Source organism: Papaver somniferum, chromosome 7, assembly GCF_003573695.1.
Source record: "Papaver somniferum cultivar HN1 chromosome 7, ASM357369v1, whole genome shotgun sequence".
Lineage (NCBI taxonomy): Eukaryota > Viridiplantae > Streptophyta > Magnoliopsida > Ranunculales > Papaveraceae > Papaver > Papaver somniferum.
This window is the reverse complement of record NC_039364.1, coordinates 52739453-52811541: the sequence shown is the minus strand read 5'-3', so window position 1 is coordinate 52811541 and position 72089 is coordinate 52739453. Positions and strand designations below refer to the sequence as shown.

Here is a 72089-nt window from a genome sequence, read left to right as displayed (position 1 = left end):
CATCAGAGATGAGCGTTCCAGAAGCTTCCACACCGGGGACTGGTCCCTCTCAAATCAATAGCTTTACTACGAACCAGAGACCAGTGGATCAGGAAGTGGCATCTCTAGTGGAAAGTTTGTGTGAACTTTTACACCTCTCGAAGAATCAGCGGGTGGAGACGTTTGCTGCAATTAACCAGATAGCCCTGGACGTACACCTGTCTCCTTCACATCCAGAGGTCCTAAGCGCATTGGAAATATCTGTAAATAATGTTACATTTACAGAAGAAGATATGATGGCAGAAGAAGGTCACAATCGAGCCCTGCATGTTACGGCACACATCAAGGGTTCAGAGTTCAGAAGGGCCCTCATCGACAGAGGAGCATCTTCGAATGTGATTACTCTCAAGACTCTCAGGACATCCAAGGTTCGCCCATGCAAGATCGTACGACAACCCACCAGAATGACAGACTTCGAAGGAAACCATACCAGCACGTACGGGTATGTCAATCTGAATTTATCAGTAGGGCCTGTTCAATCAAAAGTGAAATTTGAAGTCATAGAGAAGGAGCCGGACTATCATATGATACTAGGGAGACCGTGGCTTCATGACAATAAGGTTATCCCTTCAACGTATCACCAGTGCCTAAAGACCATGCTAAATGAGGAAGTCATCCGTATTCCTGCATCATTGTCTCCGTACGCACCAATATGCGGAATGAAACTTTTCGAGCCAAAGGAAACTCCGCAGGGAAGATCAAACAAAGTCATGTGCACCCCACTACCTACGTGGGCTTCAATTCAGGAAGAAGACCGACTTGCATCACTAAGGGATAAGCACCACGACGTACCTTTGCTGATGAGGCGTCCATCTTTATCCGGTGAAACTTTAACCCACGTTCACACCAAGAGGGAACGAAATTTCGAGGCAACCGTGATCATAAGGGGAAAACAGTATATCGACGCCGCTGTTAGCAATTAGCAGGAGAGACTGGCACCCAGTCTCTCCGCCCAGGTGAGTGCTTCAAGAACGATGGGTCGCAAGAAGAAGTATTGGACGCTCCGCGACAGTTACAAGATGACACCAACTCCACAACTGACGAGCTCGAAACTGTTAACATTGGGAATGAAGAATCTCCCAGGCCTGCCTTTATCAGTTCGACTTTGTCCACAGACAAACGCGCGAGTCTTATCCAGCTTCTCAAGGAGTATCAAGACGTATTTTCCTGGACGTATGAGGAAATGCCTGGTCTGGATGAAAAATTGGTCACTCACACCATCTACATATCATACCTGGATCCAAGCCGATCAAACAGTCTCCGAGGAAATTCAGACATGAAGTGGAAAAGCAAATCAAAACCGAAATTCAGAAGTTGCTAGCTGCTGGTTTCATCAAACCTATTCACCATCCGACCTGGTTATCTAATGTGGTTCCAGTAAAGAAGAAAAACGGACAGATACGGTGCTGTGTGGACTTCAGAGACCTGAACAAGTGCTGCCCCAAGGACGATTTTCCTCTTCCTAACATCGACATGTTAGTAGATGCTACCAGCGGACACGGCATGTTCTCCTTCATGGATGGTTACAGTGGCTACAATCAAATAAGGATGTATGAACACGATGCATGTAAGACAGCCTTTCGAACCCCTCTTGGCAATTTTTACTATACTGTTATGCCCTTCGGTTTAAAGAATGCCGGTGCAACATATCAACGCGCTATGACGACAATCTTCCATAACATGATGCATAAGCAAGTAGAAGACTATGTGGATGATATTGTGCTCAAGTCAAGAGCTCGGGTAGATCACACAGGAGTCTTACGACAAATGTTCGAAAGGTGTCGTGAATACAAATTGAAGATGAATCCTTTGAAATGCGCCTTCGGTGTCTCTTCAGGCATATTTCTGGGATTCCAAGTGACTGCTGACGGGATCAAAGTAGACCCGTCCAAGACTCAAGCCATCCTCACGATTCCTCCACCACAAACTGTGAAGGAACTTCAGAGCTTCATGGGCAAGGTGAACTACATTCGTCGTTTTATACCTGGCTTGGCCCAGCTTGTCGCTGCATTCACCCCCTTGCTGAAGAAGGGAGCAAATTTTATTTGGACCGCAACTCAACAGGAAGCGTTTCAAAAGATTCAGCAAATATTATCATCTCTAGCCATCATGAGGTCTCTCGTCCAAGGGAAGTCGCTATGTCTCTACACCGCCTTCAGCGATACCGTTGTAGGGGCTTTACTCGCCCAGGAAGACGATGAGGGAATCGAACGCCCCATATATTACTTCAGTCGAATATTAAGAGATGCTGAGCTCAGGTATCCCAAGGAGGAGAAGGAATGTTTAGCTCTAATCCATTACATTCAGAAGTTCAGACATTACCTACTGTCCAACAAGGTGGTACTCATATCTAAATCTGATCCTACGAAGTTTTTGCTTTCAAAACCGGTCCTGATGGGAAGGACGGCCAAGTGGCTTCTCCAAATGTCGGAGTTGGACATAACACATATGTCGCCTAGAGCTATCAAGGGGCAAGCAGTCACAGACTTATTAGCAGCATTCCCTGGGGAAGGCACTACGGCGCTACACGAAGATCTTCCTAGAGAATTTCCAGACATCTCTTTTGTCGAGGAAGAAGCATGGATCTTGTATTTTGACGGCTCCGCTACCCCTAGCAGTAACACCGGAGGATCAGGTGTGGTCTTAGTATCCCCGACTGGGGAAGTATTCTCACACTCCTTCAAGCTGGACTTCCAATGCACCAACAACTCAGAAGAGTATGAAGCCTTCCTCATAGGGATGTCAATAGCCAAACAAGCAAGAGTCACACGTCTGGAGAAAAGAGGTGACTCCAAACTACTGGTGAATCAGATGAATGGAATATACGCATTGAAGGAAGTAACACTATCTCCATACCGATCAGAAGCACAAAGGTTACTAAACTACTTTTCCGATGCAACCATAACCCATATTAGTCGCAGCAACAACAAACACGCCGATTGCCTAGCAACGCTGGCTTCCAAATTGAAGTTCGAAGGTTTTGAAGAAACCCTGACAGTAAAGAGGAGAACCATAGAATCAACATAGATGTCACAATACAAAGACATCGAGGCTCACGATTGGCAAACGCCGATCATTCAGGAGCTCAGCAGCTCACTCTCCCAAGGAAAGGTCAGTCTCAAAACCCTGCAGAACTTCTTCCTGCTTCATGGTATGTTATATCATCGAAACCTGGATGGTTCTCTATCAAGATGTCTTGGAGATGATGAGGCACAACAACAGCTTAACCGTGTTCACAATGAAATTTGCGGACAATCACTGGTGGTAACGATTTACCAACGACTTCAACGCCTGGGCTATTACTGGCCAGAGATGGAGACTCAATCCAGACTACTTCAGAAGTCCTGCTCAAATTGTCAAGCGTCGCCACACCAATTGGAGATTTTTAGTGTGAACCTCACTGGGGACTGAAGAGAGCCGTACATTAGCTATCTCCGTGATGGGGCAACTACCACTAATCAAAAGGATGTTGTCAAGATAAAGCAAAAAGCCAAGCGGTTCGTATTTCACGAAGGGATTCTGTATCGCAAGAGCTTCGAGGGGATCTATTGCGATGCCTGGCTGGGGTAGAAATCCCAATCATGTTGAAGGAAACGCACGAAGAGGAACATCAAGGGAAGAGGAAATTGTTTCTCCAGATACACGAGAAATACTATTGGCCGACCATGGAAGATGACGCAGCCGCTTTCGTTCAAAGCTGTCACAAATATCAAATTCATGGGAACCTTGTTCACGCTCCTTCCACCCCTTTACACTCGATAAGCAGTTCATGGCCATTTTACAGCTGGGGACTGGACATTATCGGGAAAATCAATCCTCCCTCATCAAAGCAGCACGAGTACATCATAACCGCGACAGAATACTTCACTAAATGGGTAGAAGCCATTCCTCTACGAGGGATTACAGGAGCAACGATTGCGGCTTTCATTAAAGAACATATCATTTGTCGCTTCGGTGTGCCAAAGCATATCATCACTGATAACGGCACTCCATTCGCTAATAAACAGGTACGAGAGTTACTTGAAGAGTATGGAATTAAACAGGTCTTCTCCACTATCTACTATCCTCAAGGAAACGGACAAGCGGAGAGTACCAATAAGACACTGATCCGGATCATCAGTCGAACAGTGCATGACAATCCTAGAGAATGGCATGACCAGTTACCAATGGCGCTATGGGCATATCGAACGTTACCTAGAAGCTCCATTGGAGTTTCTCCATACTCACTTGTTTACGGTGCAGACGCAATTCTCCTAGCAGAGATCAAAATCCCATCAGCCAGGATTGCAGCAGCAACCGGGGTCCACTGGGATGAGGCTGAAGCATCCAACTCTAGAGTAGCGGAGTTAGACACTCTGGATTTTAGAAGAATCAAAGCAGAAGAACACACTCACGTGTACATGAATAGGATTTCCAGAGCATGCAACAAAACTGTGAAACCACATGTTTTCAAAGTGGGGGATTTGGTCTTGAAAACGGCAAAACACATCCAGCAAGACATGTCCGCACCGAAATTCTCGCCGAAGTGGGAAGGTCCTTATACGATCACCAAGGCTTACATTACCGGCTACTACAAGATCATTAAAGTGGACGGAGGCAAGCTAGAGACAGTCATCAACGGAAAATGGCTCAAGGCATATCATGCTTGATCATTGTCCGCTCTGTCTCATGACACAACAACGCAGGCATTTATTTTCATTACATGTTTGAATTATCAATTTATTCAGAGATGCTTTAATGAAAAAACCTATTTCATCAATCAAAAAACCAGTACAATTTATTCCGCAAAGATGTTCAAAACCTTTTGACATGAACGTCGTTAACAATGAGAAAATACAGCTGAATGTGGCTTAGAAGAGGCCACCTAACAGATTATAATTCCTTGAGAGCATCATCTTCAGTCTAGCTTGATATCTCTCCGTCCTGTTCTTCAAGTTCTGTATTGCCTGCTCCACCTTCTCCGATTCAGTAGCCAGAGCCTTTTCTTCTTCCAAGATAGCCTTTGCAGCAGGAACTACGTTCGCAAGGATGCCGGCTCGATCAACCTTGATGATGTCAAGACGCTGACGCAGCCAACCCACATTGAATTCCATCGATTCACAGATGCACAGTGTTGAACTACATTTCTGGTTGCAATATGGCCATACCTCTTCCATACTTTTGTGTATAAGGGTACGAACTCCTTCCGCACCAAGAATTCGCCGATGGTTCGATAGCTAGAACACAGACATTTCATGTGAATATCGAATGGAAGACCTGCGTTGGGGTATTCGTAAGACGAGATACCTAGATCGACATCGTCGAGATCCGCAAGAGTGTGCGTATTCGAATTTGAAGGAAGGGGACTGGTCAAATCATCATCATCGACCACTATCATACATGGGCGTCTCTGCAAAAAAAAGGAGGAGCGAACCGGTAAGGTCTTCCGGCGAACACGAACAGGAGAGTCATCACAAAGCTGTTCATCATGAACCTCAGATGGGCGTACGCGTTTAACAGAAGGTCATGAGTGATATGAAGAAGATGATCTGTTGTTGTTCGACATGTCAAAGAGATAGAGTTTCTGCAAGAAAAGCCTATCAATGAATAACGGTTTTTAAACGCCGCATACATGTTGAAGGAAACCGTAAAGGAAGACCAAATCATCTACATCAGAGTTTATCCGGAGGTCTCGACGCCGACCGAGTCGTGCTTTTCTCCCAAACCCTAATTTGACCAGCTCCACCTGGCGATGTCTATCTATGCGGTAAATGCGTATTCACTTTAACTTAGTAATTTCCTTGTACAAATTTGTCACCATCTCATGCCTACCCCACAATAGTGTAACCATTATGTGCTAGGCAGGAGACTTAATGTTGATGGTGGATTTTCATTTAAGGCTAAAATTGAAAAAGCCAAAACTATGCGCTAACATCCTGCAAAGGATAAAGCCACTGATAAAGTGGAGAATACTTCTTCACTATAAACTTATAGGATTACCAATTAATGCATGAGAAGCCTTGTATGTCATGTACTACTCCATTCTCATTATTGGTGCGGCATGACGAATGAGTGATCGCTCTCAGCAAAGCAACAAGAATCTCCAAGCATTAAATAAGGAGGCATGTACGAAATACCCGTACAGGCTATAACTCTCGGAGTGTTATACTAGCCCGATCGAGCATCTGGACTGTCCATATCAGTCTCAGAAACAATCATGATCATCCAACTTCACCAGCATGATTGGATGGCTTAGTTAGATCCATAACCCTCAAGCAGGTATTGAGCATTCAACACCGGACCAATGCGGACCCCACATGGTCGCTCCCCCAAAAAGGAAAGCATAGCTTGCTAAAACGTCCGGCCAAAGCAATATGGACGTGAAACCCTAAATTAGGGTTTGCGGCACATTACATGAGCCGCAAATCAGTCTCAACCATCCATCTTCGCAGGCATAGATGGAAGGTGTAGATGTAGATTCAAAGGTCCCAGAGCATGTCAACACAATCACCACGGGCCCGCCTACAAACACGACCAATCGGTCAAGACCAACCACAGTTGGTCGTTCCAAACCGTACGCCCAAAGTGGGCATGCCGCACGGTCGAAAAACCCGAATTAGGGTTTACATTGATTGTGAGCGTCTGTTTTCTCCTGATCGAATGGAGGGTTTAGAAGTTGACTGAGCAGGTCCAGTGAGCATCAACATGATCAGCGTTGACCCATCTATCTCCACACCTGATCGGCCAAGGCATACCATGCCTGGTCGCTTCGATTCGTACGCCCAAACTGGCGTGGTCACACCTCCCAATCACGAACTGATCTCGACCACTCAACTTCACCGGACAAATTGAGTGGCTTAGATCACGTTTCCATGGGACAGTCAGGTATAGACGTGAACACCAGCCTATCACCTACACGCCGAACCAATCGGACGGGACCGACCAAGCTTGGTGGTCTCCAAACGCGCGCCTGAAGAAAGCATGGTGCACGACATTTGCGGCACCAAACTTCTGTCGTAAATCAATCCTGACCGCTCCTCTTTGTCGGACAAATTAGGCGGTCCAGATTACACTTTCACGGGACAACAAGGTATGGGCATGTACACCGGCATGCCGTTTACACACATACCCAATCGGCCATGCCAAAATCATGTCCCAAGCTTGGATTCGACCAAGCTGAAAAGTGGTGCTTGCGCACCTCTTCCAAAACCCTATTCCACTAACGGTCGCAGATGAGTGTCTCAAAGATCATCTCGTCCGTCCAACTTCACCGGCTTGGCTATACAGACCTGGTCAAGAGTTAATTGGTCAGTGAGGCATCATGGTGATCACCACCCGTCACTCTACCACACCATGTGGTCGGCCAAGGGAGGATTTTCTTGCGCAACCTCCAAACCATCACATGAAGTAGGCTAGACATGAAGCTATTTTGAGACGCTCAAACAGCGATGCTTCATACGTGCTGAATATACTCGATGCAGTACCTGCATAGAATACACACGATACTTCACAAGTATCGACTTCCTAAACACTTCATTATCTAATATAGCATTACATGCTACTTTCTGTGGGTCCCACGATCCACACACTCGAGACATCAATCATGTCACAAACTGGGGGATACATACTGGGTTATTAGTCTGGCGGTTTACAGCGTGCAGCGTGCAACGCGCCATCAGAAGAACGTGTCAGGAAGTCATGAACGGTTAGTGATGATGGGAGAAGTGGGCAAGACTAATCGTGTAACACTAACACACGACTCCACTACCCCATCACTCCACTTTCCCCACTTCCCACGAGATACGAGGTTCAGGCTCAAAGACTTGTATAAATAGGTTCTCCGCCCTATTTTCCAGACAGGACAAGACAATAGAAACCAAGTGTTGATACAATCGTATTCAAACACTAGAACTGATAGCTTACACTCTGCAAGCCAGTTCGGTCTTCTGATACAAGTCATACATAGCCAACACCTTCACAATCTCAACACCTTCTTCGCTTCCCTCCCTAAGACCAACCCCATCTCCTTCACTTTGTGACCGAAACAAGTCTGGAACGGCCATTTCTTGGTTTAGGCCGGACTTGCACAGATTGATTTCTCGAATCACAAGCACTCCCGTGCAGTGCATTTGTTTAGGGTTTAGATTCATTCCTCATCCACACACCCCAAATTACCAAATTCGGCAGGAATAGTTTTCACCCATAAACAATAGTATTGTTATATAAATCAAAGTCCAATTGTATCACAACTTCGATATAATACTACGGTGATATGTATCGCTCCCCCTTAATCAATACACCCATCTTTTGCACAATAGGTAGAAACTTATAGGATGAAATTCACTCCCCTTACATAATGATCCGTAAACCATATGTATGTAGCGTGAACTACTAAATAATTCTCCCTCGTTTTGTCAATATGAATTGGCAAAGGTACGAAAACTATGTGATCGTTATGAATTCTCAAAAGATAATTCATGACTCAAGAAGTTAACAAGGAGATGATATACTTCTTTAGATGATTCACATAGTCGAAACTTATTGTATTCGTCAAGGAGTTTATTAAGATACAAGTTAACCCCTACAAATTCCACAACCACTCTCCCCACAAAGATATAGCAATTAAACACAAGTTAATTTAAGAACTCTCCCCCATTTGATGTCATTCCGAAGAGAATAACATGAGCGACCTTTCTTTTACAAGAAAAGAAGGATTTCTTTGGACATTAACAAATCACATGGATTTGTATCCAGAAAACATCGAGTAAATTAACCACAAGAGGATCTTTTTGATTAATTTAATAGGAATCACTCAACATAAGAAAACTTACGATGTAAATACAGTACTTTCACATAAAGTGGATCAGGGAAAGATCAATACCTTAGAATTTCTCAAAAAGTGCATTCTATCTTTTATCAATATATGCATAAAGACATAATAGACTTAACTTTTGAGCATTTTTTGCTAAACTTCTTATGAATTTAACACATTTAATCAATATATGCATAAAGACATAATAGATTTGACTTTTGAGCATTTTTGGCTAAACTTCTTATGAATTTAACATATTTAGCAATTTAATTGAAAGATAAAATCATTCAAGGCTAAAATATCATTAAAGTTATTATAACCATTAAAAGGATAACAATTTTAATAAGTTCAACAAAAGACATAAAACATGAAAACGTAACAGAGAAACTAACTATGCTTGATTACAATTGTACTTCTCAGCGATCTTAAAAATAGGTTCCGCCAGTTCAAGATGAACAACCAAGACATAGTTCAGTTGTTCCTGCAAGCACTCAATTCTTTCTTGAAGAAGAGCAACTTCACGATTGACAAGTTTCTTCATTTTGTTGATGTCTATCTGAGAGACAAGAGTTGCACGACCAGCACAGGTTCCAATGGGAGGAATCTCAAAGTGACTGCAGATTCTTCTGATAAGACATGGAAACCCAAGATTTTTCTTCGGTGAGACCATATGGATCATTTGATGGATAATTAGGCCACAAAAATCAATTTCTTCTCCAGAGACAGTAAAACAAATCATCTCAGAAAGGGTTCTACTCCATAGATTCTTATCGAGCGTGCTAGGGATCAAGTTTGCAACAACCAATTTGCTAAACACTTTCAGATGAAAGCTTATGTTGTCGACAGACAACTTGTGTCAGACCAAGAGTCACTCCTAAATTAGCAACATTTCAGATAGTAGTCTCTGATATGGTCTGAGATGTCAGGTTGAGGAATGGCAAAAATGCGATTAAGAGATAAGTTCAACAAATATGCAATCACACTTAGATTTACCTCAAACGTTACTCCACCAACAATTGTTTTAAAACAACAGTTAGTCTTGTTGGCTGCATGCAAGTTAGCATAAAACTAACAAGTCATCTCAGGATGTGACGAACCAAGACCATCATGAACATAACCCCATTCATACTGATTCATGAACTGGTGAAAATTTCCTTGAACAGTTCGGTCATAAACCCTTTCCATAATAAAATTTCCTTTAAGAAATTTGACATATTTGTTCCTAGCAATCATGTTAACGAAACTAACTCGAAGACCCGCATCATAATATGGTTGGTGAATGTTTACACTAAAATCATCATCATACACATCTTCATCACTATCAACAACTCTCCTAGACATGCTAATAGAGAAAATAGCAGAAAAATAACAAGAACTGGTCGGAAACTTACTTGGGTATCCTAACTGTTGAAAATTGTGAAGTTCCTAAACGATGACCAAATTGAAAACCATTCTTGACTTGTAGCATAAAAACTTCTCCTGATTTCAATGGTACAAACAAAACTAAAGATGGTTAAGAAATGGGAGAAACGATGGTAATCAAACCTTAGGTTTTCCTATCTTAGTTCTCGAACAATTGAGAAGACAAGAATGAGGAAAAAACAAGAAGGGTTTTCTCTCTTTTTACGTGTGAAAATGGAATAGTTCACGAACCGGTTAACTATGTTCCAAAACTAGGTTCTTACACGTATTAGTTACTGGTTCAGCGTACATGAATCGCACGCATGCAGTTGAGGGATTAATTTTTTTAGGCTATTCTTTACCTTGTTAAGCAAAAATAAACTTTTAGCTCAATAAAATAATCTAGTGGGCATTTAGAGCACAAAAATTATTGATTACCTCAAAATGAGATTCTATCAATTCATGCTTAAAGAGGATAAAATATAAATAATTTTTTTATTTATGGAGCAAATCTCAACAAAAACAAAAACAAAAATCTAGATCAACTTTTGGCATACGCCTTAAGAGCACAAAATTGCTCAATACAAAACAACTTTGCACAGGATGACTCCAAGAGATAACTTCTTTTTAACTGCTTTTGCACTCAACTGAATTGAGAAAAAACCAAGAGTTTGTTTTTTCAAGTTCTTCAAAAGACTTTAAAATAACACACACAGATTTGTGTCCTTGATGTCTTGTTTTCCAACTTAAAAACTGTGTCTGACGATAACGTTCAGTACTTCATAGGGGAACTCTCTTAGTGTAAAGAGACACCCTAACCTTTTTACTACATAACGTACTACAATTATCTTGACAAGGTATGTTAGAGATTGACCAATGAATTGAGTCATGTTTATGAGGGACCCATTAGACATATGAGGTTTAGACTCCTTTTGTAATACATCCAGTACTTGTTACAACTTTTTGAGTTACAGAGAAAAGGAGCATTGTACTCACTTATTAGCATATCAATATCAATCTCAACATGAATATTATTCATCATAATTTGATTTATCCTATCAAGAGAATCTTGTTCTTTTCGAAGGTATAACTCAACATCAAGAGACAAGCTTTCAAGTTGCATTCCAAGCCCTGAGAGGACTTCAAGATATTTTAAACCTGGAGGAGGTTGAGAGAGAATTTCTTCTACAGATTTAATTAAATCAGTCATGGAAGATAATTCATAATCCCCTGGTTCTGGTGGTATGTTTATCGAGATCTCGTCTCTATCCATATAGTCAGATTTCTTCAAACACATACTTATGAGGTCTTAGAGTGTTTTCCTGCTCTGATACCAATTGAAAACGCAGGGGTACAACAACCACACCCAACTATTTCGTTCGGCAATCTGTATGAACTAAACTCCAATATAATTCATAGAGTATCAATTTAATAAAACTAACATAAGAAAGATAACAAAGAGTTTATCTCTTTCTCAACACAATCAGTAAATCAAACAGATAGAAATCCATGAGCCTGATTGTTATGAGAGTAACTCGGATGGTTCCAAAGACCAATGTCCGAGTGTCAGTCAAGTTCTATCAAAAACAAGGTCGAATTTATCAACTGTGATTCAACAACGTACAACCTGTGATATTTCAATTATGTAACGAAAATATAATGCGGAAAAGAAATAACACAGACACCATAAACTTTGTTAACGAGGAAACCGCAAATGCAGAAAACCCCAGGGACCTAGTCCAGACTTGAACACCACACTATATTAAGCCGCTACACACTCTAGCCTACTAAAAGTTAACTTCAGACTGGAATGTAGTTGATCCTCTTGAATCTCACAAGACTTTGCGCATTTAATTCCCCTAGCTAATTTCCTTTACAAACTAGAAGTTTCTACGACCCAAAGTCGAAGACTTATAAACAAATTTGTCTTCCACAAATAAGTGTATTTTATTTGTTATTTCCGTCTTAAGATAAAGATCAAGGTGAAAAGGAAACTCAACTAATAATCTAGTCTTATACTCCCGAAGAGCAGCCTAGAAATATTAATCACCTTACAACAACCCAACTGATATACAAAAAAATTTATTGCGGAATCACAAGAGTCTGAGACGAAGAAACTGTTGTGATTACTTTTTATATCTTACATATGGAGATAAATCTCGAGAAAACCTTAGAGAAGATTAAACTCAATACGATAGAAATAGTAAGATAAGGATACACAACTACAAAGAAAATAGTTGGACCTGGATTCACGAATCCCAAGAGAAGTCTTTAAGTCGTTAAACCTAGTAATGGTTTTCAGAAGAACTGGAAACCTAGGTTAAGAGAGAATCGACTTTAGTTTGCAACCAGTACACACGAGAGTGTCGAGATTAGGTTTCCCAGATGCTAGAGCTTCTCCTTACATAGTCTTGCAAATCAGGGTCGCTTACAACCAAAGTTAAGATAGCTTAGTAACAAAGCAATTAATATCCACCGTTAGATGAACTCATGATTTAAGATTCAAGCTAAGTTTTCTTAAGAAATTAGTAATCAATCTCCACTGTTAGATGGTTTAGCTTGATATACACAAATGAAATATACCTATATTCAGATATGTATGAACCGTACCTAAACGTGTATAACAAGTTGGATCAATAACAGTTAACCAAAATTAGCGACATGAACACTTTTAGCTTATCTATATTCATCTAACACTTCTAGATTCAATCTGATAATCAATCAATCCTGATAGATAATCAAACGAATCTAAATGTGTTTATCAATAGAGTTTTTCAAATGTTCACTATCTCATATAAATATCCATGAACTATTTGAAACATATTCGGTTTGGTTTGTAAGTGTACAAAGTACTTATATACAAGAAGCAATTCATGAACATAATGCCACGGTTTGCAAACTGAGTTCACATACCTTATAGCATTAAGAATCCAGGGACTTTAGTTCGCAAAACGAACCTGAGTTCATGAGTATAGACAATGGTTAGCATACAGAGTATGTGAACAAGTTTTTATACTTACCGATTTTAGAACCTAACCATTGAGTTCGCAAACCGAGTCCCTAAGCTACCGTTATGTACCTTTCATAGTTTTGTCGTCCGTAAACATTGTTCGCAGACCACATGAAAAAGCGGGGTATAATAACCACACCCAATAATTCGTTCGGCAACCTGTATCGACTAACTCCAATATAATTCCGAGAGAACCAGCTCAACCAAGAAAGATACCAAAGAGTTATATCTAAATTTCTAAATACAATCTGCAATTAAACAGATAGAAATCTGTGAGCCCGATTGATATGAGAAATAACTTGGACGGTACCAAAGACCAATGTCCAAGTGTCAATCAATTTTATATCCAACAAACAAAGGCCGGATTTACCAATTGATTGAACTACGCACAACCCGTGATATTTCAATTAAGGGTGCACAGGAACCGAGCCGGACCGACGGACTGTCCCGGAACCGGTGGAACCGTACCTGTTTTTGTACCGAACCGAGGAAGGGGGTACATGTACCGGTCCAAGAAATAGGAACCGGCCTATGGGAGGTACAGGTACACGGTCTAATCCAAGTCTCGTGTCGTCCCGGACCGAATGTACCGAGTAGTAGTAGCCGTTAGATTTAGGGGATAATAAATCAGTGATAGTCGTTAGATTAAAGGGTGGTATATAATCGAACATTATAGGGCTAGGGTTTCTCTTCTCATTTTCCTTTCTCTTTTTTTTTTCCATCTCCTCTCTCTCTGAGAAGGAGAAGAAGTGAAGAACTCCATTACAGGGACGAGACTTCTGAATCTTCTCTTCTCCATTGTTAACTCCATTACTTACCACCTCTCGATCCAGAAGAAGAAGGAGAAATTGTTAACCAAGGGTAAGTGTTGAATCAGTTGATTCAGTTCTCCTATTTTGATTTTTGGAACCTAGGGTTTTGAAGTAGTGTTGGTTTGTATTGTTTACCAAATTAATTACTGGTGATACATTTTTTTATTCTATCTAATAATTCTACCTTCCTTGATATTGGATCAGATTTGTAATTAAGATATCAAAAAGATTTCTTCCTTATCTACAAGAGTTGATTGATTTGGCTTGGATTGTATTTCCACCAAACTGGTAAGAATTCTATCTTCTTAATCTTTTGATTTTTCATTATTTTTTAGTTCATATGAAACCCAGACTTTGAATTTGGTTTTAAAATTATATTTACTGATCATCGTTTTAATTTGTTAATTAAATGAAATTTAAAAAAAAAAATGGGTTTGAGCCTATAGACATATGGTGCATGTTTTGTGTTTGATGAAGTTCTAAAGTGAAATTTGAATGATAAACAAGTCTATGTCTAAGTACTTTATTTGGAATGAAATATTGTTGAGCATGATCATACCTTTAGTTTTCAATGCAAGAGTGATGTGTTTGCGCAAGCAGTTGAATTAAATCTCTGTCCCTTGTGGAATGTCTTATTCTTAGATGTACTCTTGGCTAAGGCAGTTGTTATTTCTGTGTAGCTTTGTTATAACAACGGTACTTACTTCCTTGTTTTATAAATATATATATATATATATATATATATTTGTGATAGATATTTATTATGGTTGCTTACTGAAACTTCTGCTTTGCTTTTTACCATGTTAGTTATTAATTTGTTGTTGTGTTCTGTGTGGGTATCATTCACATACCAGATGACAATGTTGAACTTGTAGATGGGGAAAAACGATTTGCTGGTTTTTACGGAATTAAGGAGACGTCCATGTGGAGACTCCTTGAACCGAGCCAAATGTTGAACTTCACACAGATGTACTGCAAGAAGGTAGTGCTTTAAGTTAGAGAGATCAATCTGTAGGACTTCGGCCTAAACCAAGAACAATGGTCGTTCCAGAGTCAATTCGGTCACAAGAGAGGATGGGTTGATCTGTAGGAGGTAAGATGAGAAATGTGTGGGATCAATGGTGATCTGAGATTGTAGGCGTGTTGTGAATTCAGCGTGAGAACTCTAAATGATTGAATTTTACTCAATTGAGAGTGATTGCTCAGACGATGAGTTCGTGTAGACGAAAGATTGTCTATATGAACTTGCCGAGAAATTCCTTGTTTAGACGAATGTTCGAGTATTCGAATCTTGTTCTTTCAATCATGATTCAGAGGTCTTTTTATATTACTAAATTAAAAAACACCATGATCCCATGAAGTGTGACAGTTGCTGGAATCAGAGAGTGGGAAAGTGGGAAATCATGTTAAAACTAGTTGCTCATCGTGCGGAGACTTGGTTAATTTTACACCCACTACTTTGATGACTCTTCCAACTGATTGCACGACTTGCTCACATTCTCGTCGTGGGTGAATGCACATGTTGTAGACCACCAGACCAAAACCCTAGTTAATATCCCCCCTTGTGACACGATTGATATCTCGTGATTGCGGAGTCAGTTGCTGACTTTATGGAATGATGAGTCCATGTATTGCTGAGTTGAACATGATTTGCAAATGTTATGAAACTCATGAATTAAATATGTCTGTTGAGACGAGGTATTATTATGTTGATTACCAAAGACGGACAAACAGTGTTGCTAAATTTTTGAATATTGATAGTTGAACCAATATTCTTGAATCTGAGCAAATATTGCTGGTTCGAGCAAATATTGTCGGTTTGAGCGAATATTGCTCATTTGATGAATTGTTGGTAGCAGGACCAAATAAAATATTAATTTAAGATACTGACTGTTGGGTCGAGTATAATAAATAAAAATGTTGATCATGGAATCAACATAAAATTATCAGTTTTTAATCTGCTCATAATCATGTTTTTACAGAGCCCTGGATTCAAAATCCTAATTTTAATGAAATGATGATTTACTCAAAATCAACCGCTGAGTGAAGCAGGGACCGGCTACATGGGATGATGGCTCCACCATGTAACGCCCAGATGCTCGAATGAGAAAAATACCAAAGTCTCTTGAGGACCAGTTGGTGAAAGAATGATTAAATGCTGGTTTAATCATTTATTAAAATAATGCTCGTGTGAACGACAGATAATAAAACCTAGCCATGAAAAGATGAGAGACCGACCAAGAGGTCATGGGACCGACTCTTGGTGGCAGTGGGACCAATTGATGGTCGTTTGAGCAAACCCCAATTGTTTGGAAAGAGTTTGAACCTAATATGATCAATTGAGCAAATTAGGTTAAAATCATTAAAACGTGTGGGACTGGATGTTTGCAAGCCTTAGGTTCACCCTTGGTCGGTCAAGGGGATGTGCCTGTGTCACCATAGTGTCCGTGTCTCAGTCCTGAGAGTTTCAATATTTTCTGATGCACGTTTGAGCAACATTTTGAGAAAATATGCAGAATCCAGGGTTTTGCTGAAACTAGGAAAAAATACATAAGATGATGAAAATAATAAATAAAACAGGGAATTTCAAGGTGTGGGACCGGCTACGGCTAGGGCATGGCCGGACGGCTGACAAGCACGGTCCCACACTTTTCCCAGTTTTATGTAATTTTGCGTATTTTCTCTGAATTGAGGGAAATCCCATGAAACCGGAGTTTTATGAAATTAGGGAACTTCCATGAGATGAGAGAAATAAAATAATAATAAAATGGAATGATGGAGTGTGAGACCGGAAATGGCCAAGGCATGGCCGGCCGGCCAACGGGCACGGTCCCAGGACACTCTTCCCAATTTTATGTAATTTTCATGATTTTAGAGAATTTTCATAAAATCAGAGAGATTTGTTGAAAACAAAGTATTTTGTTGAAATCAGGGAGTTTTCATGGAATGAGGAAAACAAAACAAAACAAATAATAAAATAAGAGGCGTGTGGGACCGGCTAGGGCATGACCGGCCGGCTAGGGCCCGGTCCCACGAGTTTTCTTAATTAAATATTTTTCATGGGTTTAGGGAAAATTCATGAAATCAGGGAATTTTCATGGTTTTAGGGAAAATTCATGAAATCAGAGAATTTTCATGGTTTTAGGGAAAATTCATGAAATCAGGGAATTTTCATGGATTGAGAGAAATAATAAAATAATGGGGACGGCTAGGGCATGGTCGGCCGGCTGGTGCTCGGTCCCGTGACACCTTTCCCTAATTTTATTATTTTCTTGACATAAAGAAATATCAGGAGATTAAAGAATTTCCTTGAATCGAAGGAGATTTTCTCGAACGAGAGAATTTTCATGAGATCAGGGAAAATAATAAAATATAAAATTGGGCGTGGGACTGGTCACGGCATGACCGGCCGGCTGGTGATCCCAGTCCCTGGCGCCTTTGCTAATATTTTATTATTATTATTTGCCTTCCTATTTTGCATAAGTTCATCGTATTTTTGAAATGCTCGTTTGCGCATTCAAATGTTGGTCTTTGCATTATTGCTAAGTACACTTGCACCATTTTAGTCAGGGCTTATTCGATGCTCAGATGCCTGTTTCTTTGAATATTTATCACTAACCCGTGGAATTCTGCTGGGAAGAACCACGAATTGAAATGACGAAATATAACGAAGAATCGTAGAATATGCTGGATATTCAGTCGATTAGAGATAATTAACTGATGGCTCTATTTCTAGCAGGGCTTCCTATCTAGGAGCATTAATTATCTGAGAGTTGAGCAATATGAACTTGCTGGAGTATCATATTTCTCCTATATAGTCAGGGAAAACCTGGTTGCATCCTGAAGACGTTGTCGCTCTATACTAGCAGGCATGCTGTCTAGGAGCCGTCCAATCTTTCGATTCTATATAGAAATAATTACTGAAATTGCTCAGTATTCATGAGATGTGTCGTGGCCTCAGCTGGGAGACTACACATCTACAGATACTCTGAGAGACATCCTTCTCAGTCAGAGATTTTACGGCATGAGCTTTCACGCTTTGTTGAGATACATGAGTCTCAATACTCATCTGATTGCCGGATCCGGGGTATGCATAATTATGGTTTTACGATTTTGCCCTTGTCGAAAATCCACCATCTACAGAACTTGAAGAAGGTAACATACTAAGTTACTAACATATAATGATATACATATTACATTATTACTTGTGTTTGGCAGTAATAGACATAGACTAATAGTTACTAACTGCTATTACTTGTTTTTGCAGCGTTACTTGGTCATATCAACAATAATGCCACCACAAGTGTTGTTTCCATGGAATAGAAGATCAAGACTCAAGACTTTGTATTTGTAATTGTTATTTGCCACCACTGTCCAGTCATTGCTACTGCTAGTCTGCTACTTGATAATGCCACCACCAGTGCATTGTTTGTGCTGGTTAAGACAGTCTTGTGTTGGTCAGTGTGTGTGTTTGTGTGATACTGCTACTTGTTATTTTTTCACATTTTCAAGACTTTGGTTATTTATGTGCTACTGCTACTGCTACTTTTTTTTTCTTCAGATTTTCAAGACTTTGGTCAGTGTGTGTGTTTGTTACTTTGTTCTTTGATTGAGATATTGCTTAAAGTACCGATTGGTACCGGAACCGTACCTGGTACCGTACGTGTACCGAATGGTACCGGAACCGAGGTACAAGGTACAGGTACCGGTCCAAAATTTTGGAACTGAGGCTAGGGAGGTACATGTACTCGGCCTCGGCAAGAACCGAGCCGAACCGTACCGTGTGTACCCTTAATTTCAATGGTATAAAAAATATAATGCGGAAAAGAAATAATACATACACCATAAATTTTGTTAACGAGGAAACCGCAAATGCAGAGAAACCCCGGGACCTAGTCCATATTTGAACACCACACTGTATTAAGCCGCTACATATACTAACCTACTACAATTTAACTTCAGACTAGAATGTAGTTGAGCCCTAACAAAGTCTCATACCGATTAAGGTACAGTCGCGTTCCTTACGCCTCTAGAACCGCGTCAGATTCTGTGCACTTGATTCCCTTAGCTGATCTCACCCACAACTAAGAGTTGATACGACCCAAATTCGAAGACTTATAAACAAATCTGTCTCCCACAGATAAGTTTATTCTAATACATAAATTTGTCTCCCACGGTATTACCTATGAAGTTTTTGTTTTGTCTTTTGATAAATCAAGGTGAATAAGAACCAACTGATAATCCGGTCTTATGCTCCCGAAGAGCATCCTAGAAATATCAATCACCTCATAATAACTTAACTATATGGTAGTAGAAGAAGTTATTTTCGAATCACAAAGAATGAGACGAAGATATTTGTGATTACTTTTTATATCTTACCTATCAGAGATAAATCTCGAGTAAATCTTAAAGAAGATAGTACTCAATACGATAGAACAAGTAAGATTAGAATACATAACTACAGAGAAAATAGTTAGACCTGGATTTACGAATCCCAAATGAAGTCTTCAAGTCGTTAACCTTTAATGGTTTTGGAAAAACCTAGGTTAAAGGATGATCGACTCTAGTCGCAACTAGGACACATGAAGGTGTCGGGATATTCCAGTTGCTTGAATTCTCCCTTATATAGTCTTTCAAATCATAGTTTGATTTCAATCAAAACTAAGATAGCTCAGTAACAAAGCATTCAATATTCACCGTTAGATGAAATCCTGATTTAAGATTCAAGCTAAGTTTGCTTAAAACCAAAGCTCACATCGCTTGTGAAGCTTGATCCGTGCTTGCTTGATCTATTTTTTTGAGACTTGCTTTCTTGAGAGAATGATTTTTGTTATTTGGTGGGTGCTTTCTGTAAATTTTTCCAAAGGAATGAGGGGGTATTATATAGAATGAAGCTCTAACGGTCTTATTTTTCAAAAAACTAGCCGTTTTGTTTTTGAAATTCCAGTATGTCGGCATGGTCGCATAAATATAATCACTGGCGGTAGTGTATGTTGGCGTTGTATTCTGGTGTTGGTACCATGTCGGCATCTACTTCAGATTGGGAACAATATCTGTATAAAAAAATAAGTACCGGCAAGGATATTGAATGGTAATCAATACCGGGACGGAATGTCGGCGTTAAAACTTTATTAACATCAATGCCGACATTCGTGATTTCCAAAAAAACTAGTCGTTCAGGTTTTTCTCTATATAAAGAGAGCTAATACTTAAACCCAATTTCCCAAGACTCGTGTGTTCTTATATATATCATTGAGACTCTTAACTTATGAAACCCTAAACCCTAGAAGAGACATCTATAAATAGCTTAGTATAGAACCTACTTCCACATATAACAAATGGCATCGTTCGAATCCGAGGAAGATTTAACAATCACCCAAGCATGGTACGCCGCAACTCATCCTGGAGTTATAGATAATGGTTCATGGGATAGCATGTGGTTGAAGATTTTTAACAAATTTAGGCACGATTATGGGAACCCGGAAGGAAGAACTGCTCAACAAATTGAGCAATGGCACGACATCATCCTAAATGCGGTGGTTGAGTTCTTAAAAATCAAACACCGGATCGAGCACGCTACCCACAATAGATTGTCCCCTCAACAACTCGTAAGTATCTTTATGATTAATTCGACACAATCGACTCTTTTCAATTTTTATGTAACAAGCTAAGTTTGTGTGTGGTTATTGTAGCACGAAGCCGTGAAAGCGCGTTACTTACAGGAAAAGGGGGAAGCATTTACATGATGAAAACGTGAGCCACATAGTAACCAAAGTCACGGAGTACCACCAGCTGGGTGAATTGGAGACGAATTCTTCATAAGAAGATTGATAGGTTTAGTGGTTTTTGATTAGGTTTTTAGGGTAGTTTTTGGTAAGTTTTTGTAGGTAGATCTTTATGTAAACCCTCACGAGACTATAACTCGTCCACTTGGGTCATCAAGTGGTTTAAAGGCTTGATGCGCGTACTAAATCCATCCGTGCTTCCTGCGACAACAATTACATTTGAAATAAATTATAGTTCTGACATACTATGTTAACATAATTCAATGATGTTAGAATGTCGGTGTATATAATATATATAACTCTATGCCGGCATAGAGTGTCAAAATGTTATGGTTCTGTGTACAATAAACCCTATTCCAGCATTGCTTTTATACACTAATCCAAGCCGGCATGAGGTGCCGGCGTGCTTGTTATCCTAAGTTCAATGCCGGCATTTAACATTTTGAAAACTAAACAGCTTCTACCCGAATTTCAATGCCCAACGGCTATTTTTTTAAACCATAAACCGATAAAGGGAACTGCCGGCGTGGATATTAGGTTACTGACAATGCCAGAATGATAAAGTGTAAAAAAAGTCATTATGTCCTCATCTATTTAAAGCAATGGATACACCCTTGCACTTGATACCTCCAAAAAAAAAGTAAACTCCAACACATATCTCCAATGGCAAATCCATCACCAACTATCGATTTCATCATTGCCATGGAAAAAGAAAAACTTAAGAAAAACAAACTATCCTCTCCGATAGGAAATCAATTATCATCCACCACCAAACTCAATTGCCGTTATACAAGAAAAACTTAGAAGGAAGGAAGAAACCACCAAGTCAATTGCCGCAATGGAAGAAGAGATACTTAAAAGGAAAAGAGAAGAGGAAGAGGCAGCAATAGAAGCAAAATATCACAAAGAAACTAAAGAGATATACGAACGTGTAAAACAAGCGAAGATAAAAGACGATGTTGACGAATAAACCAAATGGATTAAAAATTTCTTACATAGTATCGGATCTCCCGGAAGATCACCGCCCTTTAAACCTTTTTTGGGGTCTTGTTACGGATGGTCCTTATATGCCGAAATTTGTGGACAGTAAGTGCAAGAAACGCAAAATGGATTATGGGGATGAGTTTGTAGTGAATCGAACAATTTCCCTAATAAATTTATGTCGCAAATACAACGAGTTTCTCGCAAGATACAGAGGGAATAGGTATCAAGCTCAGGACGCATATACCAAGTGAAGAAAAGAGCATTTTAGGCATTTTGAAGCTGCTTTGTTTCTTGAATCTCGTCCCAAGAAATGATGTTAGTTGCAATTAGCTTAACATCTTTCATTTTATGTGGAACATTGTTTATGTGTTTAATGTTTTTAAGTTTATTTCCGTAAGATTAATATGAAGGCCAGTTTGGGTCAGTTTGCTTGCTTAAACCTTTGGTGGCTATTTCTTTTGGTGGTGCGAAATTCGGTATTGAAAAATAACAAAAGACTAACTCGGTACAAATGCCGGTGTTGAATTGTCATCATCATACAATGTCGGTATCCTGGACTCAATTTAAACTGATCGTCAGAATGCCGGCGTTGAATAATAACCAATACCGGCACCAGTTCCGGCATTGAAGTGTGATCAACATACAATTCCGGTGTCCTGGACTCAATTTAAACTTAGCGTCAGAATGACGGCATTGAATTGTACCATATTTCCATGCCGGCATTCTGATGGTTACAAACTCCTTTAAGTTATGTGGCGGTTACAAACTCCATTGTCCCACTTATGTGACGGTTACAAACTCCTTAATTCCATTTATGCGTCGGTTACAAACTCCTTAATTATATTTAACTGACGGTTATAGAAAGGAAAGTATTCCATCTTTCCATCTCTCTTTTTTTTTACTTCTTGGCTCTTCCAAAAGAATTTCCAAAACCACTAAACTCCATTATTTTGTTTAATCTAAGAAGCATGGGTCGTCGCAAACCTCCTGAAAAACCCAAACCTAATCCTGAAAAGTCTTTTGATGATGGTGGTAAATCAAAATCAAAAGTGCAACAAGTGCACGAAGCAATGATAAATCAAGCAGTTCTTGAACAAGATGGTGATGAGGAAATAACAAATATGATGCGGTAAATGATAGGTCTATGTTGAATTGAAGATTTTTTAGGGTTTATCCCATACTAGAAAACACAAATTGAAACTTGCTTGTTTAGTATTTCTACTACACTAAAAGAAAATTTTGAAAAGTCAATTGAAATTCAGTTACAAGTTTCTTTCGCCGTAGAATTCAATTTGAAAACCATGCCGGATTATATGTCTTGTATCCCCCTTTTATTGCATGAAAATACCGGCATAGAAATAGAATTGCATACAAAGCCGGGACTTAGTGCCGGCTTTGTATATTTAATAAATTCCATGCCATTTTTTATTTCCTACTTTTGTTAAATCTCTGTAAAATTTCCCATAGTACCGGCTTAGTTTATCTGTAAATATCTACGCCGGCACTGATACTGGCAGTATCGTTTTGTTTACCATCCATGTCGGTTTTGATTTCCTTCTTTTATTAAATCTCTGTACAAAATTTCCAAAATATCGGCTTTATTTTTCAGTTGTTTACTGGCTGACACTTTTGCCGGCTTTGATTTTATGTTTACCATCTATGCCGACTTTCTGTATATAAATCCGTTGACATATTGGGACGTAGGTCTTCAGCAGCACAAATCAAGAAAGGAAAGGGAAAAGTTGTTGAAGAAGAAAAATGTAAGTCTTCTCGGCCTCGACGTAGTCGATCTGATCCGGATCGTGCTAAGGTCATCATTCGAGATCAAACGGGGGACACAAGCAGTGATGATGAACAGTGGGAAAAAATTTGTACCTCCTGAACCATCCCGAGAAGGTGGCTCATCCTCATAAGGCTGAAGACAAGCTGCAGTTGAAGTTGAAGCCGCTGAGAAAAAGGAAAAGGAAAAGGAACCCCCAGCCCACCTTCCTAAAAGATATGACATGATTCCAGACCGCAATGATGGCAAACAGTGGTGTGAGCCGTTGGATCCGCAACTCTTATATGACTACAAGGACTCTTGGGATCGTTGGATCTATCAAACTTATGTAAGACGTTTGCATCTTGTTTTTATATTATTTATAAATGATCAGGTGAATTTAAGTTAGTTTGATGTGTTTTTATAGGACCACAAGAAAGCCTTCTGTATTGGATGACATCAATCAATGGATATATGGCATTTGGAGTTGGAATGTGATGATGTTCAAGAAATAGTCATAGCATCTGGGTTGTATCCCGTGGTAGAAAATTATGTGGTCACTGATCAAGTCACAACGAATTGCTTCTTGGAGAGGTTTTTTGGTGAAACTGATACCATGCATTTACCTTTTGAAGAGATGACCATTATTCCTGAAGATGTCCAAAGAATAATAGGTCTAGAGTTTCCTGAGAAAGCCGTTAAGGAATGAGATAACTACAAGGACTTATCTTGGACAAAGATATATGGGTTGACTAAAAAGTTGTTTAGGTGGGACGAGAAAATGACTAAAGCAAATATGTACGTGGCAAAGAATTCCCGGACAAAGACTATCAAACTCGTCGATCTCACAACAATGTTTGGTAAAACGAAGGACAAGGAATTGACTCCCGAAGAAATCCATCAAACTGTCGTTGCTTATCTGTTGTTCACCTTGGACACCGTAATATTCCCTGACGCTAGTGGTAACAGGGTGCATATGAACAACCTACAATACTTGGATCCCTTGGATAAGGTTCATGAGTATTCATGGGGAACTGCTTTCTTGGCACATTTTTTGGTAGAGATGCGTAGAGCTTCTAAGGCGATCGCACGTCAATTTATTGGGAGTTTCACTGTAATTCATGTATTGTCATTAATTTTGTTAGTTTCCAATTATTTATTTTCTTATACATTTCATTGGAACGATATTTCATTGGCATAGGTGTGGTCTTATGAACACTTCCCAACATTGTTCACGAACTACAAATCGTTGAAGTTAACCGCAACAGCCTCTAGCTCAGAAATACTTTTTCAACAATGCTCCGAAGCCCAATAACAATAAACGGTTATTTGCCATGAGAGTGGATTTGGACTCTGTCGCTTCCAAAGATGTTGTGTTTGACCCATATAGGAATGCCAGAGGAGTTAATTTTGAAAGGCGTGACAATATTTCATTTTACGACGAACCGTTATTTCATCCAAAAGGATTTGTTATGCAGAACCCTCTCCGTGTAATGAGCCAACTTGGGTACAAGCAGAAAAGTCTAGTGGATACATTTTATCAGAAATTCTCTCATGTCTTTGATCAATGCCAAGCCAATAAGAAGCATACTCTGGTAGTTTACGACCCGAATGCCCTTCCTGCACATTGGAGGGAAAGGGAACAACGACAACTTGTGCTGGATAGGGTTGGTTGGGAATTGGCGGAAAATGGTTATGAGTCCGAACCATACTTCTTTGGAGGTCATTTAAGGTACTCGCATCCTTATATTGTATGCTCGGCCACTGTTGAAGTCTCTCCACAACCAGAACCTCCCTCCACCACTCCGAATGAATTAATTGTTCCCGCACTTCAAAAGGCCCTTACTTTGTTGGTACGTAATTCTTGATCACTGTTTGTTCTTTTAATTTATATCTATCAACTTGTATAAGTATAAATACTAAGTACCTGTTGAAAAATATGACAACATCGTCAGCGGCTTGGGAAATTGAGAAAGTTTTTAACTGCAAGAACAAGAAAGGAGATGTGCTGACCCCGGAAGAAATGCAGACGGTCGAGAAAAAGATAGACAAAATTGAAGATCCAGAGACAAAAGACTTGTGGGGCGAAAGGAAGAATCCAAGGACCGAGTGATCAAAGATATTTTTTAATGTTTCTTCTATGGTATTAGTTAGGTGTTGAACAATCTATTGTTGCTTTATGTTTGTTTGTGTGTCTTGAACAATGTTAAACATGTGTTTGTTTGTGTGTCTTGCTAAACTCTTTGCTTGTTTTGGTTTATGTTTGATTTGTTTTCGGTTTGGAACATCTTAACTTTGGAACAATCTAGTATTGTTATTTGATTTATTATGTTTTTAAACAATCTAGTGTTGTTATTTGATTTATTATGTTGATAAACTTGTGTCAAATTACCTCTTTGCCAGATCACAGAAATTTCTGAGTTTTTCTAACAGTACCGGCATGGTCTAAAACGGTAACAACAATGCCGGCACTCTGAATTTTCAAAATCAAATAAATTACAGAGTTTCAACATTGAAGTTTTTTTGGCTACCATGCCGGTAGTTTGCATTTTCCAGACGCAAAATATTTTTGTCAGAGTACCGGCATGGTTTGTAATTTAATTTCAATGCCGACACATTTACTAATTTCTCTGGATATGTTTTCAGCATTTCCGACACAGTTTCAAAATTTAAGGCCTACGCCGAGACCAACTCACGGCATAGTAGAGTTGTACTTGACTTGATGTAGGTTCCTTATTCGTCCTTCCCTTTTTGTTTGGCACCGCCGCCTCATCAACTATGGGTGTGCCTTCAGAATGCTCACCTTGTTATTCTTTGTCACTTGATGTTGGTACCTTTGTCGGCCTACCTCTTTTCTTTGGAAACGCCGCTCCATTAACTATGGGTGGGGCTTCGGAATGCTCACCTTGTTGTTCTTGTTCAATCGATGTAGGTACCTTCCTCGGTCGACCCCTTTTCTTTGTAACCTCCACTACATCGACTCTAGGTGGGGCATGCGTTTCCTCGGCTTGTTATTCTTGTTCAATCGATGTGGGTACCTTCTTCGGCCTACCCCTTTTATTTGGAACCTCCGATCCATCGGCTTTTGGTGTGGATACGGAATCCGCCGCTTGTTGTTGACTTGATAGCGGTTCCTTCCTCGACCTACCCCTTTTGTTTGGAACCGACGCTTCCGTGAACCTTGCTTATGAAATCTCACACGCGGTTGGATCTCGTTTCTTAATTGCCTCGAGTTCACATTCACGTTGACTCGTTTCTTTTAATTATTTCCTTTGTTTTCTCCTTGCTGTTTTGGTTTGTGGTCTACCGGTAGGATCTCTTTTTGGTGGCTCTTCACTTTGTGTTGTCCATGGGCGAGTAATTAGCCTTAGTTGGCTCAACAAGACTTGTCGGCTAGCCGAGTTAACACGTGAGTAAGCTTCGAAGAATTTCTTTGCTTCGTTGATATCCCGTGGTGATTGTCCGGGAGATTCCGTAGGGGGGGTGAAAGATAGTTGCTTCCAAAACGGAACAATAACCTCAATAGGTATCACTTCTGCATACTTCACAAGCATATGACGACACGGAAGCCCCAATGAAGACATGTCGGGACACACACATCACCTGGTTTGCCGTAGTTTATCTCCTTTTGCGTTTCTCTCATCATATGTTTTATTTCCCAATGAGAGACGTCGAATTCTATTCCTCGGATAAACTTACCATATTGAAGATATGAAGTCATCCTTTTCATTGAGATTTTCTCAAAATCCTTCTTGATCCTATCGATATCACTCTTAAAATATTGCTTCATTGCCTCGGTGACCGTAACCACGTTTCCTTGGTTAGACTAGATGAGACCTTTAAATCTCCCATGAGCGGACTCCGCTATACTAGTTGCTTCATTCCCGTAGTGTCTATACCGGTTTGTCCATGCACGCACAAATTTTTCCTTGAACTTATCCAACCATTGATTCCGACAGTACGAGACGGCAGTCGGATAAACTTCGTTCCAATTGGCAATAAACTTGTCCAAATTTTTCTCGTATGTATCTTCGGTAAGAGACCAATAAACGTTCTCCCAATCTCTTAGAAATTCCAACCACTTTTTATGATTTTCATCATGTTCTTTGTCCACTCGCTCCTTGATCTTGCCTCTTTCTTCTTCGGGTGATAGCTTGTTCTTGCGAACGTCTTCCTCTAGTTGAACAATCATTCTCTTCTTAATATACGCCTTAGTGGATTCAAACAAGGCATGGCAAGATTTTATCACATTGTTACATATATGATATGTACATAGGAAATTTTGTGCATCCGGGAAGACGTCGGATATTGCATTCATTAATGCGTCATCTTGATCGGTTATGATGACCCTCGGAAGATGATTTTCCCGGAAGATTAATTTCAATTGTCGTAATGCCCAATTATAATTGTAATACCTCTCGTTTTCCATTAAACACCAAGCCAATGTGAATGATACTTTGTCTGATGTTTTCCCCACAATGTTAAACAACAACATATTGTATTTGTTTGTCTTGTAGGTACAATCCATCATAAGAACACCAAAACATGTATGAGCCAATTTTGCAATCAAAGGATGCGAAATGAATATTTGAAGGGGCTTGTTGTCCGGCCCTCTTTTAATAATACACGTGTAGTTGTGATCCCAAACAATATTCTCAAATTCTTGCATAACACTCCTCCCTTCCCATTCCACCCTTCTAATAGTTGCTTGTGCGCTATAAATTATACTTAGAGAGGACACACTCGTCTCATCCTTTTCCTTGAAGCCTCTGAGAATTTGCCTTGGTTTGATACATGCTTTGGACAATCTCTTTACATCCTCCAATTCATGAGGTTTTAGCTTCGCAACTAGGGAGTGACCAACAAAATCTTTCAGATCCGGGTGGTTATGACAGGCCAAACCACACCGCACAATCCCATTCCTTGTCCTTGTCTCTTAAATAGAATACAAGCTTAAAGGGGCAATTATCCTTCCTCGTACAAGTCTTGTATACCCTATTAGCCTTATTTATATATATATATATATAACCCTTTCTCTTGTGGCTATTCTTCTCCTTATATACCCCACTTCTCTCGCAAGCCATCTCAAAACGAATCTTTGAACCTTGGGTATTCCTCACCAACACACACATGTTCTTAAGAGCCGTTTCTTTAGCCCAATCAATTGATTCTTGTTTAGATTTTATTCCCTACTTAAGCACAATAATGGGATATTATAAGGTTTATTACAAGCAATCCATTAGTAAAGTTCAACATACTAGGTGAAAATCATTCTTTGGTAACATACCAGAGGCATTTAATACTATTCCGACGTATCCTGACCAAGCGGTCTTGCATTTTTTGGACCAATATATGTCACAACCTAAGGATCGAATGAAAACAAAATAAATTAGTTCCAAAAAAAATTAAAATATTATGCTCGACCAAAGTTTCGGCATGGTCGAACTGAACCGAAACTGAAGACCAAATTTGAAACGCTTTCCGGCATACAAATTTCATTTGAAATCAACGCCGGAAACAGAGCTTCCCGCATGCTAGTTATATATGGTTCCACACCGGTACACTGTTCCGGCGTGGTCGATAATTAATATACCATGCCGGTATTTGGCTTTGGAAGACACTGGTTCCTGTTAAGGGTGCCAACGGGTCCCATCGGGTCCGGGTAGTATATTACCCGGAACCGGAACCGGTAATTTTAATCGGTTCCGGGTCCGGTTCCTAATTTGATGGACTCGGAACCGGACCCGATAAAACTCTTAAATACCCATCGGGTCCGGGTATTTATCGGGTCCTCAAAAATCAACCAATTTTTTTGATTATCTAATTTTTATTTGTTGTATTAGCTTGAATTTAATAATTTTTAATATAAAATTATTATTTATATTTATGTGAATGTTCTAATTATGATTAAATATGAGAAAATAAAGGATAAGTGAAAAAAATTTAAGCAAAATTACACGTAATCTTTCTATTTTGAGTAAAATTTACAAATAAAAGACAAATATTCGGGTACCCGATACCCGCCGGGTAATACCCGTTAGGACCAGAAAGCTTATTGGTTCCTAACGGGTCTACCCGTCGGGTAGTAATTTTGCTAATAGAGGTGGTGAGACTACTCAGTTCATGTGCATTTGAAAAGAAAACTTTGATGTTGGCCCGCCATTCCTTTAGAAAAGGTGTATGTAGACTAGAAAGAACAAGAAATCTTGATACATTCGGTTCACCTTAATGGAACATCGATGATTAATTAATCATTTCTAAACCTCATACACAAAAAGGGTTTTCAATAGAATTAACGTAATTGTTTTGGTAGAGATATTTTTCCCTAAATTGTCAATGATGCTGTGTACACATATATCTCACTATCAGATACGTGTATATAAAAAGATACGTGGAAAGCATGCAGGCCAAGACATCAAAACATGATGCGCCGCGAAACACCGAATAAACCCCGAGGAGTTACTTTATCTCATCCCCAAAAGAAGCTAAGATCAACGGTGGAGAGAAAGTTAGCTGACACGGACGTGACAGGAGCAGAAGACACTTGTCTGACACGAGCAGACCTCTCAACTACCCGCACTAAACACTCTTAGCAGTGTACGTGTCGATCAACCTGTGGAACGAGCGAGGATATATCTGCGGGATCAAGGGACAAACGCAGACCTCTGCGTGATAGACGCAAGAACACAAGAAGATAAGGTTTCAACGGCCTTCAGAGATGGGTCCCACATTCTAACCTTATAAATACCCCTTCTCCACCAAGAGGAAGGGGGATCGGAAAAATCAGGAAGGGAAGGAGAGAGAGAGATTGCAAGTGTAATCCTTTAGAAGAGAGAAACATGTAAACCCAAAAGTCATTCGAATACTCGTGTAACCGTGAAGAATATAGTAAAACAACAAACCCCGTGGACGTAGGCCTTAGTGCTGAACCACGTAAACCTCAGTCTTGTTTACATTTCAGCACTTTATATTTGTCTAACCCCATGGATCTTTACTTATACGTTTTTCTTTCTTTGTTTTTACCCATATCCCGTGCGCAAACGCCTCGCATGGAGTTGTTAGATGAGGCTATGATAAACCCGAAGGTTTTGAGCCAAGGAATCAACACTAGGATATCATCATCACAAATATCTCTAGATTACGATGATTGGTTGTGAGCATTCGGATGCCTTCGTGATTTGTGTGTTCACAATTTGGCGCTAGAAACAGGGACTTCGTCCCGGTAAAAGATTTATCTTGTCCTGTGATTTTATTTTAAATTGGCATATGATTGCTCTGATTTATCAGCTCGGACCGTATAGATCATTTGTTAACTGTATTGTATTCAAAAACCCACCTATTATCTTCGATAAGATTTATTGTTTTAATCCGTGGATTTACGATTTTCTTTAGATCTCGTGCGAACCCGTCTCTCTGGGGGGTTTTCGTAGTTTTTATACTTGCATTTTTAAAAGGATCTCCTTTAATAAAGCTTTAACCCGTGTATTGTAACTCGTGTATATTAATCCTCTCCTGGAAGAAGATATTTCGCCAACTAACCCGATTCACGCGGATATTCCCTTTTTCGTTTGAAATTCCTTGTGCAGAAAGAACGTATTGTGAGTAAAGAAGGCGAGTTTCTGCGAGATTTCATTGTCGACAAAAGGACCCGTGATGGAAAAGACGCAGGAAGCAGGAAAATCCAAAGCTTTGTCAAAAGAAACACCCAGGACAACCCCGGTCATCACCCGAAGCAAGCAGAAAGGAGACAAAGCTAAAATGACCAGTCAAAGGCAAGATACTGCGGAAATCACTTCACCTATGAACGCTAATTCAGTTGCAGCAGCGGCTCTCAGAGCAGCGGCGAACAAAGTACGGTGCGGCTGCGGTAGTCCCGAAGGCTGCAGAGGCTAGCAAAACTTGCGCCATGAATCAACTTCATCAACCAAGAGAAAGGGTGGATGAATCCAGAACATTCCAACCCGTGCACCTTCCAACTTTTGGAATGCCACCAACAAATGATCAAAATCAAACCATACCGGCGGCTCTAGCACCGCAGAGGGGCATTCACCCCTATTTGGAAATGCCAGCAACCGAAGATGAACCTATGCCACCTTTAGTGAAGACCGTAGAGGAAGGCGGCACCATGGCCGTAGTGGCACGCGCTGGGACTCCCAATCAGGGGTCCAACCAATCACATCGACTGATGGCTGAGCTTGAGGAACTGAAGAAGAGCCAGCAGGTTTACGCAGATGTTGTAGCCCTGTTGGCCAGAGAAAATCAAGATTTAAAGGAGCGGATTGCTCTAAGCACGAAGACCAGCCAACAACTTGATGAAGCAAATTCCAAAGCACCAGAGCCAAACCGAGACTGTAGAGTCGTCATAGCGGCTAATGGAGACGCGACTAGGGGAAGTAGCGTATCCGACCCGGATTATGACGACGGAGAGTCAGACGGTAACGAGCAGAAGAATTTAGGGCACCACCGCGCGATGGAAGGGCTACGAGATGATATGATGGCCGAGATCAGGCAATTAAAAAATAGACAAGGCGGGGGGAGGTTAGAAGAGGTCATGAGAGAAGCTAACTCTACGCCCTTAACTCATCGCTTGGCCAACACCCCTATTCCACTGAAATGCCCTGTCCCAACGTTCGAATGCTATGATGGATCCAGTGACCCTGCTGCACATATTCGGTACTACAACCGTGTCTTAGCTAGATGGGGTCAGAACGACGCCGTACTCTGCAGATACTTCCCGTCAAGCCTGAAGGGATCGGCATTATCATGGTTCGATAATCTGCCACCAAACTCCATCCACTCATACGACCAACTCGCAGAGAAATTCTTAAGAACGTACATGTACAACAAGACTGTAAACACCGGAATGGATAAGCTCTTTTCACTAGCGATTGGCTGCAAGGAAACCACGAGGGAGTACACTAACAGATGGCACAAGATCTGCCAAGCCATAGGGAGCGTGGACCCAGTGGTAAGCATCAATTGCTACAAATGGGGATTAGACCGAATGAGTCCCCTATTTGTTGAAATTCATGGGAGCGTGCCTAAGACAGAAGGAGATCTTCGAATAATTATCGAAAAGCACGCTCGACTTGAAGAAATTCAACGGGAAAACCCGAGGGCATATCCGCAGAGATCTCACCGCACCAATTCAGCGGAACAAACCAATGGGGCCAAAAGGAGTTGCTCAGTGGAGAGACCGCACGAAGATAGGAAGGAACGAAGGGATGAACGAAGAACAGGTGACCGAAAATTCGAAGATCAAGTTTACACGAAACTCAACGCTAGCTATGCTCGTATCCTACGAGAGATCAAAGGGAGGGAAAACTTGGAGTTGCCATGGTCTAAGGGAAAGCAGCCCCCGAGATCCGAGAAGTCTAAAGATTACTGTGAATATCATTGTTTCAACGGACACCAGACCGAAAAGTGCAAGAACCTTAAAATAATGATCCAAAAATTAATTGATGCGGGAGAGCTCAAGCATTACGTACGAAAGGATGTTACCGAGGATAGATCCAAGCGAACCAAACCAGTCCAACTTCCGGAAGGAAACCGAACAATCAACACCATCTCGTGTTCCGAAGCCACAAGGCCCTCACTTACAGCGTAGATAGGAAAGAGGTTACAGAAGAAATTCGAAGACCGCTGCGAATTGTATAAGGTCGATGGGATAGTGGTGGACGAGCACGAAGAATGGATGGAATCTCCTATCATCTTCGATGCCGAGGATATCGAAGAAGATATGGAAGACCATAACGATCCCTTGGTCCTAACGCTACCAGTAGCTGGATGTAACCTCAAAAAGATCCTCATAGACGGGGGAAGCTCCATAAACGTCCTATTTTACGATGCATTCAAACGGATGAAGCTCCATGATGAACAGTTAATGACCTCTTATCACACCATCTACGGATTCAATGGAGCAGCCACGAAGCCCTTGGGATACATCGTGTTGCAGGTTAACGCAGGGCCCATGAAACTGGAAACCCGATTCAGTGTGGTAGACACCCCTTCCCCCTACAACGCTATTATTGGACGAAAATGGATACATAAACTCAAAGGAGCTGCGGCAACATACCACCAATATCTCAGATTTCCAACACCTGAGGGAGTAATGGAAATCAAAGGAGATCGGGTCACTACGAGAGAGTGCCAGGCCACTCAGGATCATATCAACAACGAGCAAGAAGAGCAGCGAAAAATCCGAAGAGTAAAAAATAAAGAAACCGCGAAAGAGAAGGCCATAGACCTGTTCCTCAAGGAAACTACAGGGAAGGGCTTGACGAAAGATGATAATGTCCTAAGCACAGAGACAAGTACTTCAACAACCATCGAAGAACAGAAACACGCTAAATAGCAATTAAAGAACGTCCCAGTCCTCGGAAACCCGAAGCCTGTGTTCACACCAGTGGAGCCCGTAAAAGAAATCAACATAGGAACGGAAGAAAACCCGAAGATGATCAAAATAGGGACCATAATGGACGAAGGAAGGGAACATTCTTTAACCAAATTACTTAAGGAATACGCGGATGTGTTCGCCTGGAAGCTAGGAGATATGCCGGGGATTGACCCAAAAGTAATCCAACACGAGCTACGCATCAAACCGGGCACGCCCCCGTTCAGGCAGAAAATACGAAAAGTAGCTCCAGAGTATCATGAGGCAGTAGAAACAGAACTTCGGAAACTACTAGACGCAGGATTTATCAAGGAAGTCAAGTATCCTACCTGGATCTCCAACATGGTCATTGTTCCTAAGAAAAATGGAGGGGTTAGAATATGCATCGACTTTACTAATCTCAACAAGGCATGTCCAAAGGACAGCTATCCCCTGCCGAGCATAGACCAGCTGGTAGAAGCAGTAGAAGGATATGAAGAACTGTCATTCATGGATGGACATTCTGGCTACAACCAAGTGGCCCTGGCAGAAGAAGATCAGCCACACACAGCGTTCTACACCCCACATGGCCTTTATTGCTACACTAGAATGCCCTTCGGACTTCGAAGCGCAGGGGCAACATACCAAAGGATGGTCGATGCTATCTTCAAGCCATGGATTGGAGGAACCTTAGAAGTCTACGTTGACGACATGCTCGTCAAAAGAAAGCTGCGTAAAGATCACCACCAGGACCTGAGGAATATCTTCGAAGTAATGAGAAAACATCACATGAAAGTGAATCCGGAGAAATGTACTTTCGGTGTCACCTCGGGGAAATTCCTCGGGTATCTGGTAACAAAAAGGGGCATCGAGGTAGACCCAGCAAAGATTCAAGCCATAGTAGAGATGTCGTCCCCAAAGAATTTAAAGGAAGTACAGAAACTCAATGGATCAATAGCAACGTTGGGAAGATTTATTGCCCGGTCCTCGGACAAATGCAAACATTTCTTCAATATTCTCAAAAAAGGGAGCAGGTTCGAATGGACCGTTGAATGCGAGGAAGCATTCCAAAAAATCAAAGAACACCTAGCCTCAATCCCGATCCTGCAGAAGCCAGATCCTGACGAGGTTTTGGTACTGTACATAGCAGCAACAGAAGACGCAGTCAGCGTAGTATTGGTCAAAACCAATACAAAGATAGAACAACCTATCTATTACGTCAGCAAGACCCTCAATTCTGCGGAAAGGAACTATACTAAGATTGAACAGCTCATCCTCGCATTGGTGTGGGCTACACAAAAACTGAGAACCTACTTCCTAACTCACCTCGTCAGGGTCCCCTGCAAAGCACCATTGGAAGCAGTCCTCAAAAGCACGGGAAAAGTGGGCCGAATAGCCAAATGGAACACCCATCTGGACCAATTCAACATCATTCATGAAATTCAACATTCTCGGAAGTCCCAAGTTCTGGCGGATTTCTTAGCAGACCTCCCCCTTGACAACGACAAAGAGATTAAGGGAATACCAGAAGCCGAGGAAGAAAACAAGGATCCAATGGATATCCTCGAACCTGCGAGTCAAAGACAATGGGAAGTCTTCGTCGACGGATCCAAAAATAAGGAAGGAGCAGGAATAGGCATTGTCATTATCACCCCAACCGGAGAAAGGATTATACAGGCACTTAGGTTGGAATTCAAAGAGCATACCAACAACATTGTTGAATACGAAGCTGTCGTACATGCCCTTAGTATAATTATAGAGATGGGGGTAACCGATGTAAGGCTGACAAGTGATTCGCATCTTGTCATACGGCAAATAGGGCTCGAGTATAATGTGTACGATGACACCCTCTCATCTTACATGGCCTTGGTCCAAACATTGGCATCACAAATCCCGAACATTAAGTTCCGACACTTATGCAGAAGGGACCTCAGACACGCGGATGCCCTAGCATATATATCATCCATGCTGAGGGATACAAATGTCGAGGCTATTAAAATAGCAAGGGTATACGAGCCTTCGGTTGCATCTCAATTCTCCTTCGCTACCAATCAAGATACAGTGGAAGAAAATATCGAAGACCAGGTAGGAGAAGACATCCATAACGACTTTGACGAAGAAGATATCCTGTCAAGAGCAAATCAAGACGAAGACTTCAGCAACGAAGATGACTGGAGAGTGACGATCCATTCCTTCCTCGAAAAGGGAAGCTTACCTGCGGATCAGAAACAAGCTAGGAAGATACTCTCCAAAGTAGGAAGATATGATCTTCGGGATGGGGTCCTGTACAAGAAATCCTTCCTTGGACCATTACTACGTTGCTTGTCCCGGAAAGAGGGGCATCGAATTCTAAAAGATATCCATTATGGTGACGTGGGGAATCATAGCGGCATGAGATCACTAGCTGACAAAGCAAAAACGCAAGGATATTACTGGCCGACAATGATACAGGACGCCGCGAGGATGTCCCGACGGTGTGAAGAATGCCAGCGCTTCGCCAAAAAGATCCACGCGCCGGCAACAATGTTAAACTCCGTCGATAGCCCGTGGCCATTTTCAAAATGGGGCGTAGACATCGTCGGACCTTTCATCGAAGGATCAGGGAAAAGACGATTTTTGATAGTAGCCACGGACTACTTTAGTAAATGGGTGGAGGCTAAGGCCTTGGCCAGGATCAGAGATGCGGATGTGTTTACTTTCATATTCCAGAACATCATTTGCAGATTCGGTATACCCGCTGAAATTGTGTCTGATAATGGTAAGAAATTACAGGGGAAAATATAGACATGCTCTTCGATACTTTCAAAATAAGAAAGAACAAGTCCACCCCCATATACCCTCAAAGCAACGGACAAGCGGAAGCTACCAACAAGACCCTCGCCCTTATACTCAAAAAACAATTAGACGAGCATAAGGGAAGATGGTGCGAACAACTGCACAATGTGTTATGGGCATACAGGACAACACGAAGATCCGCCACCGGGGAATCCCCGTTTCTTCTAACTTATGGAGCTGAAGCAGTCATCCCTACGGAAATCCTCATGCCAACCACGAAGACCGAAGCTTGGGAGAAAAACCTCACAACAGATATGATGTTAGAAAGGTTGGACGACTTGGAAGGAAGAAGGGAAGCAGCATTACAAAAGATGGAAAATTATCAACGAAGACTAGCAAGGGAGTACAACAAAAAGGTAAAGCTTCGGAATTTTATAGAGGGGCAGTATGTGTTGAGAGCAATCCCACGGTATCAGCAAGAAAAGAAATGGGGAAAATTAGCACCGACGTGGGGAGGACCTTTTATAATACACGACGTTGCGGGTAACGGTTCCTACTACCTTCGTAATCTAAAAGGCGAGGTCCTCCGGCATCCTTGGAATGCTAAGTGGCTCAAACCATACTTCCCATAGGAGCAACACAGACTTGAATCTGCTTGGAGTGTACCAAAGAAGAAGGGAGCCTGACCGCTCCACATGTTTCTATCTCTGGAAGAGGAATTGCAGGCCTCAACCTATCAATCAAACAAGCTTTCAAATTATCAAGTCAACGGAATCTATCGACAATATTGGGGAAAGTAGTTAATCTACAATCTCTCAGGGCTCCCCCATCAGTGTCCATAAGTGTAAGACCAGGGGGAAGGCACCCAGCAGAAAGAGATACCCAACCAATCTTAAGGCAACGGGTCAACGGAATGGGTGTGTAAATATTTTAACCCCATATCCTAGAACGTTGCCTCGGCCCCCACCGTCTGGGAATCCTCTGGCCCGGGATTCGCCAGCGGGGTGACAGGTCTCAAGACGATCACGAAGGTACCTTCCTTCAGTATCGCACTCAAACACTTAAAAAACTTTGTTCTGTTTTTTTTTTCACAAATGCTTAAAATAAAAACAAACCAACATTGCAGGTATATCAAGAAAAGGATCAATTTCATAAAGGATGATTAAAAAAAGTGAAAGTCCAATTCAAGGATACACATCAAAAAATATTCCTTTTACATGATATTAGCAAAAAATATTCTTGTTACATGATTACAAAAAGGGAAGGATAATGATGTCGCGGTCTCTACAAAATGCTGCGGTCTCTACCTAGATGATGTCTCCCCATCGGCAGGATTGTTCCGAAGACTTGAAGGGATGCTCCCACCAGAAGAGGGTCCCGAGGAGCCAGGCAAGGCAGAAGGAACTGGACGACGAGGATAGTTCTTCACGAGACCATGCTCGTTCTTTAGGCCAAGTTCTATCCTCTCCAGCATCTTGTTCGTCTCCTCATCCAATTGACAACGAGCCTTGTGCTTAATAACTGTTGTCCGCTGTTGGGCTTGGGATAATAACGAAGATAGCCGACTCACTTCTCTAGAAGCAGCACCAACGGCCTCCTCGCAGGTTGCCGCTAAATTTTTGAAATGATTGGTCTGTTCTTCCTGCTGCGCTAAGGAAGATTGAGACTTTTCAAGTTTTTCATTTGTGACGCGAAGGTGTCCCTCGAGCTCTGAAAAAGACAACACCACGGAGTTAGCGCAGAAAAAACACGGTCACACTCGATGAATTAGGGTTATACCTTCGACACAAGACGAAGCCTCTTCATACTCATTAACAACCGCATCTCGCGCTTCATCAAGATGTTCATATTCCGCGGATAATTTCTTATAGTCTAGTTGAAGGTTGGTGAGAGTAAATTGACAGGCATCTAATTCTACCTGCTTCATCGAATCCATGTGACGAAGGTGGTCGACCTCTTTATTTATCTCTGATACCCCTTTGCTAAGTCTGTACATACACACTTCAAGATTCCTCTCAGACTCAGCCTGACGAGCTACGTCGGCACGAGACGCGGCAAGAGCATTGCTGAGAGCGCAGACTTCGGCACGGGCATCATCTCTTTCTCTGACAAGACAGAGCATGCTATCCTTAACTCCTGGAAGAGGAATGGATCGAGCCTTCTGTAATTCTTCTTCTAGCAGCTGAATCCTTGACTCCAGCAAGGAAGTACGCTCACGGGCTTCCCGCAGACTATCACGTGTCCACAGCAGTGTGCCATTAAATAAAGCACGATCATGGTTGTACAGATTTTGCATGTTGACCATCTGAACATGCCTTGCACGCCATACCTCAGCCCGAGCATCCCATTTCTTGGCTTCATTCTTAATTTTCTCAACAAGATCTTAAATACGAGATTTTTGCCGTGCTCTTTCGTTTCGAAGCCATATCAGCTCGGGGACGCCACCCACTGGAGATAGGGTGGGAAGACTCAGACAGAACAACTAAGAAATAGAGGAATGACGACACACTGCGAGGGAAAAAGAACCAAACCTGTGAAAGCTGAAACTTGGCCGCGAGTTTGCTCTAACTCAGCGCGAACAACAACAAGCTCTGAACGAAGACTGGCCTCCGCTTCACCCAGCTTTTCTTTCTCCTTGAGGCTTTTCTTCAGCTCTTCTATTTCCACCTCAGCCGCAGATAATTCCTTTTCTCTGTGACGAAGCTTAGCCTCGAGCTTCAGAGATTTCGCTTTGAAGAACTGATACAGCACGTGGTTACAATGCTCACTCCTCATAATCTACACATCAAGACGACAAACATTATTTCACCGAAGAATTCGATCGTCACGAAGAAGTATGTACGAAAATTTACCTCCAAGACACGCTGCTGCGGAAATCCATATTGATACCCGTCGGCTATGGCCATCATATCTGCAACGGAAGTAGGAGGCTCCGGCACAAGGGTACCTTCGGGAACATTCAAATTTTTTCCCCAGGCTTCAGACACCCGCGCCTTGGAAGACATCTCCATCATGCGACGGGTATACGCAGTAGATTCCTTTTCCCCAGCAACAACAGGGGCGGGATGAGGGACAAATAGAAGATTCTTTTCCTTGAACCAATCCATTATGGCGTCCTCACCCTCAGACGTCGGCGACTTTGAAAGATTACCAGCAGGCGCATCAATGACCGACTTCCCCTTCTCTGACATGGCCCCTTCAGCACAAATGTCGGCACCTACATGCGCAGCATGCTCATCCGCGCCACCATCTTCAACAGTAGCGTCTCCATTACCATCACCACCAAGAACATCCCAATTATCATTGGGGGAAAGTAAAGAGAAGTCCTCAGGAAAATCGAGGACATCGTCAAAGAACTCCCCCGTGGAGTACATCCGATCAAAAGAAAATTCTTGAGAGGTGGGAAGGGTATCCGCGACATCACCAGCAGGGACAGAAATGTCACCAATAACACCGTCATCAGCCACCACAGCTTTGTTTCTACCTTCATCACCATCATGACCCACGAAGACCTCTTCTTCGACATTGATAGGGGAAGTACCAGTACGTTCCTCCCCATCTGTAATCTCCTCATCCTCAGCAAACTCTTCGTTCATTGGACTAGTAACTTATTCATGGGCCTCAGCCTCGCCCATCACAATGGTAGAAGACTGCTTCGGCTTAATCTTTTTCTTCTTCAACACCTGAAAACCAACACACCACAAAAAGAATTATTTTTCCCGAACAGTTGAATTTCTAAAAGAGGAGAAGCGCAGTTAGAATCCGCGTACCTGAGCAGTTGAGGTACTCTTCGGTGGAAGTATAGCACCAGAACCTTCCTCCTCGTCTCCCTCTACGACGTCAAGGGCATAAGGAAAATTCATACCCGCAAAGTTCAAACGCCATGGACAGAAATCCCCATAACGAGCAGGAGGAGACTCGCGTGGCTTACTACTTTCGGTAGGCCGCCAACCGCGGGGACCAGGAATCCAACCGTAAGCCCATGGACCAACTATTTCGATAACGGTAGCGTGCCACTCATAGTCATGGTCGCGCTTGATCCTCTCGCGCGCTGGGAAAAGTTTCCGATGACTAGACCCCTCCGTGCCAGGAACATACTTCAGCTTGGCATCGCTGACCTCATTTAACAGACGAATCTCGCCCCGAGGAGCAGCGAGATTCCGAAGGCTGACACTCCACGGCTTGCGGTTCCTACTATTGACGTAATCACCGAAGGAGTTATTGAAATTCTCAGGAGTATACCATTCCTTCTCCGCGGGATTGGGAACGTAGCAAGTCATTGACGTCTCCCCCTTACTCCCCAGATAGCACTCCTTCAGGGCGCGGAGATAATTCCCCGATAGTTGGGATACGGAACGGTTGTGAGTATTGGTGGAAGAGCCTTCACGACTAGCAAGCACGTCATAGTAGAAGGAATCACCTGATTTGTACAACGGCAGCATAAGACCAGCTTCGAACGCTCCAACCGTCGTCAACAAATGAAATTCATCGAACTCATACTTTGAGATAAGATCATAAGTAATATCATCCTCAGGGGCATAGAAACGAACCTCGAAGGCTTGAAGCTCATGCTTTTCCTTGAATATTTCGAGATCAATATGCTTGAAGGTTACTTTTTTCTTACTAACCGAAACACTGTGTATCAAGGGGGCAGCCTCATCCTCCTCGGAGGGGCCGGATGAACTAATGAACGCTTCGGAAGCTTTTCTCTTCACAGGAGGATTCTTTGAAGATTCAGCCCTCGGAACTACACCCTTCGTATTTTTCCCTTTAAAAGTTGGAGGGGACGGCAGATGATGCTCGGGCACTACAGAACGTAGAGGAGGAACATCAAAAGCAACAGCACGAGGCGGAACCTGCGTACTCCTAATATTATCACGAGGACGAGACGTTGCGCGATCGAAGACTCTTCGGGACCCAGAAGGATTTGTCGAAGGAATCTCTTCCCTAGAAGACGAGGCCTTCGCTCCAGAAGAAACTCGACTTCGACGAACATCATCTTGAGACTCTCTACGCGGAGGAGATCTCGATAGGCCAGAACCAGGAGTCTGATAAGGAAGCCGCGGACGGTCAGACATGGCTGCGAAAAGATTAAAATCATGAACAAGTTACACACAAATTCAAAAACATTACCAAAGATCAAAAAACCACATCAATAGCAATCCACACACGATAACGCAGAAACCCTAAAATTAGTATACATGCTCAAAATTCCATAAAATTCACACCCTGAAAAACTCAAATACAAGCAAAACAGTGGCCTCCTTGATTTAAATGAAGAACAGGGGCAAACTAGTATGCAAGCATTAAAAGAAGTTCTTCATCACAAACAAGGAACAACAGTAGCAGATAATTTACAAATCAACACAGCGTAAAACAGTGGAAACAAAGAAAAGAAAAACTTACCAGCAAAAATAGCAGCAGAAGAAACAAACAGTGGAAGCAGGCGTGATTAATGCTAAGGTGGAGAGAATTTAAGGTCACAGGTTCAATGAAGACTGACAAAATTTAAGGGCTGAAAAACAAAGAATGAAAACTGAGAGAATGTTTAGGAAGAATGAAATTAATTCTCTTCCTCTCCTTAATATACCCGAAACAAAGAGAAGGAAATTAATGGAGGAATGGGAAATATGCCCGTTACATAAGCAGTTAATGCACGAATAAAAGACGTGCCCGAGTATCTAGGAGAAGTTATTAGGAGTGAGAAGAATATGCGATGTTGGTTTTTCTTCAAGGCACCCATTAGACATTCAAGCCCGAAGAAAAGGGGAAAATTGTGTACACATATATCTCACTATTAGACACGTGTATATAAAAAGATACGTGGAAAGCATGCAGGCCAAGACATCAAAACATGATGCGCTGCCAAACACCGAATAAACCCCGAGGAGTTACTTTATCTCATCCCCAAAAGAAGCTAAGATCAACGGTGGAGAGAAAGTTAGCTGACACGGACGTGACAGGGGCAGAAGACACTTGTCTGACACGAGCAGACCTCTCAACTACCCGCATTAAACACTCTGAGCAGTGTACGTGTCGATCAACCTGTGGAACGAGCAAGGATATATCTGCGGGATCAAGGGGCAAACGCAGACCTCTGCGTGATAGACGCAAGAACACAAGAAGATAAGGTTTCAACGGCCTTCAGAGATGGGTCCCACATTCTAACCTTATAAATACCCCTTCTCCACCAAGAGGAAGGGGGATCGGAAAAATCAGGAAGGGAAGGAGAGAGAGAGATTGCAAGTGTAATCCTTTAGAAGAGAGAAACATGTAAACCCAAAAGTCATTCGACTACTCGTGTAACCGTGAAGAATATAGTAAAACAACAAACCCCGTGGACGTAGGCCTTAGTGCTGAACCACGTAAACCTCGGTCTTGTTTACATTTCAGCACTTTATATTTGTCTAACCCCATGGATCTTTACTTATACGTTTTGCTTTCTTTGTTTTTACCTATATCCCGTGCGCAAACGCCTCGCATGGAGTTGTTAGATGAGGCTATGATAAACCTGAAGGTTTTGAGCCAAGGAATCAACACTAGGATATCATCATCACAAATATCTCTAGATTACGATGATTGGTTGTGAGCATTCCGATGCCTTCGTGATTTGTGTGTTCACACTCCTTGTAGTAGCACGCAATCGATTATGTCTGCTGACATCTCTGATGTACCTTTTTAATGGAGCTAACACATTTTGATCGATAAACATGGTCGAAAACTCGAATGAACTGGCAGAAGAAGTGAACCTAACAACTAGCCAATTCATTTTCTTTTCACTTTTGGCTTTTAGGTTCTCTTTTCCTACCCTTTCCACTTTGGACAAAACTAAAGGAGTAAAAAATGGGTCCTCAATGTTGGTTGAATCAAAGATTTTTCCCTTTTTCTTTTAATACATGAATTCAACAAGAACAAGTACGAGAGAAAATGTTCAAGTTGGTGAACGTACTATTTTTGATATTTCAAAAAAAAAAAAAAAGTAGCTAGTTCAGCTGGTCATCCCTCCACCACAAAGATTTGATGCGCTCCAGGAGGTCCCAGGTTGAGTCCCAAATGGTGCAATATTGTAGAATTTGACATGAAAGGTGGAGTTTAACTTGCCCCCTTTGCGACTTTTGACATGGAAGGTAGAGTTAGAAGGTGGAGTTAACTTGTCCCTTTGCTGTTGGAGCTTAGGTTGTTAGGCTTCCAACTAGTTTCTTGTAATAATAGTCTTGGTTTTCCCTATTTTCTACCCAAAATTTTCCTATTTCCCGTCCACTTCATAATTTGTAAAATGAATTTACTTTTCAGTTCTGGTTTTCCTACGTACCACCTATAAAAGTCAAATTCAAATTGACTCTGACTATTATGACTTAATTTGTCTTCTTTTTCATTAAACAAAACCAAAACTTATCAAGTCAGAACCCGGTTAGATCCATATTAATTGGCGATCAATCTGTAAACCTCATTATGGAAGATTGCATCTGTGAACACACAAATCACGAAGGCATCCGAATGCTCACAACCAATCATCGTAATCTAGAGAGATTTGTGATGATGATATCCTAGTGTTGATTCCTTGGCTCAAAACCTTCGGGTTTATCATAGCCTCATCTAACAACTCCATGCGAGGCGTTTGCGCACGGGATATGGGTAAAAACAAAGAAAGCAAAACGTATAAGTAAAGATCCATGGGGTTAGACAAATATAAAGTGCTGAAATGTAAACAAGACCGAGGTTTACGTGGTTCAGCACTAAGGCCTACGTCCACGGGGTTTGTTTTTTTACTATATTCTTCACGGTTACACGAGTAGTCGAATGACTTTTGGGTTTACATGTTTCTCTCTTCTAAAGGATTAACTTACACTTGCAATCTCTCTCTCTCCTTCCCTTCCTGATTTTTCCGATCCCCCTTCCTCTTGGTGGAGAAGGGGTATTTATAAGGTTAGAATGTGGGACCCATCTCTGAAGGCCGTTGAAACCTTATCTTCTTGTGTTCTTGCGTCTATCACGCAGAGGTCTGCGTTTGCCCCTTGATCCCGCAGATATATCCTTGCTCGTTCCACAGGTTGATCGACACGTACACTGCTCAGAGTGTTTAATGCGGGTAGTTGAGAGGTCTGCTCGTGTCAGACAAGTGTCTTCTGCCCCTGTCACGTCCGTGTCAGCTAACTTTCTCTCCACCGTTGATCTTAGCTTCTTTTGGGGATGAGATAAAGTAACTCCTCGGGGTTTATTCGGTGTTTGGCAGCGCATCATGTTTTGATGTCTTGGCCTGCATGCTTTCCACGTATCTTTTTATATACACGTGTCTAATAGTGAGATATATGTGTACACAATTTGCCCATTTTCTTCGGGATTGAATGTCTAATGGGTGACTTGAAGAAAAACCATCGTCGCATATTCTTCTCACTCCTAATAACTTCTCCTAGATACTCGGGCACGTCTTTTATTCGTGCATTAACTGCTTATGTAACGGGCACACTTCCCCTTCCTCCATTAATTTCCTTCTCTTTCTTTCGGGTATATTAAGGAGAGAAAGAGAATTAATTTCATTATTCCTAAACATTCTCTCAGTTTTCATTCTTTGTTTTTCGGCCCTTAAATTCTCTGTCAGTCTTCATTGAACCTGTGACCTTAAATTCTCTCCACCTTAGCATTAATCACGCCTGCTTCCACTGTTTGTTTCTTCTGCTGCTGTTTTTGCTGGTAAGTTTTTCTTTTCTTTGTTTCCACTGTTTTACGCTGTGTTGATTTGTAAATTCTCTGCTACTATTGTTCCTTGTTTGTGATGAAGAACTTCTTTTAATGCTTGCATACTAGTTTGCCCCTGTTCTTCATCTTAAATCAAGGAGGCCACTGTTTTGCTTGTATTTGAGTTTTTTAGGGTGTGAATTTTATGGAATTTTGAGCATGTATACTAATTTTAGGGTTTCTGCGTTATCGTGTGTGGATTGCTATTGATGTGGTTTTTTGATCTTTGGTAACGTTTTTGAATTTGTGTGTAACTTGTTCATGATTTTAATCTTTTCGCAGCCATGTCTGACCGTCCGCGGCTTCCTTATCAGACTCCTGGTTCTGGCCTATCGAGATCTCCTCCGCGTAGAGAGTCTCAAGATGATGTTCGTCGAAGTCGAGTTTCTTCTGGAGCGAAGGCCTCGTCTTCTAGGGAAGAGATTCCTTCGACAAATCCTTCTGGGTCCCGAAGAGTCTTCGATCGCGCAGCGTCTCGTCCTCGTGATGATATTAGGAGTACGCAGGCTCCGCCTCGTGCTGTTGCTTTTGATGTTCCTCCTCTACGTTCTGTAGTGCCCGAGCATCATCTGCCGTCCCCTCCAACTTTTAAAGGGAAGAATACGAAGGGTGTAGTTCCGAGGGCCGAATCTTCAAAGAATCCTCCTGTGAAGAGAAAAGCTTCCGAAACGTTCATTAGTTCATCCGGCCCCGCCGAGGAAGATGAGGCTGCCCCCTTGATACGCAGTGTTTCGGTTAGTAAGAAAAAAGTAACCTTCAAGCATATTGATCTCGAAATATTCAAGGAAAAGCATGAGCTTCAAGCCTTCGAGGTTCGTTTCTATGCCCCTGAGGATGATATTACTTATGAGCTTATCTCAAAGTATGAGTTTGATGAATTTCATTTGTTGACGACGGTTGGAGCGTTCGAAGCTGGTCTTATGCTGCCGTTGTACAAATCAGGTGATTCCTTCTACTATGACGTGCTTGCTAGTCGTGAAGGCTCTTCCACCAATACTCACAGCCGTTCCGTATCCCAACTATCGGGGAATTATCTCCGCGCCCTGAAGGAGTGCTATCTGCGGAGTAAGGGGGAGACGTCAATGACTTGCTACGTTCCCAATCCCGCGGAGAAGGAATGGTATACTCCTGAGAATTTCAATAACTCCTTCGGTGATTACGTCAATAGTAGGAACCGCAAGCCGTGGAGTGTCAGCCTTCGGAATCTCGCTGCTCCTCGGGGCGAGATTCGTCTGTTAAATGAGGTCAGCGATGCCAAGCTGAAGTATGTTCCTGGCACGGAGGTGTCTAGTCATCGGAAACTTTTCCCAGCGCGCGAGAGGATCAAGCGCGACCATGACTACGAGTGGCACGCTACCGTTATCGAAATAGTTGGTCCATGGGCTTACGGTTGGATTAATGGTCCCCGCGGTTGGCGGCCTACCGAAAGTAGTAAGCCACGCGAGTCTCCTCCTGCTCGTTATGGGGATTTCTGTCCCTGGCGTTTGAACTTTGCGGGTATGAATTTTCCTTATGCCCTTGACGTCGTAGAGGGAGACGAGGAGGAAGGTTCTGGTGCTATACTTCCACCGAAGAGTACCTCAACTGCTCAGGTACGCGGATTCTAGCTGCGCTTCTCCTCTTTTAGAAATTCAACTTTTCGGGAAAAATAATTCTTTTTGTGGTGTATTGGTTTTCAGGTGTTGAAGAAGAAAAAGATTAAGCCGAAGCAGTCTTCTACCATTGTGATGAGCGAGGCTGAGGCCCATGAAGAAGTTACTAGTCCAGTGAACGAAGAGTTTGCTGAGGATGAGGAGATTACAGATGGGGAGGAACGTACTGGTACTTCCCCTATCAATGTCGAAGAAGAGGTCTTCGTGGGTCATGATGGTGATGAAGGTAGAAACAAAGCCGTGGTGGCTGATGACGGTGTTATTGGTGACATTTCTGTCCCTGCTGGTGATGTCGCGGATACCCTTCCCACCTCTCAAGAATTTTCTTTTGATCGGATGTACTCCACGGGGGAGTTCTTTGACGATGTCCTCGATTTTCCCGAGGACTTCTCTTTACTTTCCCCCAATGATAATTGGGATGTTCTTGGTGGTGATGGTAATGGAGACGCTACTGTTGAAGATGGTGGCGCGTAGGAGCATGTTGCGCATGTAGGTGCCGACATTTGTGCTGAAAGGGCCGTGTCAGAGAAGGGGAAGTCGGTCATTGATGCGCCTGCTGGTAATCTTCCACAGTCGCCGACGTCTGAGGGTGAGGACGCCATAATGGATTGGTTCAAGGAAAAGAATCTTCTATTTGTCCCTCATCCCGCCCCTGTTGTTGCTGGGGAAAAGGAATCTACTGCGTATACCCGTCGCATGATGGAGATGTCTTCCAAGGCGCGGGTGTCTGAAGCCTGGGGAAAACATTTGAGTGTTCCCGAAGGTACCCTTGTGTCGGAGCCTCCTACTTCCGTTGCAGATATGATGGCCATAGCCGACGGGTATCAATATGGCTTTCCGCAGCAGCGTGTCTTGGAGGTAAATTTTCGTACATACTTCTTCGTGACGATCGAATTCTTCGGTGAAATAATGTTTGTCGTCTTGATGTGTAGATGATGAGGAGTGAGCATTGTAACCACGTGCTGTATCAGTTCTTCAAAGCGAAATCTCTGAAGCTCGAGGCTAAGCTTCGTCACATAGAAAAGGAATTATCTGCGGCTGAGGTGGAAATAGAAGAGCTGAAGAAAAGCCTCAAGGAGAAAGAAAAGCTGGGTGAAGCGGAGGCCAGTCTTCGTTAAGAGCTTGTTGATGTTCGCGCTGAGTTAGAGCAAACTCGCGGCCAAGTTTCAGCTTTCACAGGTTTGGTTCTTTTTCCCTCGCAGTGTGTCGTCATTTCTCTATTTCTTAGTTGTTCTGTCTGAGTCTCCCCACCCTATCTCCAGTGGGTGGCGTCCCCGAGCTGATATGGCTTCGAAACGAAAGAGCACGGCAAAAATCTCGTATTAAAGATCTTGTTGAGAAAATTAAGAATGAAGCCAAGAAATGGGATGCTCGGGCTGAGGTATGGCGCACAAGGCATGTTCAGATGGTCGACATGCAAAATCTGTACAACCATGATCGTGCTTTATTTAATGGCACACTGCTGTGGACACGTGATAGTCTGCGGGAAGCCCGTGAGCGTACTTCCTTGCTGGAGTCTAGGATTCAGCTGCTGGAAGAAGAATTACAGAAGGCTCGATCCATTCCTCTTCCAGGAGTTAAGGATAGTATGCTCTGTCTTGTCAGAGAAAGAGATGATGCTCGTGCCTAAGTCTGCGCTCTCAGCAATGCTCTTGCCGCGTCCCATGCCGAAGTAGCTCGTCAGGCTGAGTATGAGAGGAATCTTGAAGTGTGTATGTACATACTTAGCAAAGGGGTATCAGAGATAAATAAAGAGGTCGACCACCTTCGTCACATGGATTCGATGAAGCAGGTAGAATTAGATGCCTGTCAATTTACTCTCACCAACCTTCAACTAGACTATAAGAAATTATCCGCGGAATATGAACATCTTGATGAAGCGCGAGATGCGGTTGTTAATGAGTATGAAGAGGCTTCGGCTTGTGTCGAAGGTATAACCCTATTTCATCGAGTGTGACCGTGTTTTTTCTGCGCTAACTCCGTGGTGTTGTCTTTTTCAGAGCTCGAGGGACACCTTCGCGTCACAAATGAAAAACTTGAAAAGGCTCAATCTTCCTTAGCGCAGCAGGAAGAACAGACCAATCATTTCAAGAATTTAGCGGCAACCCGCGAGGAGGCCGTTGGTGCTGCTTCTAGAGAAGTGAATCGGCTATCTTCGTTATTATCCCAAGCCCAACAGCGGACAACAGTTATTAAGCACAAGGCTCGTTGTCAATTGGCTGAGGAGACGAACAAGATGCTGGAGAGGATAGAACTTGGCCTAAAGAACGAGCATGATCTCGTGAAGAACTATCCTCGTCGTCCAGTTCCTTCTGCCTTGCCTGGATCCTCGGGACCCTCTTCTGGTGGGAGCGTCCCTTCAAGTCTTCGGAACAATCCTGCCGATGGGGCGGCATCATCTAGGTAGAGACCGCAGCATTTTATAGAGACCGCGGCATCATTATCCTTCCCTTTTTGTAATCATGTAACAAGAATATTTTTTGCTAATATCATGTAAAAGGAATATTTTTTGATGTGTATCCTTCCTTGATTTGGCCTTTCACTTTTTGTAATCATCTTTTATGAAATGGATCCTTTTCTTGATATACCTGCAATGTTGGTTTGTTTTTATTTTAAGCATTTGTGAAAAAAACAAAACAAAGTTTTTAAGTGTTTGAGTGCGATACTGAAGGAAGGTACCTTCGTGATCGTCTTGAGACCTGTCACCCCGCTGGCGAATCCTGGGCCAGAGGATTCCCAGACGGTGGGGGCCGAGGCAACGTTCTAGGATATGGGGTTAAAATATTTACACACCCATTCCGTCGACCCGTTGCCTTAAGATTGGTTGGGTATCTCTTTCTGCTGGGTGCCTTCCCCCTGGTCTTACACTTATGGACACTGATGGGGGAGCCCTGAGAGATTGTAGATTAACTACTTTCCCCAATATTGTCGATAGATTCCGTTGACTTGATAATTTGAAAGCTTGTTTGATTGATAGGTTGAGGCCTGCAATTCCTCTTCCAGAGATAGAAACATGTGGAGCGGTCAGGCTCCCTTCTTCTTCTGGTACACTCCAAGCATATTCAAGTCTGCGTTGCTCCTATGGGAAGTATGGTTTGAGCCACTTAGCATTCCAAGGATGCCGGAGGACCTCGCCTTTTAGATTACGAAGGTAGTAGGAACCGTTACCCGCAACGTCGTGTATTATAAAAGGTCCTCCCCACGTCGGTGCTAATTTTCCCCATTTCTTTTCTTGCTGATACCGTGGGATTGTTCTCAACACATACTGCCCCTCTACAAAATTCCGAAGATTTACCTTTTTGTTGTACTCCCTTGCTAGTCTTCGTTGATAATTTTCCATCTTTTGTAATGCTGCTTCCTTTCTTCCTTCCAAGTCGTCCAACCTTTCTAACATCATATCTGTTGTGAGGTTTTCTCCCAAGCTTCGGTCTTCGTGGTTGGCATGAGGATTTCCGTAGGGATGACTGCTTCAGCTCCATAAGTTAGAAGAAACGGGGATTCCCCGGTGGCGGATCTTCGTGTTGTCCTGTATGCCCATAACACATTGTGCAGTTGTTCGCACCATCTTCCCTTATGCTCGTCTAATTGTTTTTTGAGTATAAGGGCGAGGGTCTTGTTGGTAGCTTCAGCTTGTCCGTTGCTTTGAGGGTATATGGGGGTGGACTTGTTATTTCTTATTTTGAAAGTATCGAAGAGCATGTCTATATTTTTCCCCTGTAATTGGTTGCCATTATCAGACACAATTTCAGTGGGTATACCGAATCTGCAAATGATGTTCTGGAATATGAAAGTAAACAAATCCGCATCTGTGATCCTGGCCAAGGCCTTAGCCTCCACCCATTTACTGAAGTAGTCCGTGGATACTATCAAAAATCGTCTTTTCCCTGATCCTTCGATGAAAGGTCCGACGATGTCTACGCCCCATTTTGAAAATGGCCACGGGCTATCGACGGAGTTTAACATTGTTGACGGCGCGTGGATCTTTTTGGCGAAGCGCTGGAATTCTTCACACCGCCGGGACATCCTCGCGGCGTCCTGTATCATTGTCGGCCAGTAATATCCTTGCGTTTTTGCTTTGTCAGCTAGTGATCTCATGCCGCTATGATTCCCCGCGTAACCATAATGGATATCTTTTAGAATTCAATGCCCCTCTTTCCGGGACAAGCAACGTAGTAATGGTCCAAGGAAGAATTTCTTGTACAGGACCCCATCCCGAAGATCATATCTTCCTACTTTAGAGAGTATCTTCCTAGCTTGTTTCTGATCCGCAGGTAAGCTTCCCTTTTCGAGGAAGGCATGGATCGTAACTCTCCAGTCATCTTCGTTGCTGAAGTCTTCGTCTTGATTTGCTCTTGACAGGATATCTTCTTCGTCAAAGTCGTTATGGATGTCTTCTCCTACCTGGTCTTCGATATTTTCTTCCACTGTATCTTGATTGGTAGCGAAGGAGAATTGAGATGCAATCGAAGGCTCGTATACCCTTGCTATTTTAATAGCCTCGACATTTGTATCCCTCAGCATGGATGATATATATGCTAGGGCATCCGCATGTCTGAGGTCCCTTCTGCATAAGTGTCGGAACTTAATGTTCGGGATTTGTGATGCCAATGTTTGGACCAAGGCCATGTAAGCTGAGAGGGTGTCATCGTACATATTATACTCGAGCCCTATTTGCCGTATGACAAGCTGCGAATCACTTGTCAGCCTTACATCGGTTACCCCCATTTCTATTATTATACGGAGGGCATGTACGACAGCTTCGTATTCAACAATGTTGTTGGTATGCTCTTTGAATTCCAACCTAAGTGCCTGTATAATCCTTTCTCCGGTTGGGGTGATAATGACAATGCCTATTCCTGCTCCTTCCTTATTTTTGGATCCGTCGACGAAGACTTCCCATTGTCTTTGACTCGCAGGTTCGAGGATATCCATTGGATCCTTGTTTTCTTCCTCGGCTTCTGGTATTCCCTTAATCTCTTCGTCGTTGTCAAGGGGGAGGTCTGCTAAGAAATCCGCCAGAACTTAGGATTTCCGAGAATGTTGAATTTCATGAATGATGTTGAATTGGTCCAGATGGGTGTTCCATTTGGCTATTCGGCCCACTTTTCCCGTGCTTTTGAGGACTGCTTCCAATGGTGCTTTGCATGGGACCCTGACGAGGTGAGTTAGGAAGTAGGTTCTCAGTTTTTGTGTAGCCCACACCAATGCGAGGATGAGCTGTTCAATCTTAGTATAGTTCCTTTCCGCAGAATTGAGGGTCTTGCTGACGTAATAGATAGGTTGTTCTATCTTTGTATTGGTTTTGACCAATATTGCGCTGACTGCGTCTTCTGTTGCTGCTATGTACAGTGCCAAAACCTCGTCAGGATCTGGCTTCTGCAGGATCGGGATTGAGGGTAGGTGTTCTTTGATTTTTTGGAATGCTTCCTCGCATTCAACGGTCCATTCGAACCTGCTCCCTTTTTTGAGAATATTGAAGAAATGTTTGCATTTGTCCGAGGACCGGGAAATAAATCTGCCCAACGCTGCTATGGATCCATTGAGTTTCTGTACTTCCTTTAAATTCTTTGGGGACGGCATCTCTACTATGGCTTGAATCTTTGCTGGGTCTACCTCGATGCCCCTTTTTGTTACCAGATACCCGAGGAATTTCCCCGAGGTGACACCGAAAGTACATTTCTCCGGATTCACTTTCATGTGATGTTTTCTCATTGCTTCGAAGATATTCCTCAGGTCCTGGTGGTGATCTTTACGCAGCTTGCTTTTGACGAGCATGTCATCAACGTAGACTTCTAAGGTTCCTCCAATCCATGGCTTGAAGATAGCATCGACCATCCTTTGGTATGTTGCCCCTGCGTTTCGAAGACCGAAGGGCATTCTAGTGTAGCAATAAAGGCCATGTGGGGTGTAAAACGCTGTGTGTGGCTGATCTTCTTCTGCCAGGGCCACTTGGTTGTAGCCAGAATGTCCGTCCATGAATGACAGTTCTTCATATCCTTCTACTGCTTCTACCAGCTGGTCTATGCTCGGCAGGGGATAGCTGTCCTTTGGACATGCCTTGTTGAGATTAGTAAAGTCGATGCATATTCTAACCCCTCCATTTTTCTTAGGAACAATGACCATGTTGGAGATACAGGTACGATACTTGACTTCCTTGATAAATCTTGCGTCTAGTAGTTTCCGAAGTTCTGTTTCTACTGCCTCATGATACTCTGGAGCTACTTTTCGTATTTTCTGCCTGAACGGGGGCGTGCCCGGTTTGATGCGTAGCTCGTGTTGGATTACTTTTGGGTCAATCCCCGGCATATCTCCTAGCTTCCAGGCGAACACATCCGCGTATTCCTTAAGTAATTTGGTTAAAGAATGTTCCCTTCCTTCGTCCATTATGGTCCCTATTTTGATCATCTTCGGGTTTTCTTCCGTTCCTATGTTGATTTCTTTTACGGGCTCCACTGGTGTGAAAACAGGCTTCGGGTTTCCGAGGACTGGGACGTTCTTTAATTGCTATTTAGCGTGTTTCTGTTCTTCGATGGTTGTTGAAGTACTTGTCTCTGTGCTTAGGACATTATCATCTTTCGTCAAGCCCTTCCCTGTAGTTTCCTTGAGGAACAGGTCTATGGCCTTCTCTTTCGCGGTTTCTTTATTTTTTACTCTTCGGATTTTTCGCTGCTCTTGTTGCTCGTTGTTGATATGATCCTGAGTGGCCTGGCACTCTCTCGTAGTGACCCGATCTCCTTTGATTTCCATTACTCCCTCAGGTGTTGGAAATCTGAGATATTTGTGGTATGTTGCCGCAGCTCCTTTGAGTTTATGTATCCATTTTCGTCCAATAATAGCGTTGTAGGGGGAAGGGGTGTCTACCACACTGAATCGGGTTTCCAGTTTCATGGGCCCTGCGTTAACCTGCAACACGATGTCTCCCAAGGGCTTCGTGGCTGCTCCATTGAATCCGTAGATGGTGTGATAAGAGGTCATTAACTGTTCATCATGGAGCTTCATCCGTTTGAATGCATCGTAAAATAGGACGTTTACGGAGCTTCCCCCGTCTATGAGGATCTTTTTGAGGTTACATCCAGCTACTGCTAGCGTTAGGACCAAGGGATCGTTATGGTCTTCCATATCTTCTTCGATATCCTCGGCATCGAAGATGATAGGAGATTCCATCCATTCTTCGTGCTCGTCCACCACTATCCCATCGACCTTATACAATTCGCAGCGGTCTTCGAATTTCTTCTGTAACCTCTTTCCTATCTACGCTGTAAGTGAGGGCCCTGTGGCTTCGGAACACGAGATGGTGTTGATTGTTCGGTCTCCTTCCGGAAGTTGGACTGGTTTGGTTCGCTTGGATCTATCCTCGGTAACATCCTTTCGTACGTAATGCTTGAGCTCTCCCGCATCAATTAATTTTTGGATCATTATTTTAAGGTTCTTGCACTTTTCGGTCTGGTGTCCGTTGAAACAATGATATTCACAGTAATCTTTAGACTTCTCGGATCTCGGGGGCTGCTTTCCCTTAGACCATGGCAACTCCAAGTTTTCCCTCCCTTTGATCTCTCGTAGGATACGAGCATAGCTAGCGTTGAGTTTCGTGTAAACTTGATCTTCGAATTTTCGGTCACCTGTTCTTCGTTCATCCCTTCGTTCCTTCCTATCTTCGTGCGGTCTCTCCACTGAGCAACTCCTTTTGGCCCCATTGGTTTGTTCCGCTGAATTGGTGCGGTGAGATCTCTGCGGATATGCCCTCGGGTTTTCCCGTTGAATTTCTTCAAGTAGAGCGTGCTTTTCGATAATTATTCGAAGATCTCCTTCTGTCTTAGGCACGCTCCCATGAATTTCAACAAATAGGGGACTCATTCGGTCTAATCCCCATTTGTAGCAATTGATGCTTACCACTGGGTCCACGCTCCCTATGCCTTGGCAGATCTTGTGCCATCTGTTAGTAAACTCCCTCGTGGTTTCCTTGTAGCCAATCGCTAGTGAAAAGAGCTTATCCATTCTGGTGTTTACAGTCTTGTTGTACATGTACGTTCTTAAGAATTTCTCTGCGAGTTGGTCGTATGAGTGGATGGAGTTTGGTGGAAGATTATCGAACCATGATAATGCCGATCCCTTCAGGCTTGACGGGAAGTATCTGCAGAGTACGGCGTCGTTCTGACCCCATCTAGCTAAGACACGGTTGTAGTACCGAATATGTGCAGCAGGGTCACTGGATCCATCATAGCATTCGAACGTTGGGACATGGCATTTCAGTGGAATAGGGGTGTTGGCCAAGCGATGAGTTAAGGGCGTAGAGTTAGCTTCTCTCATGACCTCTTCTAACCTCCCCCCGCCTTGTCTATTTTTTAGTTGCCTGATCTCGGCCATCATCTCATCTCGTAGCTCTTCCATCGCGCGGTGGTGCCCTAAATTCTTCTGCTCGTTACCGTCTGACTCTCCGTTGTCATAATCCGGGTCGGATACGCTACTTCCCCTAGTCGTGTCTCCATTAGCCGCTATGACGACTCTACAGTCTCGGTTTGGCTCTGGTGCTTTGGAATTTGCTTCATCAAGTTGTTGGCTGGTCTTCGTGCTTAGAGCAATCCGCTCCTTTAAATCTTGATTTTCTCTGGCCAACAGGGCTACAGCATCTGCGTAAACCTGCTGGCTCTTCTTCAGTTCCTCAAGCTCAGCCATCAGTCGATGTGATTGGTTGGACCCCTGATTGGGAGTCCCAGCGCGTGGCACTACGTCCATGGTGCCGCCTTCCTCTACGGTCTGCACTAAAGGTGGCAGAGGTTCAGCTTCGGTTGCTGGCATTTCCAAATAGGGGTGAGTGCCCCTCTGCGGTGCTAGAGCCGCCGGTATGGTTTGATTTTGATCATTTGTTGGTGGCATTCCAAAAGTTGGAAGGTGCACGGGTTGGAATGTTCTGGATTCATCCACCCTTTCTCTTGGTTGATGAAGTTGATTCATGGCGCAAGTTTTGCTAGCCTCTGCAGCCTTCGGGATTACCGCAGCCGCACCGTACTTTGTCGCCGCTTCTCTGAGAGCCGCTGCTGCAACTGAATTAGCGTTCATAGGTGAAGTGATTTCCGCAGTATCTTGCCTTTGACTGGTCATTTTAGCTTTGTCTCCTTTCTGCTTGCTTCGGGTGATGACCGGGGTTGTCCTGGGTGTTTCTTTTGACAAAGCTTTGGATTTTCCTGCTTCCTGCGTCTTTTCCATCACGGGTCCTTTTGTCGACAATGAAATCTCGCAGAAACTCGCCTTCTTTACTCACAATACGTTCTTTCTGCACAAGGAATTTCAAACGAAAAACGGGAATATCCGCGTGAATCGGGTTAGTTGGCGAAATATCTTCTTCCAGGAGAGGATTAATACACACGAGTTACAATACACGGGTTAAAGCTTTATTAAAGGAGATCCTTTTAAAAATGCAAGTATAAAAACTACGAAAACCCCCAGAGAGACGGGTTCGCACGAGATCTAAAGAAAATCGTAAATCCACGGATTAAAACAATAAATCTTATCGAAGATAATAGGTGGGTTTTTGAATACAATACAGTTAACAAATGATCTATACGGTCCGAGCTGATAAATCAGAGCAATCATATGCCAATTTAAAATGAAATCACAGGACAAGATAAATCTTTTACCGGGACAAAGTCCCTGTTTCTAGCGCCAAATTGTGAACACACAAATCACGAAGGCATCGGAATGCTCACAACCAATCATCGTAATCTAGAGAGATTTGTGATGATGATATCCTAGTGTTGATTCCTTGGCTCAAAACCTTCGGGTTTATCATAGCCTCATCTAACAACTCCATGCGAGGCGTTTGCGCACGGGATATAGGTAAAAACAAAGAAAGCAAAACGTATAAGTAAAGATCCATGGGGTTAGACAAATATAAAGTGTTGAAATGTAAACAAGACCGAGGTTTACGTGGTTCAGCACTAAGGCCTACGTCCACGGGGTTTGTTGTTTTACTATATTCTTCACGGTTACACAAGTAGTCGAATGACTTTTGGGTTTACATGTTTCTCTCTTCTAAAGGATTAACTTACACTTGCAATCTCTCTCTCTCCTTCCCTTCCTGATTTTTCCGATCCCCCTTCCTCTTGGTGGAGAAGGGGTATTTATAAGGTTAGAATGTGGGACCCATCTCTGAAGGCCGTTGAAACCTGATCTTCTTGTGTTCTTGCGTCTATCACGCAGAGGTCTGTGTTTGCCCCTTGATCCCGCAGATATATCCTCGCTCGTTCCACAGGTTGATCGACACGTACACTGCTCAGAGTGTTTAATGCGGGTAGTTGAGAGGTCTGCTCGTGTCAGACAAGTGTCTTCTGCCCCTGTCACGTCCGTGTCAGCTAACTTTCTCTCCACCGTTGATCTTAGCTTCTTTTGGGGATGAGATAAAGTAACTCATCGGGGTTTATTCGGTGTTTCGCAGCGCATCATGTTTTGATGTCTTGGCCTGCATGCTTTCCACGTATCTTTTTATATACACGTGTCTGATAGTGAGATATATGTGTACACAAGGAGTACTAAAAATAGCTTACATAAACCAGCAAGGGAACCAACTGTATAAATAAAAGAGAAGAGAAAGAAAACCACTAGTGTTTGGCTGAAACTGTACACCCAGACTAACACCAAATTGAGCTTTAAAGAGGCCATATTGAAGATTAAATAAGAGAGATAGGTAAACAAAATCATAGGACGAATGGCTTTGTGTAAACATCAAATGCTTCACAGCTTGTCAACTGCGGCTCCTGTAAAAAAATACAATAGAACAAGACGAGTTTTAAACTCTTAACAAATACAGTACAATGGACTCGACAAACATATGCAAACTACTAATACTAGCAGGATTCACTGGTTAAGAATGGGAACAATGACCAAGAATGGAAATTTGATACTTGAGAACAAATTTGGCTTCTTCTTAAACTGTCACAAGGTAATTTCCATCACCGAACATAAGATGCTATATACTTGCACAATAGAAGTTTATGGTACTTGCATGTTCTAAAGTGATGGCTTTATCATTAAAATAAGAACAGAAATGAAGAGGAGATGTCATGGCAAACCAGGAAATATTTAAGATAGCATCTAGAAGTTCCAAGCAAGTTGACCAAACAAGGTAATTTCCATCACCGAACATAAGATGCTATATACTTACACAATAGAAGTTTATGGTACTTACATGTTCTAAAGTGATGACTTTATCATTAAAATAAGAACACAGTTCCTAAATGTAGAGAGAGGTCATGGCAAACCAGGAAATATTTAAGATAGCATCTAGAAGTTCCAAGCAAGTTGACCAAACAAGTATAGCTATTTAAGCATGACCAAGAAAACCACACATCCATGTCAATCACATAGGCAGTATTTCAAATGGCATCTAGAAGTTCCAAGCATGTTTGAACACGGATAAACCTGCCAGCTACCTGCATTGATACTAAATACATGCAATTTTCGCTGCTGATTCTCGCAGGGATAAGCCCTAATTATTATTTTTTAAGAACCAACAGTTTGATTCTTGTGCAACACCATCTAAGTTCTTGTTAAACACAGCTTTTTGTGAATATGGCATCTTCAGTAAAAAAATTCGAGGTTCATGTTCGAGTATTTCATGTGGATACTCGCTTTATTATTGTAGTGAGTTCGTTGATCATTCTGACATAATCGTAATAAACAAAAAAACTATTAAAAAGTGAAGCAAAATACCTGTTTCAACCCGCCACCAAGACTACCTCCTGTTAAAAGCATAGAGAGGACTGATGTTACCGCACCACCACCAAGGTCATTACCAGTACCGGTGTTTCGGATGGTACTCCGCATTGAATTCAGTATGCTACCATATGTAGCCCCATGTCCACGCTCAAGTGCTTGGATGAAACAAAACGTCATTGCACCTGTTGAAGTAATCTTTGATAAAGCCTGTCCGCATAAAAGCGTTAGCTTGAATTGTTAGTTATAGCCATACAGATAAAGTTAACTGGTAGCCAATTAGAAGCCTAGGACACATAGCAGAAATGTGATAAAAGAAAAATGTTCAGTTTACAGGCACAACTCACTGAAGTATCTGCAGAGGTTTGATGATCATCACAACCACTGAACGAGACAACCTCCCCACCAGCGGTTCCTTTCCACAAACCTGACCTAGGACGGTGGTCCTCCCACATATACCTTCCATCTCTACAGCAACAATTTATTTTGACATAAATAAAATAGAACAAAAAACACAACATTAATTGTAAGGACTAAAAAACGGTATCACCGGATGTCGCTTCCCTTTATTAGCTAATAAGAAATAGATATTTTCAAGTAAATGCACTACGAATATGGACTAAAAATTAACCTGCCCATTCTGCAGAGGAATGGTAAATCTAGTACTGTGCCACTATGGCAAGCATCTATTATTGCATGAAGCTTCACACCGCGGATAAGTGGTCTGACAATTGCTGCGTTGATTTCATCATCCACTATCATTCCCTGAGTTTCAAAGTCCAGGGGGCAAAGGGTTTCATCATAACCATCAACCTCATCTCCATTGTAGTTCCTTTGTCGTGAACCATGACCTGAATAGTGAAACAAAAGCGAATCTCCTGGTTGACAGCCTTGAACAAGCCAATACATAGCCATCCTCAAGTTGTGCTTAGTTGGAAGTCTTAATGGATCAGTTTCTTCCTCTACAAAACAACTTCCAAATTAATTCCATGCATTTTCAAAGGGTAAATGCAATCTAACAATTCAGTTATGATTCTCAAGTACCATATCATGAGAAACCTTGTTCATTTACTAGATTACTAGACAAGTTTAAGGAACAAAGGCTTGAACAAGAGTACGCAGCACCAGTCTAGACCTACAAAACATGCACTTCTCAACAGCTTCCAGCATTTAACTCTAGACCTACAAAACATGCACTTCTAAATGACTGTCTTTTACCAGTGACTTGACTCTAAGCAATAGTTCCTTTTAAATTACTTTTTGGAGTTCACTTTACCATAATAATATCCTTAAAATTAGTCAATTTTATATCAATACCAAACTACAGAGTCAAGCTAAGATCAACAATAATCAAAATGAAGACACTAAAGAATAAAAAGTTTAGAAAGATGATGAAATTATACATACCGGTGAGCATAAGAATCGAAGCTTCAGGAAATTTGAATCGATTAATAAGAAGATAACGCATACACTTAGCATCATTAATACAACCTTTAAGTTCATGTCTGGAATATCTATATGAAATACCACAAATCACAGCTTTTTTACGACCATGAGGATTAGGAGGTGGACCAGGTGGAGCATGATTATAGGGTGATGGGGGTGGTGGGTATTGATTATGAGAGGCAGAAGTAGGAGGTTGAGGTGGAACAGCTCTTGGATCTAAAATTTGAGTTATTCCTTGACATAAAGCACATCTTAATGCATTTGCACCTGGTGGAATTTGAAGTGGTGTTCGACAAGTGCTGCAGTTTATTAACATCATATTATTTCCATACATTTTTGTTTTGTTTTTTTTTTCTTGAGAAATATATGGAAGAATTCTATGATTTTGGATGAAAAGGGAGAATTTAGGTTGCTTCTTAAATTAGGCTGCTATCAAGTTTGGTGGTGATTGATGAATTGTTTGGATTACAAGGAAAAATAAGGGGGTATTGATGAGATAATTGAGGTAGTTGGAGATGGCGGAGTTGTTGAATTTCAGCGGAGAAACAATTCTGCTACTTGTTTGTTTCTTTTTTTGTGTAACACGCTTTTGACGAATCCTTCGATTCTCAAAGTCCAAAGTTCGTATTCTTAAGAATCACAGCCTCTCTCTTTGTTAAGGAACCGGTCATTTTTGGGTTTGGGCCCAACAGTGATGCCGCGCGACCTTCCTGACTTTTCACTTTTTTGGGAGCCATCATAGATTTTTAGAGCAACTGCAGCGTTGAATTACTATACTCTCAAAATCTCAAGTCATATATGGCTTTTTTGGCTTAGCAATTTGGTATGCGACGTAGTGGGAAACAAATCAACGTACTCAATATCACCGTTTCAGGAGAAACGTAATCAAAGTATTTGTACAATATAAATGTATTTTATAATTTCGTCCATTACACCACGGGGTTTAATAAACCGTTTATATGATAAACATTTTCTATAATTCATTTTAGTCAAACGACACCATAAACCGCGTCCCAGTTCAAATGCTTTCTATAAGAAGATGGGTGAAATCCATTGAGACGCAACTATAGCTTGCGTCCAAGTCACATGTTATTAAAGTATACGTTTCAATAAACGTATTCTTAAACTACTTTCAATTCGCACAGATTCGTAAGTGTCGTTATATTAATGAAACATAAACTTAAAAAGAGATTATTGTTCAACGTATTTTATGACTTCGTTTGTTGTCCACGCGCTTTATAAATGCGTGAAGCTATATATGAGATTTGCCATAAAAAGTTTCCATATATAAACACCGGGTTTGAGAATATAAAAATATCGAACTTATAGCAGCTAGGAGTGCGATTGGATTTGTTGCCATATATGACTTATAGCAACAAAACTGCAATTGCTCTTAGGTTTTACCTATTTCCTATCCCACTTTTCTCTAAATCCCATCCATATCACAAAAATCAACTTTTGTGCAACTCTATCTAAATTAGGAGTTTTGTTAATAGGAGGGAAAGAATGGATTTGAGGAGGGAAAGATTAAAAGGAGGGATACAAAATTACCAAGGAGGCATTGACTCTGTAACATTTACACAAGATGTCCAAATTGTTCCTTGAAATAATGAAGTTAAGTTTTTGCCTAACGAATCTTCTTCCCTGTTCTACCTAAACCTAGATCCTTATTCCACGCCGATAGATCTTTGTACAGTTTCTGATTAAACTTTATTCCAAAACTCAAATCAACTGGATGTGTATATCAATTAATAAAGTTACAACAACCATTGGACTTGAAGATTAGGTATAGAGCTTTTTAGAAAAACACGTAGCAAATATGATGAATTATGATGTACTTGGTGAATTCCATATCGACTCAAGCATAATATTTTGCAGTTGCTAGTAAATCTAGTACCACTAATCTTAGGTAGTCAAAGAGAATGAAGAAGCACTTGTTGGGTTTTGAAATTAGTGAGTCTTTTTTAGAATTTGATCTTTGTATTTTCATTATATTTAGGATTTGGAATTTGCTACGTACGTGATTTCTTCCGAAGGAGAACCGAAAACATGTGATGCGTGATATATACGTGAGTATCTATTAAATATGAGAAAGTAATCGGAGATTTTTTTTTTTTTTTGAGAAATGGTTAAGATAGATTAATCGGGTGCCGAGGAGGCACAAAGGAAAAAATTGCATTACATAAAGACGCTAGAGAAGAGAGTTTCATAGTTGCGATGACTAGAAAACTCTCAAAGAAAACAAAGCAGCAAACACATACACCAAGGCTTAAAAAGTCTTATCCGTAAATTTTATCTTTCCAACACCAAACTAAATCATCAAAAAACAGACCCCCAAACTCCTTATCAGGCAAACCCCATTGGTATAGCAAAGCTTTAACTGCTATGATTGCGTTAGCTTCATCTTGTGCCTTGTTACGGAACACCCTTTTATTCCTTTCCAGCCAAAATTCCTACCAGATTGCTTGAGGTAAGTGATTCCATATGAATTGTTGTCTCTCATTGTCTAATTTTCTTTTCCATCCATCCAGACACACCTTTGTATTTTATGGCCAAACTAAGCTTATCTTGGGGTATTGTAGAAAATAGTTCCAGATGGCGTACACATAGATGCAATGAAGTAGAATATGGTTTGTGGTCTCTTCTTGTTGGTTGCAAAATCTACATAGGAGGTTGGCAGAGTTCTCAACTAGATACCTCTTTCTCAAGTTGTCTATGGTTGGGAAAACATCGCATAACACATCCCAAGTGAAAAACGACACCTTGGTTGGGATTGTTTTGTTCCAGATAAGCTTAGGATTAGTAAAATCTGACATGTCCGTGTTTGGGTCTGCAATTTGTAGGTCGTATGATGATTTTGTGGGGAACTTTCTGGATGCCGATGGAAGCCAAGATCTCGTATCTTGCTAACTTGAGATGATTTCCGAGTTACCAATTGTGTCAAAAAGTTAAGCAACCTCATTTATCTCATCCCTCTTTAAATTCCTTGAAAAATCAAGATCCCAAGCATACCCAACTGAAGCAAATTTGAGTACTTGACTTATAGAAGCTTGTCGCGCTCTGCTTATCCTCCAGACTTTAGGGAACTTGTCTTTAAGAGAATGGATTGAGCATCAACTATTATTCCAGAAACTAGTGTTCTCCCTGCCGTTTAAGGAAATTTGGGAGTTATTTAGAACTAGAGGTAAAGAATTCATAATACCTTTCCAAAGACTGGTTCCATGAGAGCTTTTTACTTTTTCTGGATACCAAACATTTGTCTTGCCTCCATGCTTTTGTTGAACAGTCTTCCTCAATAGATGATTTTTTTCATTTCCGTATCTCCAAATCCATTTTGCAAGAAGTACTTTATTTGTAATCTAAATTTGTTTGATTCCTAATCCTCCTTTAGATTTCGGTTTGACCACTTTATTCCATCCCACCCAGTGAAAGGATTTTTTTCTCATTAGTATCTCCCCATAAGAAGTCCCTAGAGATCTTCTCTATCTTCTTAGCTACATCCACCAGAATCACAAAGAGAGACAAAAAGTATATCGGGATGCTGGCTAGAGTGTTGTTGATTAAGGTTACTCTTCCTCCCCTAGAGAAATATTTCATTTTCCATGTCGCTAGTCTCTTTTCGATATTTTCTATCACCGGATCCCAAATCTGGTGCTGACGAGCTTTAGCGCCTAGCGGGAGGCCTAAGTAAGAGAATGGAAGCTTTCTGATAGCACATCCAAGACACTCTGCTGCTTGCTTTCCTATATCGTATCAGAGATATGTTTGATGCCCAATCAACCTACGGTGCAATAAACTTACTTAAGATAATTTGATAGATTTTGTTTCTCTAGAGGAAGGGAAGAGGCGAGGACATGGTTGGTATTTAGAAGATATTTTTTAATTTTCAGGCAGTTTGACTTTGACCTAAGATTAATAAGATTTTGACCGAATTATATTTCTCCTCAAATCCATTATTTCCCTCCTATTAACAGGACTCTAAATTAGGTGAACAAGACTCACCCTGTCAAAATGTACCGTAGCCTTCGTCTTCATCAGGTAACCCCTCTCCATCTTCCTTTTTAAACTTAAACCTAGTAATTTTCCTCTGTTAACCCGTGCAACTCATGCTAGCACCACAGCCCCACCTGCATGTTATCATCGCTACCACTGCAAGAGAAGAACAAGAAGTATATAGTTGATCTCAAAATTTGTGCTTAATTTTTCTTTCTTTACTGGACATTAAATTTTATATCGATTCATTGAACCGAGTATACATGAACTAAAATTTATATACCAGGAAACATATAACTTTCTTTGATATTCATTGTTCAATTGGGTTTTCATCATATTTAACTATCCCCAAATAAAACAGTTTTGTATTAATGGATTTTTATTTTCGTTGTATACACTATCAATACCATGTACACAAAGGAAATTAAAAAAGTTTTGCAATCCGATCTCAAACCCGATTAAGATGGTGATTTTGAGATTAATTCCGAACCTAATCAATTTGGCAGCCGACAATGGTGGTTGTGAGAGTGAATATTAACTATGGAGAATAATAGAGTGAGTCTTGTTCACCCGAATTGAATAGAGTCCATTTGTATATTTGAGATGGGGTTTAGGAAAAATGGGGATAGGAAATAGGTAAAACCGATTCTTATTTTTTTCCTCATGTAAAACCTGATCATATCTAGTCCAAATATGACTTTAGTAGGCTACAACTTAAAAAGTAAATTTGGAAATTAAAAAATGATAACAGACTTGACATACTAACTTCTGTAAGTTTTAATTAATCATCATTTTAGGATAGTGCACCGGAAAATACATAATAGTCCACCAGTTTTATTACATAACACATTGATTATTTATTTTCAATGCACGAAAAATGCGTAAAAAGTGCCCAGATTTTTTTTTATACTAACCCAGCTTTATAGCATACTGACTTTATTTTTTTATCCTTCTAAGCAAAAAAATATATTGTTCGAGCATAGCTCGGTCAAACTCACAAGTTTTGGTATGTCAAGCTTGTTGTCAAATTTAGCTGATCAAAACTGTATCTTGATTTATAGTCTACCAAGGTCAAACTCATACTAGGAATATAACATGGTAATTAAGTATCAGAACTCACCGTTACACCTCAAAAATTGAAGAGTGAAGAATAACATGGATATATCCATGTACGAGAACTTCATCAATAAAGGTATGTGAAGACTGACTATCCTACTTACTCATACTTTCTACCATTCTATCAACTGAGAATGGCGTATGACTTTAATGATGAATATTGCAAAGAAAGAAATCTCGAGTTTAACCTAGTGCTTGATAAATGTCGAATTATAAAATCAAGCAATGTAAAGCTTATTGCATAATAGATTGAGAACAATTTGTTGTTCAACATATCATAATTTCGTACAAAGTTCATAGGAGTCATCAAGTTAGTTATTTTATTTTCATGAACTGATTTGGTCAGTACATGAACTTGGAACTTATAAATAATAAGACTTGATGAATTATTCTATAATTAACTCGCGTACACGAAATGATTCGGTCAGTTCGCGCACCGGTTAATTTTGAGATGTTCCCAGATACTTATTGTAACTTAAGTACACGAACTAATTTGGACAATTCGCGAACTTATGGGTATGAAAAGTTTCAGAATTCTGAGACGATAATTCTTTCACATATTATTTTGGATAGTTCACAAACAGTTTTAGTCTTTGAGAGTTATTGAACTCCACAAATACTTGATGGTTCACGAACAACTCCACCATTGTTCTTGGGATAACCTTTTGGTCCCCAGAGTTTAGCTGGTGTCAAAGTAATTCGTAAACATGAAAGCTAGTTCACCAACTCAGCTTTGACTATAAATTATTTAACATTGATCATCATTATAAATAGATTACTCTTTCAATACTAGAATCTCAATCCTGGCACTTTTACCTCTTAGTTGCGGTTATATTTGTCCTTTAAAGGCCTAGGTTTCTTCTTGAAAATGCATCAGTTTGTGACTTTTAGTCTTCATTAAAAGACTCGTGAACCCCGATCAGACTATCTTTTACCTAATACTTCTTGATACCTAGAATTTTCTCTTGGTCATTGTAATTCTTATATATTCCAAAGGTCCACCTCTCATGCTATATCGATCATATTATAAGATTGATAAAAGTCCGGAAGTACTCTTCGTCTCAAACTTTGTAACTCCACAAGTATCATATATGTTATATTGATCTTGTGAAGTAATAAAAATCGATTAGGCATCTCTGTAACCTTTTGAAGAGATTAAGCTATTCTAATTGTTGAGGTTTGCTTGATATATTCTTTATGTTGAAGAACCCCCATAAGAAAACCGATTTCCACAACCTAAATTGTAAATTTTCTGAAATAAATCAACAGTCTATCTACTAGAGGCATATTAGTTGAAAGTCTTCACTTCGGCTAAAGCAACTCCTAGGGTGTGCAGTGTTTTTTTTTACAATTAAACCACTTGTTTTCCTAAAATCGGTGTCGGACGAAAATGCAATTGGTGTGCGCAGTGTTTTTTTTTTTTAAATTAATAAAATACTAAAAATAAACAAACAAATAAATAAAAATTACAAATAAAAATAAAGAAACTACTAAAAATAAGATAAAAGCCTAAAAATAAAATCTTCGGTTCCTCCCTTTTTGTAAGGCAAGTTCAACTTTCCACGTTTCGCTTCAAGCCAATCCTGCACAGCAAAAACAAAAATACCAAAGACGTAAAATAGAACAAAAAATAATCTAAAAAATAATAATAACAATAACAATAATAAGAATAAAATAAATATATACAAAACCTAAAAAAATGCAAAACCTAAACCTAAATACAAATCTGCGCCGGCGTCGCCAAAATTTGATGTGTTGTAGAAGTGGTAAATAAGATGTTCGATTCTCATACTTGTAGAGATTTGATTTCAGATGTAATAAACAAAAATACTAAAAACAAAGAAAGATTTTAACAAAGTTGAGAGATACTGGGACTTAGGATTCCACCAAACTTCACAATCAATTGGTTTATACAATGATTCATAACAATTTTAGCTCTTTTCTAGACTCTATTTCTTTGCCAAAAGTAGATTTTATAAATCATTAGATGTAAATCATAAGTATAGTGCATCAGAAGTTCTTAGAATATACACTATCAAAGAAAATCACAAATAATCAATGAAATCATAATTCGATTAAAAATCAATGCAAAAAGTCATAAGAATCAATTATAATTACCCAACAATTATGAAACATGGCTTCCTTCGTCATCCCAATGTTGGGGTTTAGCTCCTCATGCTCAAAACACACTCAAAATAATATTTCATAGCTCAAAAGGTGTTTCTATTGAAGGTATATGATGAAAAGAATGAATTGTAGTTACATAAAGCCTTTTGCAAGGAAAGTAATTGTCGTTGAAAGTCGTAAGCGAGTTCAGATAAGAACAGTAACAGATTTTTGTAGTTGAATATAAGACTGCCTTTGCGACAGGCTTTATGTGTCTAATGTTCTTCGTGTTCTTGAGTTGTGCAGCATCAGAACTACTTCCTGCAATTTCTGATTCTTCGCTTCTCCGGCCTCTGCTCTACCCCAAAGTCTCCTCAAAGTCTCGATAGCCCTGTATGGCTTCACCTCGCTCTTATTTATATACACAGAAACCCTTCAGGACAAGAAATCTCGATGAAATCTCCCCTTTTCTTTCAAGCAAAGTTACCGGATATTTTTCTTATTTCCTTTTTATCTTCGTACGCTTCTCTGTTTAATCCAAACTTCCCAGATTTGGTAGATATCTTCCCAATCTTTGCGTAATTTCCAAGCATTTCACAAAATCCCGAGAATAATTCTTTCTTTTGTCCCACGTAAAATCAAAAAAACTCGAGACCCTGTTTAACTCAAACTCCGATGATCTGGTCCATGTTTTTCGATTCAAAAACCCATTCAATCTTTGTTTAGCCCAAACGAGTTTATCCAAAACAAAAGCAGCGACTGAATCTCCATAGAACTGGCCCAAAAATGAAAACAAACCCGAGAAAAGTTTTCTCCCTTGTTTTGCTTCAACACGATAATACACCAAATCTAGCCCAACTGAATATCCATATCAGCATTGTATTTCCACAACAGACCTATCCCATGAAAATTAGCAATTGAATCTCGTTAAAAGTGGTCCAAATCATCAACCCTAATTTTGTTCTTCAACTGCAGCAGTTTCCCGCCAAAAACCAGAATTCAAATATTAAAGATGAAGTGCCCTGGACAAAAACTTGGGTGCTTTTAACACCGATTGACCTTGGGTGTAAATAGCAAGTGGTCGCCCCTTAGTAATTGAGGTGCCCCTTATCCAAATGAGGGGTGCCTTTAGTGATTTTCTCCCACAAACGCAAATATCACTTTTCGAGCCAATTTTTCCACACATGTTTATTTCTCCAAAAATACCTACAAAGAGATAAAATACCAAAATAAGTACAAAAATGGGTACTAATAATATAGAAAATTGAGATCAAAATAGACACATAAATGCGTTTATCAAGGGTCGATTCAGTATAAACTACATTCTAGTTCGAAGTATGATAGTATGCTAGTGTTTGTAGGGGATTAATACACCGCAACGTTCAAAGTGGACTAGGTGATCGAATTTTGAATAGTGGTAAATAGCTTGTCGTTCACTCGGACTTTGTTGAGATTGATTTCAGGCTTAAATAAAGAAAATAATAAAAAGTATATACAAATTATTGTCACACGATGAAGAGAGAACGGGACTCAGGATTCCACTTCTTTTCATGTTCATGGGGTTCATAAATTAATCCTAGACATTTATAGCTCAAAACAAAAGAAACAATAACTCTATTCTTTGCCAAAGTAGATTTCGTAAAACATTAGATGTAAGTTGTGAGCATGACGCATCAAAAGTGATTAAAACCAAGCATGCGACATCAAACAAAATAAAAAATAATTAATAGAAATAATAAAACAATTAAATTCTATGCAAATAGTCAAATAAGGAATTAATTAAGTTACCACATTCATGAAAAAATCGCTTCCTCCGTCGCCCCGGTGTTGGGGTTTAGCTCATCACGTCGAAAACACACTCAAAGGAATTTTTCATTGCACAAAAGGTGCTTACAAGGATGAAAATATATGAAAATAGAGATTCATAACACTTATAATTGTTAGAAGTGATACTGTTACAGAACGATAAAAGGCAATTGTTGTTGATACTGTAACTCTGCGACCCACGGGTAATTGTCGTTGTCACTGTTGATGAACGACTGTATTTTGTGGTCTTATGTTCTTCGTTCTTCCTTCGATGGCAGCAGCAGAGACAAGCTCTGCAACTCCCTATTCTCTGTTCTATTATTCCCCCTAACACTCCATCCCCTTTTCTCTGACATTCCATCATCTTATTTATACTCCACAACCTCCAAATCTCCTTGTTTAATGCAGAATATTCTCTCTTTAATTTGTTATTCTCCACTGTCATCACACGAAGAAAACTTCCCTTTTTCTTCTCTGTTTTTGATTCTCACGCATCTTTTGCAGCTCAGCACACTCCATGTTATTGAAAACATGTCTCAGAAGAGGTGGGACACGCTGTAAACACGCCAGATAAAGTTAACTCTCGAGTATTTTTATCCGTGAATATTCTCTCCCTGTTTTGGATTAAACTCCAATCATCTAGCCATATCTGGTTGATTCTAAGGACCTTACCAGTCATGTTTAACTGCATAAAGCCCAATCCAACTAAATCCAACGATTAAATCTCACAAGAAGCTCTCCAAACGAAATCCAGAAAATCCCGTGTAATATTTATCCCGTGAACCTCTGTTTCCTTCTAACGTACATTACAACCAATTCTAATCGATTCCAAACTCGTTACCAGGCCTGTTAAGATCAATCAAATCCTACAAAAAAATTCAGCCATTGATTCTCCTTGAATCGTCTCCAAATGCAAACCCTAAAATCTGTTTTTTCTGAAGAACTCATTTTCCCGCCAAAATCTGAATTTGAAATGAAGAAGATGGTATCCCCCTAACCAGCTATGGGTGTGAATAGCCAAGAAGGTGCCCCTTAGTAATTGAGGTGCCCCTTATCCAAACTAAGAGTCTGAATAGCAAAACTCCTCCAGGTTCCAAAGAGCACTTTTTGAGCAACTTTTTCCACACAAGTGTATTTCTCCAAAAACAGCTACACAAACACAAAAACACCATAATAAGTACAAAATCAAGCACTAACAATAGACACACTGAGGACAATTCATACACAAAAAATGTGTCTATTAAATACCCCCAAACTTATTATTTGCTAGTCCTCGAGCAAATATAATGACTACACTTAGGACGTGCAGCAAGCCGTTAAACCGCTAGGTGGCCCTAGTGGCGGAGTGTCGTCTCCGGAGGGTTTACCAGAGGTGTACCCACAAAACCTTTACTCTAGACCCTATCTATCTACGCAGAACCTTGGAAGGCACTAAAGAATCTCCTTGGTTGGCATACTTATTGACTACAGGAGGAAGTACCCTGATGCGAAATTCCAATTGTTGTACACGAGTTTGCACTCAAGCATACTAAAATTCATATAAAGTGACAGAGCTCTACTCACATAGTTTCTGGACATCATAAACCGGAGTCAACCAATCACATGGATAGACTAAGAAGATGGATGTAGAGAAAAAAATAGATGATGTTGACTAAGGTGAACCTATCCTAATGGAACGAGATACTGGTCTGGACTAATGTCAACACACTGGCATATACAAGGGGACCAGTGGTCGATAATCCTAACTTTAGGTCAACTCAGCTGGCATATACAAGGGTACCAGTGGTCGACTTTATTGTATTTATTCCGGTTGGTCTGGTGGTCTGGTCTCAATTTTTTTTTTTTAATCTCATTCACTCTATTTCACCCTAGCAATGGTAAAAAGAAAAAAATAGAAGTGATCAGGATTTTTTCGATGTTTCCATCACGAGGATATGGCGAAACTACCATTTTTTTTTCTAATACCTGAGCTCCGTGATTTTATGAATAGACTCTTTAGATGTTTCCATCTAATCATATTGGTTCCTCAACTCCTATAACCAAGATGCTTCCATCCACTTAGATTGGTTAGTGCCATCCTTAATAAGCATAAATTTCTAGGCTCTGGAGTTTATTTAATGCTACTAAAAAGTTTCTCCCATACCCCCAAACTTAAATCTAACATTGTCCTCAATGTTCTAAAGATAAAATTAAAAGCATGAACAAGGAGAAATTGTTACCACTTGAAGCAAAAGATATAAGAAAAGATATTACCGTGTCGCATGAATATTGGGTTACCTCCCAAGAAGTGCTAAGTTTAAAGTCTTCAGCCAGACTAAGAAAGGATTAGTCACCACGAAGAATCATATAGCAGCAGCCGGAATAATTATGGGTCATCTGAATCAAAAAGTGTTACCCAAAAGAAGAGAAAATAGTAACATATCATGAAGATACCGAACATACCCTTATTTAACTTTAAGACAATAATATCTAGTTGTGGTTCAGGTTCAGGCTCTATAAAAGGGTCTAGATAAAAGGTTTTCATTGGCTGGACTTCCTCAAAGGAAGGATCCTGAAGGTCAGGTTGTAGAGTCTGGAAATATTCAACTAAGAATTTTGAAGCACATAAAAGTAACCTGAATAACTGGGGATCCTCTAAGTCAATCAAATTTGACTTACACAACTGACCATGATGAACGTGGTGGTCTTCCTTAAACAAATGTATCGACCCTGATCTCTTAAAGTAATTAGGTTTAGTCTCAAAACTCAATAACCGACACATCTGAAATTCAAACGTTCCCACAATTGGAATAAAAGT

General features: G+C 41.1%; 1 protein-coding gene across 1 annotated transcript; it reads right to left on the bottom strand.

Annotated features, from left to right (window-relative positions):
* Positions 1-57640: 57640 nt before the first annotated feature.
* Positions 57641-60895, bottom strand: LOC113297304 (metacaspase-1-like). The gene is made up of 5 exons (XM_026545740.1): positions 60233-60895; positions 59457-59787; positions 59173-59293; positions 58823-59035; positions 57641-57867 (listed from the first exon to the last, which is right to left on the bottom strand). Exons 1-5 carry the CDS (start codon positions 60603-60605, stop codon positions 57808-57810), a joined length of 1098 nt encoding a protein of 365 aa, XP_026401525.1. The 5' UTR covers positions 60606-60895; the 3' UTR covers positions 57641-57807.
* Between the last annotated feature and the right edge of the window lie 11194 nt (positions 60896-72089).

What these genes read in the sequence shown, in the direction of transcription:
- LOC113297304 (XM_026545740.1), bottom strand. Translation starts at nt 60,605, where the DNA reads ATGTATGGAAATAATATGATGTTAATAAACTGCAGCACTTGTCGAACA. An exon ending in TTCCTCTGCAGAATGGGCAG is followed by an intron (nt 59,294 to 59,456) that starts GTTAATTTTTAG and finishes TTGTTGCTGTAG; the next exon opens with AGATGGAAGGTATATGTGGG. An exon ending in TTGGTGGCGGGTTGAAACAG is followed by an intron (nt 57,868 to 58,822) that starts GTATTTTGCTTC and finishes ATTTTTTTACAG; the next exon opens with GAGCCGCAGTTGACAAGCTG.